Genomic DNA, 72,089 nt, shown 5'->3' with positions numbered 1-72,089 from the left:
AAACGTATCAGATATAATCGTCAATTTTTTTATAACCTCTTCCGCACTAGTAGTTTTTGTAGCAAATAGCCAAACATGCTTCGTAAACGCATCGACAACGGTAAGAATGTAATTGTAACATTTGCGAGTAGATGGCATAGGGCCAATATGATCAACATGAAAGGCATCCAACGGAACCTCTCCTTTCGGTATTGGATGAAGTTCTCCCTCTGCCCTGCCTCGTTTTCTATCACTCACTATACACCGGACACAGTTATCAATACAATATTTTATCTTCTTTTCTACTTCAGGAATAAAATAATCCTCTGTTAGTTGTTCTTTCACTTTCTTGATTCCAAAATGTCCTCGTTCGTTTACTTCTCTTATCATACCCGTCTCCATTGCTCGAGGTACACATATTTTGTTATGAGCATTCTCATTTTTATAAAGTACTCCATTTATCAAACAAAAACCATTTCTTTCTTCGCCCTGATCAAGCGCCGTCCTAATTGCCGTAAGATCTTCATCGCGCAATTGTCCTTGTATTATTTTCTCACATACACCTGCCGATATTTTCAATACGTTTGCTCTTGAAAGAGCGTCAACATGTTTCATCTTTTCACCTGAACGATGTTCTACTTCAAAATCAAACTCGGACAACGTTACAAACCAACGACTCACTCGCGCATTGGGAACTTTTTTGTTCAAGGATTGTTTAAACGCTATACAATCGGTCACGACCTTAAATTTCTTACCTAGCAAGTAACACCTGAACTTCTTTATGGATTCCACAACGGCTAATGATTCTAATTCGAATGAGTGATAATTTTTCTCGGCCTTATTTGTCAACCTACTATAATAATAGCAAGGATGTAATAAACCATCCTCCTCAGAACGCTGCAACAATATGCCGGCCAGAGCATCTTTACTCGCATCAGTATGCAATTCGGTAACCAAACTCGCCTTGAAAATATGTAATACAGGATATTCCACTAATTTTTCTTTAATCGATTCAAAAGCTGCCCTTGCCTCTTCATTAAATTCAAAAACACTCTCTTTTTTTAACATTGTGGTCAATGGCCTGGCAATACGCGCAAAACCTTCTATAAACTTTCTAAAATAACTAGCTAGCCCTATAAAACATTGCAGCTGTTTCACCGTTTTTGGCTGCGGGTAATATTTAACTTTTTCTATTTTTTGGGGTGCTGGTTCAATCTTACCTTCATAGACGGTATACCCCAAATACTCTACACGCCGTTTGAGGAACGAACACTTTTTCCAATTGAAGTGAAGTCCTGCCCGCTGTGCCACTTCCAAAACTCGCCGCAAAGACGTCAAACCATGCTCCTCGTCTCGAGACGGAATGATGATGTCATCTACGAAGGCCATCACGGTACCGTCTATGATCAACTCATGAAGTACTGCATCGATGAAGCGTCCAAACGCATTGCCGCTGAGACACAATCCAAACGGAGCACGTAAAAACTCATACTGCCCATCCGTTGTTACGAAAGATGTGTACTGGCGACTTTCCTTCTCCACCTTGACGTGAAAATACGAATTTTTCAGATCTAATACACTGTACACACGAGCATCTGCCAACTGATCAATCTGGTCTTCGATATTGGGCATCGGATAAGAGTCCCGCACGATCCTCTTATTCATCTCACGATAATCCACACACACACGGTGAGATCCATCCTTCTTCGGTACAACCACAACTGCGCTAGCGTAAGGGCTTCGCGATGGCTGAATTATTCCGTCGTTTAACCATTCGCGAACTTGTTTCCTTACCACCTCTTTCTCTAGCGGAGCTATTCTTCTTGGCAACGTACGCACTACCTCCTCGTTGTTCACTAATATTTTCATCTCACTTTCAACGTTAGAAATCTTTGCTGGTTCATAATTATTAACCATATCACAAATCACGCGACGATAATTTGACGGTGCGTCTATTTCTTGATGACTTTCACAAACTATACGATACACCCAACGATCATCAACACCCGTGGGTTTTTCCTCTTCCTCCTGTTGCTTTGTTATCTTTGCATTACCGTTTGTGATAACGTAGTTAACCCTTTTGAGCACATCGATTCCTATCAGCATTTTGGTGTCGATAGAATTCGAAGGCACCACCACGAAACGAATTATTTCCTCAACTTCATCGATGGTAGCACGGATCGTCAGCTCACCACACACGTTGCTTTGTTTTCCACCATAGCCTTTTATTACCCGTGCAGACGGTTTCAACTCACTACAATTGAGTTTTAATTCCTGGAACAAATCCCAGCGCATGAGTGTCACATCACTGCACGTATCGATCACCGCTTCGCACAACTGGTTTCCAACTGACACACACACAATTGGAAATGAGCTCGTCATTGTTTGAACTCTATTATTATTACTGTTATTCGGGCATCGTGTTGCAACATGCCCAACTTCGCCGCAAGCATAACAATGCGGTCTTCTTCCTTGCGCTGTCGTACAATCTTTTGCACAATGTCCTTTTGTTCCACATTTGAAACAAGTCGGACCTTCTTGTTTTGTTGGACATTCGATAAGTCGATGAGAAGCGCTGCCACAATTGAAACAATGGCGTTGTTTTAACTTATCCGGAATTCGTTGCCCGACAACTTTTGGGCGTTCCTGTTGAAACTTGTTCGCCGCTCTCTCGAACAAACGTATTTTCTCCTTAAGTTCGTTAATATTCTTTGCCTCGTAGAAAATTGACCTCTGCCTTTCGTCGTTAGTTATTCCATCTGCCACATATTCTACGAGGCTGGCTTCGTCTAAATCGATTTGCTGCGCAATTTGCTGCATGGCATAAACAAATTCTAACCCGGTCTCCTCTTTTTTCTTGCGCCGCGTCGATAACTGCCTGTGTATGTCGCTTGCACGCACATTTGGAGCAAACTCGTTAATCAACGCTCTACGTAGATTTGCATATGTCGTCACACCTTTCAGCGTATTTAGAAAACCACGTGCGACTCCGGTCAACTTTTTACGGCACATGATCAATTTCTGATCCTCGTTCCATCCAGCCATCGTACTAATCTCCTCAAAACTTCTGATCCATGCGCGCACGTCTTGCGTAGATCCGGCGCCAAATGCATCAACACCATCTTCGACATCGCGGAAGGAGTATGGTTGCACTCTGTCAACCGTGGGCAACTCAGCATCCGCAAAATCAGCTGCATCGGTTCGATCATACGCGACGACGCGTGCGGCCAGCTCCTCTTTTGTTCCGACCGTACTTAATTCACGCTCTTCACATTTTTTCACCAAACCCAACCGCGTATGGTCTTCGACCATCGCTGCAATCAACGCGTTCTCCATTTTCTCATTAACGTTTTGCACAACTTTAGCTTTTATTTAACGCACTTTACAACGTCACAATCGCAACTTTAACAACCTTTATGCGTCACAACGTAAACTTTTCGTCACAAATTCACACTTTCAGATCGGATGAAACACCGACTAAGTCAACTTTTCCAATTCGAACCACTACTGCAACTTAACAACTTTACTAACTTTACGACTTGAACGACTTTAACAACTTTACAACTTTATCAACTTTACGACATGAACAACTTTAACAACTTTACAACTTTATCAACTTTACGACATGAACAACTTTATCAACTTTAACACATTATGCAACTTTTCATAACTGTAAACTCATCACTTTGCATCGCCTAGCCTCTTCCCGGACGAGCCCCCATGTAGAACGAAGAAGAAAAGAGGATACGCGGAAAGCGATGGTTTTACAATCCACTTTATTCACTTTCGTCTGGTTCGCTTGGCTTCTCCCGCGTGAATGTTTCGCTCTAGCTAAACCTACTGCGTCGTCAGTTCGATTGACATCAGCACAGGGTGATCCTAAATTCATTCCTTGACATTCGCCTTACATCCCTTGTCTGACAACTGTCAACTGTCTCCTATTTCCTACATATATATATATATATATATATATATATATATATATATATATATATATATATATATATATATATATATATATATATATATATATATATATATATATATATATATATATATATATATATATATATTTAGCGCGTTCTTTCCATTTCGTTTTTGGCGTAATTATTGAAGCACGGTTTGTTCTGAATACCAGACTAGAATGAGAGCGATCTCTCCGTTTATTTTATCGTAAGTCCTAGATGATCATTATCATCGCTTCGCTTCGTTAGATGTTCGGTATCCTTCGGTTTTCTTCGTGTTAGCTTAGCGTTAGTGTTAGTGTGATAGCACGGACTACCACTGGATGCGTTAGCGCGGGACAGTGCTGTACAAGAAAAGGCTATGCTGCCACAGTACTCCCCTCCTAGACTAGATTTCCCTTTTCTAGTATCTCGAAGGGATTACAACTCGTCGACCGGAACGAGTGACTCTAGTCGAAGAAAGCTTATCAGAAGTTGTGGCTGCAGGTTCCCTGTTACTTGCGTTTTCCTGATCTCCTATCACATATGCTGGCTTTAAGCGATCGACCGAAACGTTTACTTGGCGGCCACGCATGTTCAACTTGAAGAACTTTTCGGCTCGCTTTACCACCTTAAATGGTCCTTCGTACGGTGGTGATAGCGAGGATCGAACCGAATCATTGCGTACAAAGACGTTCTCGCACGTTTGTAAGTCCTGATTAACGAAAACACTACGATTTCCATGCCTGGCAGTCTCTTGGGGACGGATTTTTCGCATAGCTCTTCGAAGCTTGTCGACAAATTCGGCTTCGTTCGGGTTTTCGGTGTCGTTTACGAAAAACTCAGACGGTATTCGGAGAGTTGTGCCATATACCATCTCAGCAGGTGATGACTTAAGGTCTTCCTTATAGGCTGAACGCAGCCCGAGTAAAATCATAGGCAAATGCTCGCTCCAGTGCTCGGGGTCATGGCACAGAATAGATGCCTTAAGGGTCCTATGCCACCGTTCGATAATCCCATTTGACTGTGGGTGGTATGCAGTCGTGCGCAGGTGGCTGGATCCGAGCAAACGAGTCAGTTCCCCAAAAAGCGTTGATTCAAATTGGCGTCCTTGGTCAGACGTAATGAAAGATGGGACACCAAACCGGGCTATCCATCCACAAACTAGAGCTTCGGCAACTGTTACCTCGGTCATATCAGGAATTGGAAACGCTTCAGGCCAACGCGTGAACCTGTCGATGACCGTTAAACAATAACGGTTGCCCTTACTTGGAGGGAAGGGCCCCACGATGTCGATGTTTACATGTGCAAATCGGCTGTCCGGAGCCGAATATCGGGATATAGGTGATTGTGTGTGTCGCGTCACCTTCGAACGTTGGCATGGCAAGCAGCTCCTAGCGAAAACAATACTATCCTTGCGGATGCCTGGCCAAACAAATCGCTCCGTCATTAATTTGGCCGTTGTACGGGTGCCAGGATGAGATAATTGGTGCGTTGCCTGCAACGCAGCGTTCCGAAAGCGTTCCGTTATGAAAGGGCGAATGCGATTCCCAGTGCAGTCACATAAAAGTTGTTTGGTGCTGCCTGGAATGGTAAAATACTTTAGATTTAGCGAACTTTCGATTTTACCTTGTGCAATGTTCTGGAGCTGCTGATCGTCTTTTTGGTCTTCCGCAAGTGCTTCATAATCCAGTAATGGCGCTGGATGTATAGCATTAATGCGAGAGAGCAAGTCAGCCACGATGTTATCCTTTCCCACAATGTGACGGATGTCCGTTGTGATCTGTCCAATCACATCCAATTGGCGAGCTTGACGGTCCGAGGCTTTGTCAAGTTTCTGCTGGAAAGCAAAGGTGATGGGTTTGTGGTCGGTATAGATGTGGCAGCTACGTCCTTCGAGCATATATTTAAAATGCCGCACCGCTAGGTAGATTGCAGTGAGTTCGCGATCGTAGGTGCTGTATCGCAGCTGGGCCTTGTCGAATTTTTTTGAGAAAAACCCGAGTGGTTGAGGGTGTCCATCAACGATTTGATGTAGGACCGCCCCTGCGGCAGTATCAGATGCGTCGACCCAAAGGGAAAGTTCTGCAATTTTAGCGGGATGTGATAACAGCGTTGCATCTGCGAGTTGATGTTTGCAGCGTTCGAAACTCGCGATGGTTGCGTCATTCCATGTCAGCGGGGAGCGATCGTTGCGTTTGTTGCCAGGAATCATGGCAAGGAGTGGAATCTGGTGCTCGATCGCGTTTGGCAAAAACCTACGGTAAAAATTGAGCATTGCCAAAAAACTTTTTAATTCCTTCACCGTAGCAGGAAGCTTGAAATCCACGATAGCTCGAACGCGGTCAGGTAAGGGACGGATACCGTCGGCAGAGACGGAATGACCCAGAAAATCCATCTTGTCTCGGCCGAATTCGCACTTAGCAATGTTTATCGCCAAGTTATATTGTTTGAGCCTTTCAAACAATTGTCGCAGATGATCACGATGTTCTTCGGGTGATGATGATGCGATGAATAGGTCGTCGATGTAAGGAAATACAAATTCCAGTCCTCTGACCACTTCGTGGATCATCCGTTGAAACGTTTGCGCTGCGTTTCGCAATCCGAAGGTCATAAACACGAACTCGAACAGTCCGAACGGTGTCGTGATGGCAGTTTTAGCGATGTCCTCGTGATAGATTGGTACCTGATGGAAGGCTTTTTGCAAGTCAATTTTAGAGAAAATAATTTTACCTTGCAATATAGTCGAAAAGTCCTGCAGGTACGGTATGGGATAGCGATCCGGGATGGTTTGTGCGTTGAGCGCCCGATAGTCCCCACATGGCCGCCAAGAACCGTCTGCTTTCTTCACCATATGGAGCGGGCTCGCCCAACTGCTGCTGGATGGTCGGCATATACCAAGCTTCAGTAGATGTTCAAATTCGGCCCTCGCTGCTTGAAGTTTGTCGGGCGAAAGACGTCGTGGGCGTGCGTAAACAGGTTGCCCTGTTGTTTCGATTCGATGGTAAATCGAAGCATCGCTAATCGTACCCGGTGGCGCTAGACGAGTGATGTTAGGAAACTCGGCTAATAGGTCAGCGTAAGGCGACACTGAACTGAAGGTCTTTACCGAACACTGCTCACTCTTCGCTAGCAAGCCAACCGACTCAAGATGAGTGGTATTATCGATGAGGCGCTTCCGTTTCATATCCACCAGCAGATCAAAATTGCCTAAAAAATCCGCGCCAATTATCCCCGAAGTGACGTCAGCTATCAGGAACGACCACAGGAACTCGCGACGAAGGCCGAGGTTGATCTTCAACAACACTTCACCGTATACATTAATCGGCGATCCGTTCGCGGCGAACAGTTTAATCGGTGATGGTTTTACTCTGTTTATCTGCAATTCGTAGACGAAAGATTGCGGCTGCAGTAGTGAGTTCGCCAATCTCCACCGCAGCATCAGCAGAGCGACATTATTGTGCCGATGGTGCACTTTGAACGGTGCAGGGTTTTCGGCATTTCCGTGCATCACTACCGAATTTGCGATGGTACCAGCACGGGCCGGTCGAAAAATCGCTTCCGCGACTTAAACTGCGATTACGTGCTGAGCCGGTGCGGGAATTCGATATATATATATATATATATATATATATATATATATATATATATATATATATATATATATATATATATATATATATATATATATATATATATATATATATATATATATATGTAGAATATGTAAATTTCTATTTTAACCTAACTTTATTATTGTAAACTATGTAAATGTTACCTTAGCAAGAAACAACTTCAGCCTGGATCACGAGACTGGGTTATTTGTAACTGACTGTCAATGTCTAGTTCATTTGTGAAGTGTTCATTTAATGAGAAGGCCGGTCTCGTAGTACAGTCGTCAACTCGTACGACTTAACAACATGCCCGTCATGGGTTCAATCCCCAAATAGACCGCGCCGCCATACGTAGGACTGACTATCCTGCTATGGGGGGGGGAATCAATTAGTCACTGAAAGCCAAGCCCACAAGTGGGCACAGGCAGGCCTTGACCGACATCGGTTGTTGAGCCAAAGAAGAAGTTGAAGCAGTGAAAACATGTGTGGTTGTAATACGGGAAGATTTATGTTTTTATTTATATTCATTAATTCATCTTTGTTGTATTTAAATTTGATTTGTGTCAGACGGATATTAAATTTCATAAGTAAGTCACGTCCGATAATTAATGGCCAAACCATGCTTCCTGCACTGAGCATGTGAAGTGTGTGTTCTTTAGTTTGATCATTGAATTTAATTCGACACTTCAAATGGCCACGTGTTTTAAGTTGATTATTTCCTAAACCACGAAAATTTGATGTTTTGATAGCATTTAGACAGGATTTTGGGACCAGTGATTCATCAATGAAGCATGTTGGACTTCCTGAATCAAAAAAACAACGCACACAGTCAGTCACATTGCTCCAACAATCTTTTATCTCAAAGGCAACACTCACCTCTTGTGTTTCTTGCAGTGTAACTACGGAGTCTCTATCGGTTGTAAAAACTGCTGCTGTTGAAGTGTTGTTCCTTTCTGGGCAGTCTTTGTAAGTGTGATTCCTCTGATGACAGTGAAAACAGGCTCCTGGTGTACGAGGCGGTTTCGGGCACTTATCACGATAATGCCCAAAAGCCGAACAATTAAAGCATCGAGTTTCTGAAGCTTCTAGACTGCCGACGGGTTGTCGTGGTGAAGCACGAGTTGACGGTGGTGCTTTTAGCATACGCAGTTGTTCGTATTTCCCCAACAACTTCTTCAGATCTTCCAGTGTGTTGGCTGCGTAACGCATACCACTCGTGTTGCTTGCATCTCCCATTTTGTCGATGATGATAGTAATAAGTTCTTCTTTGGGTACAGCTCCCTTTTTAGCTATCTTTTCCATTTCCAATACATATCGAAATGTTGTTTCAGTGGGTAGAAGGCGCCGGCGTCGCAATTCAGCGTAGACACATTCCAATGAAGGGCCTTTTCCGAAAGCTGCGGTTAGCTTTACTTTGAGTTCAACATAGCTACTCGCATGCACGGTTTTCGCGAATATAGCCGCAGTTCCAACTAAAAGCCGGCGTGTAACAATTAACATCGATATGTCGTGAAGTTGAAGTATGCCTGTTGCCTTTTCGAGTTCCTCAAACCAAGGAGTGATACTTTCTGATTTGTCGCCAGAAGACGGCGCAACCATGCCTGCAACGCACTCGAAAACGTCACGCGCTGGAGCGAGTGCATTTACGTCGGCACCAAGGTGTTATAAATGACAAGGTGAAGTTGCTCAGAGCAAAATGACATTTCTCGACTTGACACTTCTCTTCCGGGGGCTCCGGTATAAAAATCGGGGAGGGCTGGTGCGGGGTAATGAAATTTGTATGCAGAGAGTGACAGATGTCCCCCACAATGTCGCCCAGCAAAAGCGATAAAAATCAACCTTCTAAATACATTATCCTTGGTGCCGCGTTCCGCCAACGGTCGTTGCCTTCAGCTCAGCCATTTCTTTCTGGAATAAAAGTAGGCTTTTTTCTAGTTCCAACTGGCGTATGCGCTCCTCCAAAGCAGAGTTGGGGTTCACTTTGTGCGAACGTATCATTTCTCGGTCAATGGTTGCACGAGCAGCAGCATCGGTTGTGGCAAATTTCAGGAATGTTGTTTTCTTCTGTCGCACCAGCAAGGGCAGCGGTTGTATCATCTATCTTAACGGGAACAATAGGGGCTTCATTGGAAGCTAAGGCGGCCATCTTGGACGATCCGGCTATTGTTCTGTCCTCAAGATCTTTTGGCTCACATTGTTGCGAAATTTTGTCGTATAACATCCGGATGTGCTCTATTGTGGTTGCCGATGGTACACGCGTTCCGGTAGACTGAATTTCACACAGCATTTGCTCTTTGGTAGGCATTTTGAATATCCCACTTCTGAGTTGTAAAAGGCGATAAAATTATTGAAGATAATAACGGAAGGCTGAAGTTGTTTCTTGCTCGAATGTTCAACTCGATCTGTCCATCTTTATTGTTATTCTTCGTTGCGTTTCGACAATTGTCAGTGTGACAGCAGAATCAAGGTTCTTAATGGTTGACGTATGATTCTGAGACATATATAAAACTAAGGTAACATTTACATAGTTTACAATAATAAAGTTAGGTTAAAATAGAAATTTATATATATATATATATATATATATATATATATATATATATATATATATATATATATATATATATATATATATATATATATATATATATATATATATATATATATATATATGTATAAATGATATATATATATATATATATATATATATATATATATATATATATATATATATATATATATATACAGTATCGGACATTAAGATAGGACCCTTTTTTTTCAATGCACCGTGCACTTGTTTTGCCACGTTTCTTGTGTTTGTGTGTGTGTATGTGTGTGTGTGTGTGTGTGTGTGTGTGTGTGTGTGTGTGTGTATGTGTGTGTGTGTGAGTGTGTGTGTGTGTGTGTATGTGTGTGTGCATGTGTGTGTGTGTAGTAGTAGAAAGAGAGTGTGCTTTTTAATGTGTATTTGCAAGTACGCGGGTTTGTGTCTGAAAAACATAGCTTGCCATGAGGTCATATTGCGTTGAAATTATTCTTATTATGTGTGTTATCATGTGAAACATCGTGCGTTTACACTTGGATAAAAACTAAAGTTTGCATCGACAGCAGCGCTTGTTCCTCGGACGAAAACGCAGGTGTGCTGTTTCATGAATGTGAATGCGACACCGGTGCGAAATGGACACGCGCATAATAGCAATGAACTCGGCATTCCCTCACAGGTGTTTCTCCAGTGCACGCCATTGAAAGGCCTTCGTGCATCTCTGCGTTGCACGTTGTGTGCGAATGTTAAACTTTGTGCGTGCATTGAGCTGGCGCGCAGTTATTCTTTTCCATGGGCGTTTTGTTTCATGAGCGCGGCAGTATTCTTTTCTCGATTTTGAAGGGAAGACGCTTACTCGCGTACTCGTTGATAGTTTTTATCCATGCGATGTTTTCGCTGCTCGACAACGATGTAATTCATCGCGTATAGAAGTAGAACGCAGGCAGAGCACGGGATCAGCCGTGTCCAAGTTTTTAACCAGCGCGTTCTTGACGGTCCAAGCAAGCAATGTTAGTAACAATGGGTCGAGGTAAACGTTGTACCGATTATCAGCGCCATATGTAAAAGCGAATGGCTGCTGCTGGCATTAAGCGCAAAAGGATCGAGTTCGTAATGGAACGATCGCGCACTTTTGTGGCAAACGCGCTTCGGACAACCGAAACGTGCTTAGACAACTGAAACGCGCTTGGACAACCGAAACGCGCAAGTCAACCGGACGTCCTCAGAAGACCACGGCGAAAGAAGACCGTAACATTGTTAATATATCGAAAACACACTGATCGCGAGGGCGGTTGTCCTGCTTATCACACCAAAAACCTAACCCAAAACACAAAAAAACTACTTACAAATCTATCCGAAACGACCTACTTGTGAAACAAACACACACATCAATACACATTCAAACATACATCCACACACACACACACACACATGCACACACACACACACACATACACACATACACACACACAAACACAAACACATACAAACCACACATAAACTTGCACGGTGCACGGTGCGTTAAAAAACCAATGCCCTATCTTTCTGTCCGATACTGTATATATATATATATATATATATATATATATATATATATATATATATATATATATATATATATATATATATATATATATATATATATATATATATATATATATATATATATATATATGTATATATAGCTTCCAATGAAGCCCCTATTGTTCCCGTTAAGATAGATGATACAACCGCTGCCCTTGCTGGTGCGACAGAAGAAAACAACATTCCTGAAATTTGCCACAACCGATGCTGCTGCTCGTGCAACCATTGACCGAGAAATGATACGTTCGCACAAAGTGAACCCCAACTCTGCTTTGGAGGAGCGCATACGCCAGTTGGAACTAGAAAAAAGCCTACTTTTACTCCAGAAAGAAATGGCTGAGCTGAAGGCAACGACCGTTGGCGGAACGCGGCACCAAGGATAATGTATTTAGAAGGTTGATTTTTATCGCTTTTGCTGGGCGACATTGTGGGGGACATCTGTCACTCTCTGCATACAAATTTCATTACCCCGCACCAGCCCTCCCCGATTTTTATACCGGAGCCCCCGGAAGAGAAGTGTCAAGTCGAGAAATGTCATTTTGCTCTGAGCAACTTCACCTTGTCATTTATAACACCTTGGTGCCGACGTAAATGCACTCGCTCCAGCGCGTGACGTTTTCGAGTGCGTTGCAGGCATGGTTGCGCCGTCTTCTGGCGACAAATCAGAAAGTATCACTCCTTGGTTTGAGGAACTCGAAAAGGCAACAGGCATACTTCAACTTCACGACATATCGATGTTAATTGTTACACGCCGGCTTTTAGTTGGAACTGCGGCTATATTCGCGAAAACCGTGCATGCGAGTAGCTATGTTGAACTCAAAGTAAAGCTAACCGCAGCTTTCGGAAAAGGCCCTTCATTGGAATGTGTCTACGCTGAATTGCGACGCCGGCGCCTTCTACCCACTGAAACAACATTTCGATATGTATTGGAAATGGAAAAGATAGCTAAAAAGGGAGCTGTACCCAAAGAAGAACTTATTACTATCATCATCGACAAAATGGGAGATGCAAGCAACACGAGTGGTATGCGTTACGCAGCCAACACACTGGAAGATCTGAAGAAGTTGTTGGGGAAATACGAACAACTGCGTATGCTAAAAGCACCACCGTCAACTCGTGCTTCACCACGACAACCCGTCGGCAGTCTAGAAGCTTCAGAAACTCGATGCTTTAATTGTTCGGCTTTTGGGCATTATCGTGATAAGTGCCCGAAACCGCCTCGTACACCAGGAGCCTGTTTTCACTGTCATCAGAGGAATCACACTTACAAAGACTGCCCAGAAAGGAACAACACTTCAACAGCAGCAGTTTTTACAACCGATAGAGACTCCGTAGTTACACTGCAAGAAACACAAGAGGTGAGTGTTGCCTTTGAGATAAAAGATTGTTGGAGCAATGTGACTGACTGTGTGCGTTGTTTTTTTGATTCAGGAAGTCCAACATGCTTCATTGATGAATCACTGGTCACAAAATCCTGTCTAAATGCTATCAAAACATCAAATTTTCGTGGTTTAGGAAATAATCAACTTAAAACACGTGGCCATTTGAAGTGTCGAATTAAATTCAATGATCAAACTAAAGAACACACACTTCACATGCTCAGTGCAGGAAGCATGGTTTGGCCATTAATTATCGGACGTGACTTACTTATGAAATTTAATATCCGTCTGACACAAATCAAATTTAAATACAACAAAGATGAATTAATGAATATAAATAAAAACATAAATCTTCCCGTATTACAACCACACATGTTTTCACTGCTTCAACTTCTTCTTTGGCTCAACAACCGATGTCGGTCAAGGCCTGCCTGTGCCCACTTGTGGGCTTGGCTTTCAGTGACTAATTGATTCCCCCCCCCATAGCAGGATAGTCAGTCCTACGTATGGCGGCGCGGTCTATTTGGGGATTGAACCCATGACGGGCATGTTGTTAAGTCGTACGAGTTGACGACTGTACTACGAGACCGGCCTTCTCATTAAATGAACACTTCACAAATGAACTAGACATTGACAGTCAGTTACAAATAACCCAGTCTCGTGATCCAGTCATAGAAAATTTGAAAAATGAACTTGAGTCCAGGCCTGTGAACGGATACGTTTTTCAAGATGGATTAGTCTACCGACAATCACCTTCTAACAAATTGCAACTTTACGTTCCTAGGGAGATGATTGATAACGTGATTCGAAATATTCATGAGAAAATAGGCCACTTAGGAGCCGGGAAATGCTGCGATCAGATTAGCAAACATTATTGGTTCCCGTTAATGAAGACAAGAGTAGAAAACTTTATAAAAAATTGTCTGAAATGTATTATATATTCCTCGCCAGCACGCAATAATAACAAAAATCTCCATAGTATTCCCAAAACGGCAACTCCATTCGATACAATAAATATCGATCACTTGGGACCTTTACCTACGTCTCAATCAAGGAGAAAATACGTAATCGATGCATTTACAAAATTTGTCAAGTTGTACCCAACAACAACAACCAATGCACGAGAAGTTTGTAATGCTTTACTCCAATGTATGACTATAATATATTATAGTCGACCTAATCGAATCATTAGGCCGAAAATACACGGACCGGAATTTCGCGGCCGCGGAATTCCGCCTGCTGTCAAACCCATATACAAAGTGTCAACAGCAACTTTCCCGAACTGTCATATCCATACATTTTTCAGCAAGCGGAATTCCGCGGCCGCGAAATTCCGGTCCGTGTATTTTCGGCCTTAGTGATCGGGCCACATGTTTTACATCTGCCCAATTTATCAATTTTTTAACATCCCGCGGAATTTCTCATGTTCTAACAGCAACTAGCTCACCTCAAGCAAATGGGCAAGTTGAGAGAGTCAATAGAGTGCTGCGACCAATTCTTAGCAAACTTTCAAGTTCTATCGATCACGGAAATTGGAGCACCCAACTAACTAAAGTAGAATATGCCTTGAATAATACAATTCATGCGTCAACCAAATATTTCCCATCAATCATGCTTTTTGGAATCGAACAACGGGGTACAGTAATCGATGAGCTCACTGAATTTTTAGAAAACAAAAATACTACACCCTGTAGAAACTTCGAATCAATACGTCATCAAGCTTCTGAGAACATACATAAGTCCCAACAAACGAACGAAAGACTATTTCTTAAGAAAAATAACCCGGCTCCAGTTTATAGCGTAGGAGATTATGTTGTCATAAAAAAACAGACACGTCGACTAATACAAATAAGAAACTAATCGCCAAATTCAGAGGCCCATACATTATTCATAAAATACTTCCAAACGATCGTTACGTGGTGCGAGATATTGAAGGTTATCAAGTAAGCCAAATACCTTACGATGGGGTCTTAGAATCAGATAAGTTAAGACTATGGGTGCAACCAACTACGACTCAAAATTCCGATGAATCCAGACAACACTCAGCATTGCTCCCTCTGTAGTTGAATCAGATAGAATTGAGGTCAATTCGGTTTTTCAGGATGCCCGAGTTGTAAACTATGTAAATGTTACCTTAGTTTTATATATGTCTCAGAATCATACGTCAACTATTAAGAACCTTGATTCTGCTGTCACACTGACAATTGTCGAAACGCAACGAAGAATAACAATAAAGATGGACACAGATCGAGTTGAACATTCGAGCAAGAAACAACTTCAGACTTCCGTTATTATCTTCAGTAATTTTATCACCTTTTACATTATTAAATATAATGAAACAAACCAGAACCAAATACCCTTTGGTCATACCTCATTGGTATGTAAGGAAAATAGTTTTAAAATTATAGGCATAACCGGAAAACACTATGAATGCACCAGAATATATTGGCGTTTTGGGAGAAGAAACTTCCAAAAGTCGTGAAAAACTAAACTATCAAATCAAATAATTTATTTAGTGACTTCTTCTTCTTCTTTGGCTCAACAACCGATGTCGGTCAAGGCCTGCCTGTACCCACTTGTGGGCTTGGCTTTCAGTGACTAATTGATTCCCCCCCCATAGCAGGATAGTCAGTCCTACGTATGGCGGCGCGGTCTATTTGGGGATTGAACTAGGCATGGGCAAAACGATTCTTTTCACCGAACGCGAACGAACTAGTTCGCTCACCAAAAAGAACCGAACGCGAACGACGATTCTTTCGTTCTTTGTTTCATGAGGTTTTTATTCACAAAGAACGCTCGTTATCTTTTTCATTTACCCACCATAGACGCATACTGTAGCCAAAGAAGTACTCATTCTGCGGTTAAAACCAATCATTTAAAAACATTAAACACTCGGCTGTCTGGTCAACACAATCCATCGCAAAACCGACCAAAAACTAGCATGTAAAAAACTAATACGAGCAAAAATGTCTCCTGCATATATTGTACCCCATGCCTTATACACACTTAAGGATTCTATTTAAAAAAACTACTTAAATATGGATCAACATGATGAGCGCAATCAATTCAGTTCAGTTCATTCGCGAACAATGACTAATCCGTTTGAACGGGCTCGATCTTTTGAATTGTATAGGTATAATTTCCATGCCAACAGAACACAGATCGAACACCAGTTCGAACGCGTTCGATGAATTCAGTTGTGTAGGTACGATTTACACACCAACAGAACACAGATCGAACACCAGTTCGAACGCGTTCGATGAATTCAGTTGTGTAGGTACGATTTATACACCAACAGAACACAGATCGAACACCAGTTCGAACGCGTTCGATGAATTCAGTTGTGTAGGTACGATTTACACACCAACAGAACACAGATCGAACACCAATTCGAACGCGTTCGATGAATTCAGTTGTGTAGGTACGATTTATACACCAACAGAACACAGATCGAACACCAGTTCGAACGCGTTCGATGAATTCAGTCGTATAGATACGATTTCCACACCAACAGCACACGTATCGAACACTGCTGGACAAATTCGACGGCGTTCGAGGAATTGAGTTGTATGGGTACGATTTCAACACCAACAGGGTACATTTTGATCTCTGACGACCCGTTCGCACGGTGCGAGAATGAGGGAGAAAGCGATATGATTTTGCACGTTTTATTACCACATTTATGTGTGCCGTCGAACACTGAACGGAACGTTCGAACGCGTTCGGTGTAGTCAGTTTCTTCCAAAAGTCCTGGTCGTTCTTTTTGTTAAGAACCTCGTTCGTTCGTGCACTTTACCGAACTGTTCGAACGGTGCGATTCTCGTTCATTTTACACATGCCTAGATTGAACCCATGACGGGCATGTTGTTAAGTCGTACGAGTTGACGACTATACTACGAGACCGGCCTTCTCATTAAATGCTTAGTGACAATGATTTCTCATTAAATGCTACATTACACGAACATTTGCTATATTTTGACTGAGAACTGCGTGATTCGACTTCCGAAATTAGAGATACATGATTTGTCTTGACCTCCGTTAATAGCGTATCTCGGGAACAGCCTCTAATTTCAATCGCAATCCCAATACCGTAATCGCAATCAGAGTCCTAATCTAGATCGAATAGCAATCCCAATCGCAATCGAATCCCAAACGAATCCCAATCACAATCATATCGCATTCAAATCCCAATCGCAAAGGAATCTTTTCAAATCCTACAAACGAGATCCGATCGGATCCCTCTAGGGATCTAGACATTGAATCCTCGAATCTTACGAAACCTGAATCTCCCAACTAGTGATGGGTAAAGTTGGCAAAAATCCGGAGTTGACTTCGATCCAACTCCAATAAATTCGGAATCGAATCCGGAAGGTAGGTCCGCGCTTCAATATCCGGAGTCGATCGGAATCGTCCAAAATGGTCCGGAGTCGTCCGGAGTCGTCTGGAATCACCAAACGACTCTGGACGACTCCAACTCCGGGCCGATTTTGTGGTTCTATTTTGCCGGAGTCGGAATCCGACTAATAATAGTCGGAGTCGGATCGGAGTCGTGGGTGCGCTCCATACAGCACATCACTACTCCCAATACTAGTACGGGTGTGTTATTTCATCTGTGGCCATATAAGTATATGTTACTATATATTATTCTATTACTGGGGGCCTTCACGATTCTAGTTAGTTTTTTTGTATGGAGTTTGACAGTTGGAGGCTGAAATCATGTAAACAATCCATACAAAACCACACAAAAAACTAGCCTGTGATTTTCAGTCTAGAAAATTTTAGCCTAAAAGCTAGAATTAGATTCGAGTACCTGCTCGAAAACACGGGTTTGTTTACATTTATCCCAAGGTGCATTAAAGAAATCAGGTGATCGAATCTGGAATCAAAGTGTATGTAGTCCAGGGCATAGCATTTTTTATAACCAAATTTGAATATCACTTTTTGACAGAACGAGTGAAAACTTTTGCTCCAACGAGCTTTCTGGAAGCTTGACGAATACTCAAAACACGCTTACAATCTTCATTCAGAAGCAGAAGTGATAAAAATCAGCCTTCTAAATTCATACACCTTGGGATAAGCCCACCTGTATATTATACTCACTTAGATAGCTGCTCGAAAACTTCTATACAATGCAAACAGCTGACAGGCTGAAATTTCAGCCTACGAGCTGCAAACGTAAAGTGCCCCACTATTATATTAAATTACTATATAAAGAAAAGTCCCATACAGCATTCAAATTCAAAAATGACAGTTGCAATATTCTTGCATCACCCACATCAGAAACGCATTTTATTTAGCCATCTTCCTGGCCCTCCATAAATATGTCCATATTTCCAGAAATATTTCTTTGGCTTTAGAAATTGTAGGGATTTGTGTCCGGATGACCGAAAAAGCTTTGATAATAATGACGCGAACACAAACTACAATTTACAACTTACATTATAAGTAAAATGGTAAATCCGTGCCGCGCTGACACACAACCGTTCGCCACCAAAGCCAGATCGGAAGAGAGAGAGAGAGAGAGAGCAATTCCTTAATTCTAATTCTCCTAATCAGATTTCGCCTTGCCTATCTAATTTCGCCTCTCTCGTTGCGTCGGCCGCCTGACTGGTATCGGCGGCTGTCTCCAGCCGCGATCCAGGGGTGAGCAACAATACGGTCACAACATAGGGGAAGGTAGGTAAAGACGGACACGTTAAGGGAAATGGTAAAAATCTAGGGGTATATAAGTGCAACGACTATGAAAATGTGCATTTTCCATTTCCACGACCAAAGTTTCAACACATTTTCTGATAAAACATGAGTGTAATGTTTTAATGATAAAACATAATACTCATGTTTTATCAGAAAATGTGTTGAAACTTTTAGGTTTCCATTGATTTTTGCGTTTTTTTTCATGAATGAAAAACATGTTTTTTTTCTTGTGGTTTTGAAATGTTCGGGAAAGACGGACAACTGATATGGGAAAGATGGACACCATGAAGGGTAAGATGGACACCTCTAGAAAAATTTGGAAAGCGAAGAGTTTTTGCAGTATTTTAACATATCCTATTGCTTTCCACATCATGGTATGTACATAAACCAATTCTAGGCCAATTGCAACGACGGTTCATTCAGCCATGAATTTTGAATTTGTAAGCGGCGCTTGTAATATATCGTAGAATGCAGCATCTAAAGCATTTGTAGGTTTCTAGGGCCTACTCCGTTTAGTGGACTGTATTAAGAAAGGGGAGCAGAACTGGTGCCTGGTGCCATCTTCTCCAAAAGTGGGGTTTTAGCTGTTGTATTAGGCGCCAGTGAGTGAGTCTGTTTTCAGGAACGATCGTCGTCTCGGCGTCTGGAATCTGCTGCAGATGTGACCCAACCAAAAAATGGCCTGGGGTAAGGGCTGTTGCGTCCGATGGGTCCTCCATCATCTCAGCCAGGTGATGGTTGTTGGGAACCAAGATTGGATGCTTGGTGTCTTCTAGTAGAGGTGCATTGGACAGACGTCCTCCAATGCTAATGATGCCGTTTGCTCCTAGCTGCGGATGCAGCCATTTCAGCTTCGATGACGAAGGTTTCGGCTTGTTATGTTGAAGAGCCTTTATATCCTGCTCAAATTGATCCTGTTGTGCCAGCCGACACAATACTTCCTCAGCCTCCCGTAGATCTTGGGTTGTAAGTCCAATACCCGCGTACTGTCGACGCTTGAAGCGCCTGTTGAAGTATTGCACCCAATATGCCACAATCCTTCGAAGCTTGGAGAATGACGAGTATAGCGTAAAGATGCGATGTGGTGGTTTTTCTGTAGCTGGACAAGCTACTGTGGTGACTCGCTGCTCTGCTACTGCTGCTTCACATGATGATGATACTGGTGATTCAGGCCTCTGGTCCTCGGGTAGATAAATCCAGCAAGGACCCTTCCACCATAGCGGGTTGTCTAGAAGGTCCTTGCTCAAGCAAACACGCGATGCTAAGTCCGCTGGATTGTCGACTCCGGGGATGCGTCGCCAAACACTTCCTTGGGTCAGGTGTTGCACTTGGGAGACGCGATTGGCGACGAATGGTTTCCAGCAATTTGGCGATGCTCGTATCCAATGAACTACGGTCATTGAATCCGTCCAGAAAGTTGCAGGAGACGAGAACTTGACCACTAATCTGACCCGATCATATAGCAAGCTGGCCAATTGTGCAGCGCACAATTCCAGTCTAGCAATGGAGTGTTTGCTATGTATCGGTGTCACCTTAGTTTTCGACGCGTACAGTTGCATCGTGATGTTTCCGTTGTCATCTCGGTTTCTGATGTAGCAGCATGTGCCATACCTTTTTCCGATGCATCGCAGAAAAAATGGAACTGGCTTGATGTCGAATCTGGCCTGATGGCTATACGAGGAATGTGTAGATTTTGTAAATGTATCAACTGGTTGTGGAAGTTGATGCATTCTCCTTGTAGATGATGTGGCAACTCGTCATCCCATCCCCAGGGCTGTTGCTGTTCCGTTTGCAGGGTCCAGATGCGTTGGAGGAACTGCTTGGCCATGGCCTTTACGGGATCGACGATGCCCAAAGGATCATAGATCCTGGCGATGCACGATAGCACCTTTCTCTTGGTGATTGCCCCAATCACGTATGGGGTGTTGATTTTGAACTGCAACAAAATAGAAGTGGCATCTTGTTGAATGGTCGGCCCGACCATTAGTGTGTCGTTCAAAGACACACCCGTTGCAGATTTACTCGATGCGTCAAACACCACTCGACACTTCGTCGTGGTGCTGTCGGTCTTGAAGACCGGATGATGTGGTAGATAAAACGATTCAACGTTCTTTGAAGAAGCTGCCACCTTGCTCGTATGACTGAAGCAAAGGTACTCATCCATGAAGTCCACATAGGCACGTTGGGTGTCGGGTTCCCGTTGAAGTCGACGTTCTAGAGCTAGGATCCGTCGAAGTGCGATAGTCGTTGAATCGCCAAGCTTGCCAATCATCTCTGGCTTGCGTGGAAGTTGGACCATGTACCTGCCATCCTCTTCTCGTGTGGTGGTTGCCGAGTCATGGTCCTCACAGGCTCGTTCCTCGCTGCTCCAGCTCGGTGTGTTGCTCACGTGTTCGGTGGTGAAACACTGCTCCATTAGGTTACCCAACTCGTTCGTGTGTGTTGCCACCACATTACCGGTGACATGGGTTCGGTGATGGTACCACTGACTACCCAACCAAATTCAGTTTCCTGAAGGGTTGGCATGCTGTCACCCAGGGAGAGTTCCCAAATGACAATGGGACCCCCTAAAAATTGGCCAAAAATGTCAAATTTTTGACAGGATCGGATTTTGGATCGGATTGAATAGAAAATCCGATCTTCTGCCAGTGAGGCGAACCAATGAGTGAGAAGTGAAGAGTGAGTAGTGGGAGAATGTACATTCTCACGTGATAATGAAGGAAAGTGAGAAAAAACGAGGTGGATTGAAAGCAACGTAAAATTGCAGGATTGCCAACCGAAAAAAAGAAAAAATATTGTGCTTCTTGGGGGACTTGTACATGTGTATGTTAGTAGCCAAGTGCTGTGTGTCATCTAAGGAGATGTTTATCAGGAAGGTAATGTGTAAGGTGGTGGGGTGGTGGAGCAGGAGCTATTGGAAGAGAAGAAGCATACATATAGATTAACATCAGAGAGACTTACCTTTTTTCTATAGAAATCGCCGTAAACCGAACCTCGTGTGACTAAATGCTAGTCCAGCATCTTGCGTGTTATACCATTCCGGATCGTGCCAGACGAGCTGCACAGAGCGATAAAAAGGAGTTTCAGCATAACTGCCCGGTGCTTTTGCAGTAGCGTGAAATTGTTAAAGGTGAGTTGATTCAGAAACTTTATGTTCGAAAGCAGCAGTTAGTGTTTTGCGTGTGTGAAATATTTATTTATTTATTTATTTTCTACAAATGTCCGCCTCGAGGGCTTAACAATGTTTCTTAATTACTAAGGAAAGGATAAGGATGAGGAAGAGTGAAGACGAGAACGGAAGAGGGATAAAGGAGTGTTAAAATCGAACAAATGATAGTATGAATTAAATGCAATCTGAGCTTTAAGGAATGGGTCATTTTGCCCATATCGAGTTAGCCGGGTGGGAATATAGAGAGGTGGCCTATTGCGAAGATGGCGGGAAGGGGCATAAAAGGAAATGGCAGATAAGAGATAAGGAACATCAAGCTCATTAAGGATGACGCTGGCAATGAAACAAGCTTGCAAGTGCGAGTGGCGAGTTTTTATCGAGTCCAGACCCAAGAGTCGACAACGATGTGGATAAGACGGGATTACTGCATTATCATGACCCGAAAGAAAACGCCTCGTGGCAAGTCGTGTAAATTTGCGTTGAACACCTTCCAATCTAGCAATATCCTGCACATTATTGGGGGACCAAACCACACAAGCGTAATCGAGAATGGGGCGTACCCAGCAACAATAGAGAGACTTGAGACACAAGGGATCACGGATAAAATGAGACAGACGGGTAATAAGGCCCAAAGTACAGTAAGCTTTGCTTGTGACAAAGTCGATATGGTCTTTGAACGTAAGCTTTTCATCCAACCAGACACCAAGATCTTTGACGGAAGTTACACGATTGATAGGAATATCTCTCAACGTGTAGTTCCAAAGTACCTTACGGGTGGACCGACCAAACGAGATGGTGTTGCATTTTAGTGGACAAAGACGCAAGCCATTATGTTCGCACCAAACAGAGAACCCGTCCGGCAAAATGAGTGTATTTTTTGAGTGATTTGAGTACCGCGCTCCGTTAGCAGTTACTCTTGGAGGAATGAGTTACACCCTCGCGCGAGCCCTCTCCCTTCCCACCCGGAACGCACGGTGGGCTCTGTAGTTCTCAATGTGTTGTGTTCTTTCCAATCATGCTACCAACACATCCAAAGATATTTGTTTCTTTCGTTTCTCGTTTTCTTTCATGCATTGCCACGATCGCAAATACGCACTTATTCTAACAACAAACACAAACACGGTCATTTTTGGTTACATTATACACTTTATTGAAACATAAATTACACTTTCACAACACATTTAGAATCCTTCATACTCACGAATGGCGTCATACTACAAAGTACCGGGTCAAGCCAGGCTGCGGGAAACTTGTCGACAATCTGTGTTGCCTCTGTTCAGCAAATTCTTACCTGTCGATGCACGCACTGCATGTGCGTCTGTGCACACTGTTTATTCACTTCACACTTCACCAAAACACACCGGCGCACGAGACTTATAACGAAATGCGCATCAACGCACAAACACTACGCGCGGGACTTAGAACAAATCGCGCACAACCATCTCCGGCAAAGCGTCGCGCTGTACTGGTGGTTTTGTACGCGTTGGAGGGGGGACATACAGAGCGCGATGGTTCGATGCTGTAGTGTAAGCGAGACAACACGATGTGACGAGCAGCTCCAAATTGTTGAGCTCGCGGAAAGAAGACACACACATGCACAGACGGCTCGTCAAAGCACGGTATTTGTATTGGTGTTAGTGAAGCGCGCGTGTAAAACAGAATGCGAACTCTCATCGCCGCGCGTTTCTCCTTGCCTCCTCAAGCTTCCTCAAACCCGTCGGCCTGAATCACTCAAAATTTGGGGTCTCATTGTTTGCGTGGGGGGGGACATACAGAGCGCGATGGTTCGATGCTGTAGTGTAAGCGAGACAACACGATGTGACGAGCAGCTCCAAATTGTTGAGCTCGCGGAAAGAAGACACACACATGCACAGACGGCTCGTCAAAGCACGGTATTTGTATTGGTGTTAGTGAAGCGCGCGTGTAAAACAGAATGCGAACTCTCATCGCCGCGCGTTTCTCCTTGCCTCCTCAAGCTTCCTCAAACCCGTCGGCCTGAATCACTCAAAATTTGGGGTCTCATTGTTTGCGTGGAAAGAGGATAGTACATTTTGGAGTTCACAACAATCCTCAGAAGAAGAGACAGGAAAGAAAATTTTTAAGTCATCCGCATACATAAGAAGACCATGGGGGGAAGCACATTTACACAGTCATTTACAAACAAGACAAACAAAAGGGGGCTTAAAACGCTCCCTTGCGGTACACCAGACAGGCCCACAAAGCGGTTTGATAGACAATTTACGACACGGACTCGGTAAGATCTTCCAACTAGATAGGACTTCAACCAGGCGACCATAGATTCATTAAATCCCAGTTTAGCAAATTTGGCCAATAACAAATTGATAGGAACGCTATCAAATGCTGCCTTGAAATCAGTATAAATCGTGTCCACTTGACGACCAGAAGCCATGTTGTTGAAAATGAACGAAACTAGGGACATGAGATTAGAAGAGGTCGATCGTTTGGGCATGAAGCCATGCTGGTGAGGTGAAATATAATGCACTACACGCTTAAGGAATGAGAAGTGAATAACATATTCGAAAATCTTGGCCGAAGCACAAAGTAATGACACCCCGCGATAATTTTTGGCATTAGTTCTGCACATGCTGCACATTTCCATAACATTGGAAAGGAACCGGAATTTAACGACTTTCTAAATAAACGATACAGTAATGGGACAAAGATCAATACGCATTTTTTAATCACAGATGAAGGAATACCATCGGGACCTGGAGAGAAAGAGAGCTTTAGCTTAGATATAGCCATAGCAACAACATCCTCATCTATTGCGACATCAAAAGAAGGAATGATATTTGATGGTGTATGGGTGAGGCCATCCGACAAAGACAAGGGACAAGTAGTTGGGTCAACGAATACGCTTGCGAAGTGTTTGGCAAATAAATTACATTGCTCATCGGGAGTACTGGCAGACTCGCCGTCCAAGGAAAGTAGGGAAGGAATAGTATTAGGGTTTACCCTGGCATTACAGTACCAAAGGCATTACAGTGCCAAAAAGCTCTCGGATGCATCGAGAAGCGATCTTGGAGCCTAATTAAGAAAGCGTTGTGACGCCACCGGTTATAAGAGCGATACGCACTAGCTGCATATTTGTATATACGCAAACAATATGAAGTACGTTGTCGCCGATATAAACGTAGTTTACGATTTTTATCTGCTCTAAGTGCTTTTAAGGTTCGATTAGACCACGCAGGATAGGGAGGGGGAGAAAGGAGAGGACAACATAGGGGGAAGGACGAATTGACAATATCGGTAAACTTATTTACTACTACATCGATATCACTATTCTCTTCAATAAATGCCCAGTCCGTGCTTTCAATGATTTGGCTGAAGTTGAAGAAATCCATTCGTTTAAAGTTGAAACGGTGTAATGAAAAATTAGACGAAGCACGAGGCGTCATTACCGGGATCGAATCGGGAATCGATAGGGACAATTCCATTGCCGGGTGATAACGATCAATTGTGAGAAGCGCATAAGGAGACTCAAGAATACTGGTGCAACTACGAACCGTAGCATCGTTGGCGAAGGCGAGATCTAATTGACGCCCACGGAAATTTTTTACATCCAATATTTGGAATAACCCATTTAAATTCATTCCGTCCAAAAGCCAAGCCCCATTAGACAGCACGTTGTAAGGGATAAAGAATTTATCGGGCGGCGGTGCAGCTTTCCACGAGAGAGAAGGTATGTTAAAATCGCCGAGAAGGAGCATGAGATCATCAGCCTTCATACTCTCCAAAAGGATCGACACACTCTCATGAAGCGATTCAAATACACATGCAGAGCCACTCCGGTCAGGGGGTATGTAGATTACGCCGACGTACAGAGAAGAGTGACGCAATCGAATGCGAACCCATAACAGCTCGAGCGATGTAAAGGTGTGCGGGATGATCGATGAAGAGATTTTTGCAGAGCAGGCAATAAGCACTCCTCCACCACGAGAGCACGAACTATTAGCCGAATTACGATCACAGCGGTACAAGTTGTATGTCTCGTCGATGATTAACGATGAAGGTATCGTGTCGTCCAACCAGGTTTCCGTCAATACAAATACATCTAACTCGGACTCAATGATTGCCATACGAATGTCAGCGATTTTTGTGCGAAGTCCTCTCACATTCTGATAGTAAATAAACAAATTATTGGAGAGTGTAGTTGAGACTGTAGTAAAGTTGTTTACGCCATGTGGGATTCCTCTGGAACTATTGTATGTTGTAACGGGTTGTTGGTGTTGTGCTGTGGCTGTGTTAGTGGTACACAATCTGGTGCGTGAGGAGAGTGTAGGTGTATCGGATCGCTGGAGTTGTTCAATGGAAGATGTTGGGTTGGTGATCGGCATTGTAACGGGTCGCTGATGTAGTGCAGTGGATGAGCCTGTGTTTGTGGTAAACATTGCGGTGCGAGAGTAGCAGTAGGAAATTGAGGATCGTGATTGACAGGCCTCCAAAAATTTTGTGTATTGGTAGCTCGTTTATCAATGAATTCGCGGAACACAATACCTCGGTGCCAGGTTGATGCTGATAGTGCTTTCTCTTTGAAGTTAAGCGACATACCGACTTTAAACGATATAAAAGTCAGTGTACTTTCTTCACGACCAATTGGCAACAGCTTTATTATAATCACGTCATCGGTTCCCAGTTGTCCAATGACCATCTCTTTAACTTCCTGATCGGATACCGAAGGAGCAATTCGTGTTATATAGAGCCAAAATCTGGCGTCATTTGATGCATTCATAGGAATTGTCAACACAGTCCGAGACGAAGGTGAAATGGGTGCTGTACCAATGTGTAGAGGAGCCGCAGAATCAGGAGCAGGAGGAATAAAATCGACAAGCCTACGTTTAGGCGCATTCCGCTGCGGTGCATTCTGCGAAGCACGATCCATATCAGATGGCCGAGAGCTAATAGGTGTAACTGCCGCGATGTTCGAGGTAGGTGGACGATTCAGATTCGATGTGTGCGTGAGATCGCTGCCTCTGTCAAGCATCACGAACACATCGTTGCGAACAGCATCTAACGCTTGAGTTAAGCGGCTATCAAACTCACAAAGCAATTCCGATTTTAAGTTGGCCAATTCAGCAGAAATGTTATCCATGAGTGCAAGTCGCCCGTTACGTCGCAAATCGGTACAGCAGCGGCACATCCATAATGATTGGGAGTTCGGGCGCAGAAGTTCAGATAGCGCCCCGTCATTGATCCCAATACAGGAAACATGAAAAGTTGCCTTGCAGAGTCCATCACACATATACACATCCGCGTTGTTGATCAGTAGCGAACACGCTGGGCAGGACACTGACATCGTCGAAGTGGTACTAACACAGATGCACTATGCCGAGGCGATAACAATCAGCAAAGACGGAAAGCACTCGAGTAAGATAATCCGAATTAAGCCAAGAAGAGACCGTCAGTGTGCATATAACACAATTTAACAATGCACTTATGTTGTTTATCCGTCCACAGGTCCAATTCACATAACAATAGTCACAAAGGCGTATGAAAAATAACCAATAATCCAGAGCGCAAATAGGAGGCGTCTAAGCAGTGCGTTTGACGTTTGACGTGATCATATGTATGATGATATTTTATTGTTGTTAATATGTTGATATGTTAATATCCTGTATAACACCTGATTTTGTTATTCTTAATAATTTTAGGAAAAAATGAATTCAAGTGATTATGGAGCTGCTACGCGTCAACGAGAAGACGATGGGGAACATATTTCATCGATAGACGATTTTGAAGATGAATTGATTGAATGTGACAGAGAAAAGGACTTATCATATGCTTCAAGCGATGTGATGGGACTATTGAAACAAATTTTAAAAAATCAAGCAACTATACTTGATGAATTGCGCAGTCAGAGAGAAGAATTTTTGGAACTGCAAAATAGCCAAAACGGTATTTTAGAAAGTTTATCGAAGCAATCGAAAAAAATTACGCATGTTCAAGTTTTTGTTGAACAAATTAGCAACGTGGTATGTGTAGGGAAAGGTGTAGGAGCTCAATCAAAAGCCCCAGAATGGTTTCAAATACTAAAAACAAAAGACGATATGGATAATTTTAACCAGAGTTTAGGAACAGAAGATAATTTCAAGGATAATATACACAAATGGCTGGATGAAAGCATAAAGAAAGCGGAAGTAAAAGACAGGATGCACGAGGCACGCGATTTGATTTTTGATCCAGAACTGTTTACAGGTTGCAACTGGAAAGGTGGTCCGTCTTATAACCCCAAAATTCCCTTAATCACATATTCAAACATATTAGAACTGTTTAGAGCCATAGGTAGCAATTCCTTCCAACAGGCCACTGAAAAAGATGTGGAAGATTTTTTTAAACTAAAGCTTCGATATTGCAAAGATCGCCTGAATTTAAAAAATTCTAGCTTTAATCCTTCTAAAATGAATTGAATATGTGACTAAGGAAATGGTGGGAAGATGACGAATCTTCTTTCTGGCTAAAATCCGCAAAGAGATTTACGATAAGCAATCAAATCACTTGACTCGTGTATCCTGTTTTTGGCTATAATGATAAAATCATTGGCTTTTTAAACGGAATGAAAAAGAACAGGAATAGAGCTATACAAAATTTATGTCTAATAATAATAATGTATTATGTACAAAGTTAAAACTTTACTATATTAAAGAAGTTATTAAGCTACCTCAACTTATAATGTTTTTTGTATTAAAATGTAATCACAATTAATAAAAATGTTAGCTATGAACTCTGTATAAATAATCGTAATATATACAGGATTCTTCTCAGAATATTTCAAACTTTTTTTTCCAATTCACATAAACTTTTTTTTTTATTGAACATACATCTTACATTTTTCAACATTACTTGTAAATTTACAATATTCTTAAGGCAACTTTGAGACAGAGTATTTAGTTCTGTCTCTGGATTAAGTTCGACTTTATACCGGGTATACTCGGTTGCTTAATATCTATAACTTAACCTACTTAGCTTACTTAACCTACTTAACCTACTTAACCTACTTAACCTAGTTAACCTATTTAGCATATTTAACCTACTCATACCTCATTCTGTTAAAGTGTGTAATAATGGAGTAAAATGTAGTTTAGAACCAGTTCGTATTGTCTTAATAGCTACCATTTTACATTAAATGTCACTTATAGATATGGTTCGAAGCGTTGGTGAAGTATCGTTTTCATATCCGATATAATTATATATTTTATCGGACACGCAAGGAGTTGTGAATGCCTGAAAACGCCTTACTAAAGGATAACCATGTATAATAACAGATCCTGACTCCTCGATGGCTTTATCGTACTTGACTATAATATTCTTTTTTGTTAAAAACCAACAATCTCTAAACTGTTTCCTTAACAAAAACCCCTGTCTATCTTGTAAAATTGTTTCATCCTTTTTTACTTTAAGTTTCGGATACGTTATACTTTCCTGGTTACTAGCAGTTTCTATATCTCGCAATAATATAATTTTTCCTATAGCTTGATGTAAACTTCTATAACCAGATGTTACGTAGCTATGTTTAATTATCTGTAGCATATTTTCACAAGCATGCGTCGAAAAAGTTATCAAAGGGCCTAATCTGTCTACCTCTTCGTATACATGAAGCAAAAGATGAACGTTACTAACAAGATGTACACGGTCATAAACAACACTGTAATCCTCTACAAATTGCTTCAATAATGTTCCTGCATATTCCCACTGATCCTTGAATGCCCGAGACGATAACATCGTTATAGCGCAATACAATAATTTAAAATGTTCATATGCTAGTTTTCCTATTCTATCTTGCAAAACAACTATACCTGCGTAATGCAAAAAACTACCAAATTCTGTACCTTTCCAAAAGTGCAAATAATTAAGGGACCTAAACTTTCTATGGATTTCTGAGGGCAATAATATGCTGATAAGCTCTTCTGATATTTCAATAATATCTTCTTTGCACCATTTTTTAAAAGGAGCAAGAGCTCCTTCGACCCAGCCTAGCAGAAGTTTGAAAACTATACCTGTTTAGACGGGTTTGATTACGTTTGCTAGTTTTTATTTTAGTCCTACGTTGTGTTACAAAGTTACAAAGTTTTAGTGAAGTTAATTAAAAAAGGCTGAACAAATCCGTGGTGTTTAAGTGTTGCGCACAAGTACGACTTTCTCGTCTCGAGTTCACGAAGCGTCTGTCCTCTCCTTACAAAAATGGTAGTGATGAGCGTCACAGCGGAATCGATCATTCCGTGCGGATCGGAACTGTATCCCTCACTGAGCTGTCAAAATATGACCCAAGCAGCAAAATTCTCCTAAACAAAATGTATGACAAATTCAAATCCAAACATGGCGCCCCTCTAAATTTAGGATAAATTTACCCCTCAATTGGCAAAATACAAATCTTTGAAGTTGGTCTGGTATAACTGCCTTTCTGCGTACGCACTTTAACTACTCGTACAACCTGATCTGGCCCTACAAAAGTCTTCTCGATCCTTCCCATTGGCCATTCGCAAACTGGCACATTATCCTCCTTCAAAAGAACTACCTGTCCCTCTTCAACTCTTTTAACAGGCGATACACGTTGCCCATAATTATGTAATTCACTTAAATATTCTCGCTGCCATCGCTTCCAGTGCAGCTGGATCAATCGCTGAAGCTGTCCATAACGACGCAGACGATTTTCAGGTTGATTGGAGACATCCTTCTCGGGTAACGCCGTCAGGGGTGCCCCAATCAAGAAATGCCTTGGCGTAAGGACATTCATTTCCGATGGGTCTTCGGATAGTGGAGTCAAAGGACGGCTGTTCAGCTGCGCCTCGATCTGCGTTAATACCGTTGTCATCTCAGGAAAAGAAAGTCTCTGGTTGCCCAGCACCTTCCGCAGGATCCGCTTAGCAGACTTTACGGCCGCCTCCCACAAACCACCGAAGTTCGGAGCATGTGGCGGGATGAAGTGCCACTCGATGTCATCTTGGAGAGCTGCATTTTGGATACGCTGTTGATTCTCTGGTTCGTTCAGGAGTTCATACAACTCCTTCAGCTCACTGCTGGCGCCACGAAAGTTGAGTCCATTGTCCGAGTAGACCTTGGATGGAAGACCACGCCGGGAAACAAACCGACGAAACGCTGCCATAAACGCTGCCGTCGATAAGTCCTCCACCAACTCCACATGTATTGCTTTCACCGAAAAGCAAACGAAGACTGCCATGTAGCTCTTTTGCGCCGCCGCCCGCCGATGCACCGGTCGCAAATAGAATGGTCCACAGTAGTCCATGCCAACCACTGAGAACGGTCGAGAAGGAGTAGCACGCGGTTCCGGTAGTTGTCCTGAAGGTTGTGTCACTGTTGTGGGTGCCGCTTTGAAACAAATAACACAGCTTCTGCAAACGCCGTTCACCACGCTCCTCCCGTTGATTGGCCAAAATTCCCGTCTCATAGCTGCCAACGTTGCTCTTGGACCACCATGCATTGCTCGAAGGTGGTACACGCGTGCCAGTAACTTCGTCAGATGTGCGCTGCCAGGCAGAATCAGAGGATGCTTCTCCGCATAAGGAATTGCTAGTTGTGACAAACGTCCACCAACCCGCAACAATCCTTCTTTATCCAGAAATGCTCCCAATTTCTTTAATTTAGAGCTCGGTGGTATGACACGCCCACTCGCTAGCTCCTTTATCTCCGCTACGAAGTGTTTGTTGAAGCATCTTCACTAAAGCCATCTTAGCTGCAACGATTTCAAACATAGTTAGACATTTACTTGGATACACTTCGCCGGACTTTCTGCATCCTTTTACAAATCTGAGGCAGTAGGCTGTCACTTTGAGGCATCTCCAAAACTGCGAAAACCTCTCAGCCCATTCCTCAGTCTTTTCGCTGCTAACTGCTACCAAGACCTTTCGCTTCCTTTCAAGGTCGCCTTCGTCAGGGGGATCCAACGGCATCGACTTTCTCCACTTGTCCTCTGAAGACATCAACCAAGAAGGACCGTGGAACCACGAAACTGATACTATCATTTCACTCGGAAGCGCCCCACGAGAAACGATATCCGCCGGATTCTCACTGCCTCTGACGTGTAGCCATATATAGCCCTTTCCATTTTCCTGTACCGCCGAGACGCGGTTTGCCACAAATGTAGCCCACGTGTAAGAAGGTGATCGCAGCCACTGCAAAACAATTGTGGAATCCGTCCAAATGAAGGTTTCAGCCTCCTCCATCTTGAGCGCTCTGCCGACACACTTTCTCAAGTTCGTAGCTAATACTGCTCCACACAGCTCTAGTCTGGCAAGACTAATTTTCTTCAAAGGGGCTGGCCTGGATTTCGCTGCTACTAGCTCCACTTTGACGTTACCATCGCCGTCCATTGATCGAAGGTAAACACAGGCACCATACGCCGCCTCTGAAGCATCGGAAAAACAATGAAATTGGACACTCACCGGATTGCTGATAACCACATGCCGCGCAAATTTGATTTCCTTCAAACGGGGTAGCTGATCCTGGAACTGGTTCCACAGGAGTTCCATTTGCGTCGGTATTGGTTCGTCCCAATCGTCGGTAGCTAAGCAAAAAAGCCTGCATCTGGATCTTCGCCCATGCGGTAACTGGTGCTAGAAGGCCAAGAGGGTCGAACAATCTAGCCCCCATGGAGTATACGCGTCGCCGGGTCCATGGCTCATCAGATACAGGAATGCTGGCCTCAACAAACAATTCGTCATCTTGGGGTTGCCAGGCTATTCCCAAGGTTTTTACCGGCTCCTCAGAGCTCAGCTTCACTACATTTGCACGTGACAAATCATCAGATGCCACTCGTGCCAGAACAGCAGATGAATTAGAATTCCATTTTTGCATATGGAATCCTCCCTTCGCCATGAGTTTTAACAATTCATCAACCAGCTGCCGTGCTTCTTCTTCATTGTCTGCTCCTCCCAAGAAATCGTCCACATAAAAATCTTGTAGCAACGCTTGCTGAGCTCTAGGGTAGGCGTCCCCTTCGTCAATCGCCAGCTGCTTTAAAACCCTGGTTGACAAGAATGACGATGAAGTCAGACCAAAAGTAACACGCTGTAGCTCATATACTTCTATCGGCAATGCTGGATCCTCGCGCCATAATATACGCTGGTAACGCGTATGCTTCGGATCTACTTTTACCTGTAGATACATTTGTTTAATATCCGCCACCAATACAAATGCTTTCATACGAAATCGTAACAATATGTCCAATAATGAATCCTGAATGACAGGCCCTTTCAGTAAGGCTTCATTAAGCGAAACACCATTCGATGTTTTGGCGGAACCATCGAAAACTGGCCTTACCTTCGTGGTGGTGCTAGCTCTTTTGATAACCGGGTGATGAGGAAGATAGAAACTCTGCTGACGGTCATCACCGGTTTCGTCGATAGTTACTTTCTTCAAAAAACCTTGATTAATGTAGTCGGCAATCACTGCAGCATAATCTCGTCCCAACGACGGATCCCTTTTCAAACGCCGCTCCAACTGCAGAAACCTTTTGGTCGCACACTGCTTCGACTCGCCTAATGGCTCACGCTCGCCAATCTTAAAAGGCAGATTAACTACATACCTGCCTTCGTCGTCACGATGATGAAATTGTGCAAAACTCTCCTCACAATCCTTCTCCTGTTGCGAAAATTGAGGTTTGTCTGGTAGCTCCTCAATGGTCCAAAAACGCTCCAAACATTCCGTCAAATTTTCCAACGACGGCTCAGCGGTGACAAGGTGACATGCGGCTTGATGGTTCTTCGGAAAACTTGTTCTGCCGGACGCAACCCAACCAAACACAGTCTTCACGAAACCCGGGTGATCACTACTTGCTGGAACAATTTTACACTCGTGCTGAAGAATGTCCACAAAATACTCCGCACCCAATAACAGATCGATCGGTCCCTTCTTGTAAAAATTAGGATCTGCTAACACCATGTTACCCGGCAACCTTTTCACATCAAAACGCATATCACCACAAGGCTGATTTTCCGTAATATGTTCGAGCACTACAAAATCAACTTGTTCCATGAACGTTCTTCCTTCCGATGATACTAACGCCTTTGCCATTTGGGTATTTTGCACACCGATCTTTCCTATACCAGTAACTGTTACCGAACCGCGCACTTTGGGCAAACACAAACGTCGACAAAGATCTGCTGTCATGATGTTGATCTGCGAACCATTGTCCAAAAGGGCTCTAACGGAAAACCATTTTCCACCTTTTCCTTGAATACGAACAATCGCGGTTGATAACATCACTTGCCCATGCGTAGACGATTTCAGCGCAGGTAGCGCGGCTAACATACTGCTAGCCCCCGCGGACACTTCTTGCTCTTCTTCTTCACCTGACACTTGTTGCACTTGTTCGATTGCTGGCATGTCTTCTTTGTGAAGCAAAGAATGATGGCGTTTTTTACACGTGCCGCATCAACCTTTAGAAAAACACTTGCTCGCAAAATGGCCTGGCGACAAACAATTTAAACAAAGCCTTTTCTGCATAGCCACCTTCAACCTGTCATCGATTGTTAACTCTCCAAACGACCTGCACACCACAATGCTATGCTGTTTGCTACACTGCGCACATTTCGTTTCTCCTTTGAGAGCAAGATTAACAAAGCGACGATCAGATTTCTTCGTAACACCCAAACTGTGTTGATCAACCGCCATGGCATCCAGAACACGCGTTTCTGCTCGAAGAAAATCGAACAAACTTTGCACCGAACACTCGCTATCACTCTCTAACTGCCGTTCCCAATTCCGCTGAGTTTCATCATCCAATTTTGACAAAAGAAGCTGAGTCAAAAGCATACCCCAACCACTGGTTTTTTCGCCAAGCTGGTCCAAAAGCTTCGCATTTCGCTCGAAACTATCCACAACGCTGTGGATGTCTTTTGTTTTGCGCGTTTTCATTTTCGGCATATTCAACAGTTCGTTTACGTACCGCTTTTTCAAAAGATATTCGTTGGCATATCTTTTTTCCAGCGCCTTCCAAGCGGCTTCATACGCCGAACCACACGTAGGAAAAGCGTCCACTACCCGGAACGCCTCCTCCTTCAACGCACGCTTCAGATACATTATCTTTTCTGTATCCGTCAAACTATTGTTTTCATGGACTGCCGTTTTGTACAAACTGTAAAAAGGCAACCATTCATCATAATTTCCCGAAAATTCGGGCAGCGCAAGAGGCGGTAGCCGAACCTTTTGTTCGTCCAAAACACGTACTGCCACTGCACTGTCACTTTCTGGACGCTTCAACTTTTCCTCGAATTGCCCGATCAACAACATGCACTGTTCGTCGATTTCGTCCACCAGTTCTTCATTTGCTTGGACTATTCCCTCGATCGAACGAATTTCACGGGTTACTTCTTGGAATTGTTCCCAACACGAACGAACACGTTTCAACCTTGTTGGAACATACATTGCGTCACTTTGTGCGTAACTTTGCAAAAACACTTCCTGACGCTTCAAACACCGGATTATGCCATCACGTTCAGCTTTTTTCACTTCTAACACTGCGTTGGGCTCAACGAATGCTCCTGTCTTAGGGCCCTCCCCCGAGGCTCCCCTGACCATCTTCTTATCCAACTCCGTAGAGTGGTGTTGAAGTAAGGATGCTTCTTTCACCAACACTGTGTTAATTGCGGTTTCCAGATCTTCATCTGCGAAACCACGCAACTCCTCATCCGACTCGTCCGAGTGGCCTTTAGACGTTGCCATTTCACTTCACTAACGCAAAAAACTCCAAACAACAAATCGAAAACCACGCTAAACGATCACAATCACAATCCTGTGTCACGAAGCACCATATGTTTAGACGAGTTTGATTACGTTTGCTAGTTTTTATTTTAGTCCTACGTTGTGTTACAAAGTTACAAAGTTTTAGTGAAGTTAATGAAAAAAGGCTGAACAAATCCGTGGTGTTTAAGTGTTGCGCACAAGTACGACTTTCTCGTCTCGAGTTCACGAAGCGTCTGTCCTCTCCTTACAAAAATGGTAGTGATGAGCGTCACAGCGGAATCGATCATTCCGTGCGGATCGGAACTGTATCCCTCACTGAGCTGTCAAAATATGACCCAAGCAGCAAAATTCTCCTAAACAAAATGTATGACAAATTCAAATCCAAACAATACCTAATTGTATTAAATGTAGTAAATCACTAGTAGCTATACCTTTTATCATGTCGAATCGCGTTAAATCCGTAAGAGGTGTTTTACCTCTCCGGTGGCCTGTAGAACTGGGTTTTTCATCTCGAAATTCCTTATCTGTTCTTGGTGGTGCTTTTGTATCCTCGAAAATAACTTTTTTTGGAGATTTTAGGGAAGTTCCACAGCATTTACATTTTAAGCACCCGTGTACTCCGTTGTAGTAGCAAACCTCTGCAATAAAATAAAACAATGAAATTAGTACACATTATTAATAAAAGCAGAATTTCATTTGATCAGCCATGGAGAGCTGCTGCATCGAATTAACCGCGTCCCATCTCCGTCATGTTCGTTTTGTCCTGCAATAGACACCCTGGAACACAAATTCGCTGGCTGCAGAAGAGTTGCTGATGCTTGGCAGATTCTGCACCAGCAAATTAGCGTTGTAATTTCAGGGTGTCCGTCTTCGTCAACGTTATTGTTCGGTTTGATGCGTTTGCCTGTACTAAATGGCATTAGTGCAGATAAACGCAGCTATATCCTAAGTTTGTTTGCGAACTATGTCATCCACATCATTGGAAACAATGATGCTGTGATTGACATAGAAGTTCTGCGATGTTCATCGTAAATATTAATGTTAAATAGAACCTAAGCACGTTTTTAATAAAACATTTTATATAAAAAAATACTTACGTTTAATAAATGCACGTGCAGGCGAGTCAGCGATAATAACTCTAACCGAAACAGATATTTTTTTGCCATTCTGAGTCATTTTGTTCTCATGTAGCCTATTAAGTTCCTCCACTAAAGGTCTCAGGAAAGGCTCAACATCGGATGGTTTTGAAGTGCCGCAAAATATCCCTACCACCATAACAGGAACATTCGGCATATTGTGCAACTGCATCAGAATAGGCCACATCTGTATAGCGCTGCGGTTATAAATGGGTATTCCATCCACTGAAAGATTCAGCTCAAATTCATCTTCTGATACGTCCACGCCACTGAATAAAAATTAAAGAAAAATGATAGTAACGTTAGAAATGCATTACTCAAATACTTAAACAATAAATAGTTTACCGGAAATAATGCTGAAAACAACATTCAACGCCTTGGAACAGTATCGGACATAAAGATAGAACCCTGGTGTTTTCAACGCAGCATGCACCTGTTGGGACAGGTTTATGTGTTTGTGTGTGTGTGTGTGTGTATGTGTGTGTATGTGTGTGAACATGTGTGTGTGTGCATGTGTGGGTGTGTGTGTATGTATGTTTGAATGTGTATTGGTGTGTGTGTTTGTTTCACAAGTATGTCGTTTCGTATAGATTTGTTAGTAGTTTTTCTGTGTTTTGGGTAAGTTTTTTGATGTAATATGCAGAAGCACCGCCCTCGCGATCATTGTTTTTTCGATCTATTAACAACTTTACGGTCTTCTTTCGCCGTGGTCTTCTGAGGACGTCCGGTTGACTTGCGCGTTTCGGTTGTCCAAGCGCGTTTCAGTTGTCCAAGCGCGTTTTGGTTGTCCAAACACATTTCGGATGTCCGAAGCGCGTTTGCGACAAAAGTGCGCGATCGTTCCATTACGAACTCGATCGTTTTGCGCTTAATGCCAGCAGCCGCCATTCGCTTTATTATATGGCGCTGATCATCGGTACAATGTTTACCTCGACCCATTGTTACTAACATTGCTTGCTTGGACCGTAAAAAACGCGCTGGTTAAAAACTTGGACACGGCTGATCCCGTGCTCAGCCTGCGTTGTGCTTCTACACGTGATGAATTGCATCGTTGTAGAGCAGCAAAAAAAGCGTATGGATAAAAACTATCAATGCACGCAGGCATTTCTATGGCGTGCACTGGAGAAACACTTGTAAGGGAATGCCGAGTTCATTGCTGTTGTGCGCGTGTCCATTTCACATCGCTGCGCATGCACATTCATCATCCAGCACACCTGCGGTTTCTTCCGAGGAACAAGCGCTGCTGTCGATTCAAACTTTAGCTTTTATCCAAGTGCAAACGCACGCTGTTTCACATGATAACACACATTATCAGAATACTTTCCATGCAATATGAAACCATAGCAAGCTACGTTTTTCAGACACAAACCCGCGCACTTGCAAATACACATTAAAAAGCACACTCTCTTTCTACTACACACACACACACACACACACACACACACACACACACAAACACACACACACACACACACACACACACACACACACACACACACACACACACACACACACACACACACACACACACACACACACACACACACACACACACACACACACACACATACACACACACATACACATACACACACACAAACACAAGTAACGTGGTAAAACAAGTGCAAGGTGCGTTGAAAACACCAGGGTTCTATCTTTATGTCCGATACTGTACCACATTTCACCTCCACCTGGAACCTTAGTTATCTGCTGGCTGACGTTCACCGGAGCTTTCAGTAATGTCCTAACATCCTGCGTAAGAGATGAAAAAGCAGAAAGAGAAGACGCTTTTCGCAGTATTGCAAGCAAACTATTGCTACGAGCAACTTTAATGCGAATCAACCAAGTTCGCAAAGAGTCTCGTAGCTTCGCGCTTTCTGGATCAATTTCCAGGCTCGCCTCCTCCAAAAACTCTCCCTCCAAATACTCTTCCTCCAAATTCTCTTCGCCGTCGGTATCTTCGTTGTGGATGGATCCTTCATCGCTGATACGGTCGTCATCGTCACCGTTTTCGTTCAAATACTCCTCTTCCATAGACGCCATAGGCTCTTCATAGGGGTCACTCATAGCAACATCTACAACAAAGAATTAGGGAAGATATTAGTTGTTTTTTTTTTATTTAAGATATTATATATATTATATATAAACATATATATTTAGTAGTTACCTTCAGCAGATTGCACAACCGGTGACTGGTTGCTCGGTCCGGCGTGATCATTCTGCAGTGCCCACTCTTTCTCAAGCTGTTCTTCCAGCTTTGCGGCTTTCTTATAAAGCAATCCACTTTGCTTTAATTTTGGGACCAAAATCTAAATTTGGGAACATTTTAAATTATACCTAAAAAAGAAGAACAAAAAGAAAAAAAACAACACTCCTCGGAACTTTTAATGTTCTAAACAATAGGATTTAGTTGAACGATTTTTCGAAGAGCAAAACAAATTTAATTAGCTTTGGCGCAACGTTAAATCGTTCAGCAATTGTTTTTCACTATATTAGTCCTAAAACTGTTAAATGTTCTTGGATATTCTGAGTGAAACCTAAATCAATTCGCCGAGCGACAAAGGCAGTGTTGTGAACAACAAAATGGCGCTTTAAAATACCGCGGCTCATTGTCTCACCTCCATCGGGTATCCACATACACCACACAACCACAAACCTCACCATGCAGCACGTAGTTCAACTCACATGAGCAAGATCGGCAGCCGATCCAAAATCCGACCTCACTATCATGTAGTAAGACATCTCATCGAATCGAAGAAGCGCGCCAGATCGTCTCATGAGAAAATTTGGCGCTAGCCAGAATGCTCACCATACAAGCCTCTGCAGCTCACCATGGCGATGAGAAAGACAATGCTCGCTCAGTATGGGGGAGGCAGCCAAAGGCAGCGTCTCAGTATGGAAACGTCAAGCTGTCATCGGGCTCGCTATAGTGAGATGCTGTCCGATTGTCATTTGGGTCGTCCGATCCTCAGGATTTCGTAGAAGTGTGTTGCTCCTAAGATGATGTCAATGGTTCCTGGCCGATTGAAGGATGGATCAGCCAAGATGCAGGTTTCCTGTATCTTCCAGTGGCTGATGTCGATCCGTTGAGTTGGTATGTCTGCTGACAGCTTCGGTAACACAAGCAACTCCAATGACGCAGCATAGCTCGAGGTAGTTTCGATCGAATGGAAGGTAGTTTCGATGGAATGTCGCACATTCGATCTTGTACTGCCACTAATGCCTGATAGCGGAAGATTGATCAGCTTCCGCTGCAATTCCAGGAACTGTGTCATCCTGCCGGTGATGAAGTTGGATTGAGCTCCGCTACCCAAGAGAGCTCTTGCTGGATGGCTAACTCCGGCACGATCGGTGATGTTGAGCACTACTGTTGACAATAGCACTGTGGATGGCACTGCTGTCGTCAATGTAGTCATCGATGCCCCGATGAATGTTGGTTGAGCTGCATCGACTGGAAGCTGATGAGATGTTGCAGCGGTGACTGGAGGCTGAAGAGATGGTGCTGCTTGAAGCTGCTCCCTATGCAGCAGATGATGATGACGTTTCTTGAAGATACGGCACGTCCATTTTGATCGGCACTGCAAAACCGGGTGTCCAGCGCTGAGGCAATTGAAACAACGTTTCAATGACTGTACTTTGCTCTTCCTCTGCAATACGGACATCGCGATGAAGGTTGGACAGTTCTGAAGAGTATGATGCTGCTGGCACAGAACACTCGATGGATTGGCAGCTGTGGTGGAGGTGAAGGCTTTGGTGCTTGTTGGTTTCCGTGACATCTCTGGCGTGCAGCTTTCGAGCACTTCACATTGCCGATTGATGAAATCGAGAGTTTTGAAGAGATCCGGAAACTCTCCATGTTCCAACGAACTCTCCCATGCCTTCCTTGTGTCAGCGTCCATACATGAGCTGAGAAGATGTGTGATGATGAGGTTGCTGGTACTGTCGATAGTCTGCTTCATAAACACTAAGCCATCCATATGACTCTGGCACGTTTCCGCTAGCTTCCGCAGGTCCTTTGCAGATTCTCGGGGTGCATACTTCAGCTGAAGCAATCCTGCGATGTGCTTGTCGACAATCAGCCGAGGATTCTCAAAACGCCTCTCCAAGACGTCTCAAGCCGCCTGGAAGTTATTGCCATTCAGAATGGATGTGTTCAGGATGTCAGCTGCTTTCCCTTGCAGCGCTTTGTTGAGATGGTGAAGTTTTACTGCATCCGAGTCATTAGTCCGCTTCATGATGTCTAAGAACATGGCCTTGAACGTTGGCCAGTGCTCGTATAGACCATCAAAAGTCGGCATTGGGATGTTGAGATGATGCTGGATGGAGACCGCTGATGATGCAACTTCAGGAGGTGTTGTAGCTGACGATGGCTTTTTGTCGATTACGACAAGCTTCGCTGCCTTAGAAGCATATAGTGAGTGGAATGCTTCGTCTTTGGCCAAATCTTCGTCTACGTCATCTGGCAATTCTTCGAGGATTAAATCCATGACGTGGCTCTGCACCGCTTTCAGTTCTTCCTGCATACCTCGTTGGACTTGAGATATGCTGTCGTCCCCCAAGCGCCGCAGATTAAGCTTAAACGACTGGAAAATTGAATATCCATAGAAAAAAATGAAAGCTCCACATAGCTTCATTGGTTTGATCAATAGATACGTATTATTGATCGTATTACGATATAGCGTATTACAACTCATCATTATATTGCTATCCTTTTCTTGCAAAGTGGTTTCGACAAGTTTCATCTTATCATGACCTATATAGCCTTATAACTTTCTGAGCAAAAATCTATATTAATGGTCGTGTGATCAGATACGTGGGTATCAACACCAACGACCATTACTCAAATCTCACTTGCTTCAGTGCTGGTGGTTTCCGTTGGAGTTTAGTATTTAAACAATCGTATCGCCGTTCTAGTTCTAGCGATGCATAACTTCAATGCGAAACCATACAACAGTACAGAGGAAATGAGAAAGCTCTCCTCCAAGCGATGAAGCTCAACTGGTTGGGGTTTCCCACCAACAGAGAGCGCCACCAGCTTTTTCGCTATTTTTAGAATGCATGAGTCGTTTGCCGTCTGCTAAACGAAGTCTTTCTATATTCCGTTTAGGTAGAGAACTTGAGTCGTTTAGAAGCCGTTTAGTGGTCGTTTAGTGGATTTGTGGCACTTGGGCTTTCTGTTCGGTGTTCATGTTTGCTAGCTTGCGGTATAAGCCTTTGTGTTTGGTGCGTAGACTTTGGATATACTTTGAAAAGTTTGGCTGTGACGCTTCACGTCCTTCTTGAACATTGGCTTGTGCCATTTCGTCGCCTTGCTGTTCTTCGATGATAAGATGGTCTTCTTCTTCTACAAGAGGTGCACGTGAGATAGACATTGGGCAAGTCTAATCTCCACGTGTGCTGACGATGATCGCTGTTATCTATGTTGCACTTGAAGTGAGACCTACCCGCCTGGGTGTCCGTCAATAATGGGACCAACCCGCCCGGTTGTCCGTCGAGGATGGGACCAACCCGCCTGGGTGTCCATCGAGGATGGGACCAACCCGCCTGGGTGTCCGTCGAGGATGGGACCAACCCGCCTGGGTGTCCGTCGAGGATGGGACCAACCCGCCTGGGTGTCCGTCGAGGATGGGACCAACCCGCCCGGTTGTCCGCCGAAGATGGGACCAACCTGCCTGGTTGTCCGCCGAAGACAGGACCAACCCGCCCGGTTGTCCGCTGAAGTTGCAACCTTTGTTGCCGAAGATGCAATCCGTCCGATTGCCGAAGATGAGACCAACCCTGGTTGGTTGTCTCCTGGTGATGAACGCACCTAGTTGCGTTATCCGGTTCGTCTGGACCAAAATGTAGGTTTCTAGGGCCTACACCGTTTAGTGGACTGTATTAAGAAAGGGGAGCAGAACTCCCGAGCAAAAGCCTTGAAAAAGGCTGGCACCCCGATGCAAACTTCCGCCTATCTAACAACGGATATTGCCAAAGGGGTCTTGCCACTCTTAATGAGAATCGAATTTCCCAAAAAGAGCAATGCTCACAAAATCCTGGAGGAAGAACTAGTTAATTACACTGGAATTCTAACTCGACTAATGGGAAAATACATGTAATGCGTGTTGCCTATGCATAGGCGTTGTTAATTCATTGCCTAACTTGCGGGTGTCTTCTGCCTATCTCAAAATCCAGAGGCATTATTGAAATATCGCACACTTACAGCTGACGTTGCTCCAGCTTACAGAACAACAGTCTAGAACTTCCTTTAAGGAAATTACTCCGTGAAAAGACCACGACCCCAGTATTTTTTAAGGGACTTGTTAATAGTTTAAGCCGTTTTACATCATGTCAAAATTAAACATTTGATATTTGTAATCCCATAGAATTACTCATCTATTCCTGAAGGATTTCATATCAATGCCTCATCTTTTTATTGCTTAAAGTTGTCCAAGTCGTGATAAGATATTGGATTTCGTGAAGTGCCTCATCAGTGTCGAGCGAGTAACGCGAGCATAACGAATGGCTAATACTTTGACCGGTGTTTCATTTCTCGCTTATTTCAATACTATTTCTAGTTGCTGATTGGTTTATAGCTTCGGAATATCCTTAGTTAAGGTATTTGAAAAAATCTGTTCATCACCAATTGATTTAAGAAGTAAAATAAATCAATAAATTCGGTTTCCATCTTTCCCTACAACAAAGTGTTCGTCTTTCCCGCTTTATTGTCAGGATGTTTAAAACACCAGAAAACAATATTTTGTATTGCTTTCACTCTCGTTCTTTCCCCAGTTTTTTCATTAATGATCATGACAACTCATTCATGAAATAAAACTTCCGGAAATATAAACAATACAAGTTGTAGAGCTTAAGATCCGTAGTAGTCAAATTAGATCCACAAGGGTGCACATGATTGAAAATTTATTTTGTTCGTGGATTTAACCAATTTTGCATATATAATGCCAAAAATGTTCTCAAATGTGTTGTTTAACTTTGAGTTAGGATGCTGCATTGTTGATTTTTTTTTAAATTACCATTTTGATGCATTTATGAGAAGTGTCCATCTTACCCGCAGTGTCCGTCTTTACCTACATTCCAACAGCAACTAGAGAAAGTATTAAAATTAAAGTGAAATGAAACACCGGTCAAAATAGCAGTCATGCGTTATGGTATTATTTGCTCGCCGTTGATGAGGCACTTCACGAAATCCAATATTTTATCAGGACTTGGACAATTTTAATAAAAAAAAGAAGAAGCACTGATATGAAATCCTTCAGGAATAGATGAGAGATTCTATGCATTAACAGATATCAAAAAGTTAAATTTTGAATGTAAGAAATGGCTGAACATATTAACAAGTCCATGAAATATGTTGTGGTCGCAGACTTTCCGCGGAGTAATTTTCTAAAGCGAAGTTCAAGACAGTTGTTCTGAAAGCTTAGCGGTAAGTGCGCGGTAAGTGCGCGGTAAGTGCGCGATATTACATTAATGGTTTAGATTCTGCGTTCTTCGAGGTGTTGACCTAGAATTGGTTTATGTACGTACCATGATGAGGAATTCAATGGGATGCGTTAAAATATTATAAACCTCTTCAATTTTCAATGTTTTTTACAGGTGTCAATCTCACCCTTGAAGGTGTCTATCTTTCACTGGTGCTGATTACCAAGTCGGGGAAACCACCTGGGGAGCCCTCGTCATACCGGCCAATTTGTTTGCTGAGTGTGCTGGGGAAAATTTTGGAGCGGTTGATTCAGCGGAGGCTGACAACCCATCTGGAGTCGACCGGGGGACTTTCGGACGCCCAGTACGGTTTCCGTAAAGGGCGTTCAACCGTGAATGCCATCACTCGGGTGCTGGATAACGGTAAAGTCGCTCTGGATAAAAAGCGAAAGGGGGATCGTCTCTGTGCGGTGGTAACGGTGGACGTCCGGAATACCTTCAATTCGGCAAACTGGACAGCGATCGGCCAAGCTCTGCAGCGTAAAAATACTCCGCCTTATTTGCAGGCGTTGCTGCGGAACTATTTTATTGGCCGAACGCTCCACTATGATACGGATGAAGGAGTTGTGTCGAGAACTGTATCTACTGGCGTTCCTCAGGGTTCAGCTCTAGGACCAACACTATGGAACGTCATGTACGACGACCTACTCCGCTTGCCGCTCGAAGGACTACGAGCGGACATCATCGGGTTTGCTGACGACGTGGCCTTCACATTTTTGGGAAGGACCACGGAACAGGTCAGCGCATTAGCAACGGCTAACCTGGAAAGGATCGAGCGGTGGCTGCAAGGAGTCGGATTGGAACTTGCCCACCAAAAGACTGGATTCATGATCTTTTGTACCCATCATGTCCCGCAGCTCGCAGGGCTACAAGCGGACGGTCACTCGATCCAATCCACGGAAACGCTGAAGTACAGTATCGGACATAAAGATAGAACCCTGGTGTTTTCAACGCACCTTGCACTTGTTTTACCACGTTACTTGTGTTTGTGTGTGTGTATGTGTGTGTGTGTGTGAGTGTGCGTGTGTGTGAGTGTGTGTATGTGTGTGTGTGTGTGTAGTAGAAAGAGAGTGTGCTTTTTAATGTGTATTTGCAAGTGCGCGGGTTTGTGTCTGAAAAACGTAGCTTGCTATGGTTTCATATTGCATGGAAAGTATTCTGATAATGTGTGTTATCATGTGAGACAGCGTGCGTTTGCACTTGGATAAAAGCTAAAGTTTGCATCGACAGCAGCGCTTGTTCCTCGGAAGAAATGAAGGTGTGCTGGTTGATGAATGTGCATGCTCAGCGATGTGAAATGGACACGCGCACAACAGCAATGAACTCGGCATTCCCTTACAGGTGTTTCTCCAGTGCACGCCATAGAAATGCCTGCGTGCATCTCTGCGTTGAACGTTGTGTGCGCATGTTAAACTTTGTGCGTGCATTGAGCTGGCGCGCAGTTGTTCTTTTCAATGGGCGTTTTGTTTCATGAGCGCGGCAGTATTCGGTTCTCGATTTAAATGGGTAGACACTCACTCGCTTACTCATTGATAGTTTTTATCCATACGCTTTTTTTGCTGCTCTACAACGATGTAATTCATCACGTGTAGAAGCAGAACGCAGGCTGAGCACGGGATCAGCCGTGTCCAACTTTTTAACCAGCGCGTTCTTGACGGTCCAAGCAAGCAATGTTAGTAACAATGGGTAGAGGTAAACATTCTACCGATGATCAGCGCCATATAATAAAGCGAATGACGGCTGTTGGCATTAAGCGCAAAACGATCGAGTTTGTAATGGAACGATCGCGCACTTTTGTCGCAAACGCGGTTCGGACATCCGAAATGTGTTTGGACAACCAAAACGCGCTTGGACAACTGAAACGCGCTTGGACAACCGAAACGCGCAAGTCAACCGGACGTCCTCAGAAGACCACGGCGAAAGAAGACCGTAAAGTTGTTAATAGATCGAAAAAACACTGATCGCGAGGGCGGTGGTTCTGCTTATTACATCAAAAACCTTACCCAAAACACAGAAAAACTACTAACAAATCTATACGAAACAACATACTTGTGAAACAAACACACACACCAATACACATTCAAACATACATACACACACACACACACATGCACACACACACATGTTCACACACATACACACACATACACACACACAAACACAAACACAGAAACCACACATAAACCTGTCCCAACAGGTGCATGCTGCGTTGAAAACACCAGGGTTCTATCTTTATGTCCGATACTGTACCTGGGAGTGGACCTCTGCCGCAAACAGCACCACACTCTTTTTCTCTTCTCTCCTCTATTTTCAGCTTTCTTCTATCTCTTTTCTCTTTAGCTCCTTTTCTTGTTTCCTCTATCAAAATTTCGTTTCAGGAGAACTGCCTTCCGTGCTTGGAGTGGTGACCAACGATGCAGACCCCCCGTTGCCCACCCGAAGTGTGGGCGATAGGACCAAAGGAACCGCGTCGCACCACGGAAAGCAGCGTAATAAGCAGAATCAGCAGACCAGATCGCTGCAGAAGATGCGGCGTGAACCAGGGTGCAACCGCACACACGACTCCTCATGAAGTAATACGCACCACAGCGTACCGGCCGGGTTGGGTGAGTCGGAGAGGGGGATGGAATATGCTCACTCTTCGTTAACAAAAAAAAAAAAAAGGTGTCTATCTTTCCCATCTCAGGTGTCCGCCTTACCCGAAGGATTCAAACTGGCTGAAAAAAGTATGTTTTTATTTCATGGAAAAACATAAAAGTCAATAAAAACCTCAAAATTTAAAAACATTTTCTCACAAACCATGAGTTAAAGAAAACGTGTGCATTTTTATGGTCACATTCATAGATTTTCAGCATTTTCCTTAAGGTGTCCGTCGTTACCTACCTTCCCCTATCCATTAAATTACAACCAATCATCAACTCTGGCGATAAAACGGCTAACATGCACTCCATCTCTAGTTTGTTTGAAACGACTTGGGTGTGAAAGGAATTGAATTAATATTACACCTATTTCTAGCGTTACAGTTGAATATCTTGCAATTTGTTTCGAATTGCGTGTCGTTACCGAATCGCATGATACTATCATCAAACACGTGCCTTTAAAATCGAATGCGTGCCACTGCAGTCGTCACAGGAACGGAACAGTATGTTTCGAAGCGAACTCCTTTTTAGGCCGGCATAACCGCAAAGGTCACCAAGAAGAATCCTCGTTTATTTCTCATTTGTGATTCGAAAATAAAAAAAAAAAACAACATTTGTTGAAAAAGGTGTGGATTTTTTTAGATAACACTTATTGTGCTTTTATTGTGCTGATTTTATTGTGGTGTAATCAAAAGATTAGTCCACTGTTCCTGGTTTCCGTTTCTACTAAAAAGGGCGAGGGTAGGCGCATCCTGCCCTTTTATCGCCAAACTTAACGTTTTCCCTATCTTTCCTCTAGCTCGCTTGACTTCCCTTTCACTCTTTCTTCATCTATCCATTTCTTCTCTCGCGCTGTGACCTGGCAGATTGTTGGGCACTCACGAGTTTCCAACAACATTCAAACGTTTTATTTTGCGTTACGTAAATAAAGTCAAACTCCTCCTCTCCCCAATGCAACAAATTGTAACGTTTGATGACACCCCTTACACTTCAACTCAAATGAAGTAGATTAATTGAGTAATCCCATATTTTTTCATCAAATTATGAAACTTCTGATAGCAGAAAAGACAACCCGAATTGAATTCAATTCAATACGGTTGAAATGTGCCATTAAGTGTACCAAACGTGCAACGAGGGTAAAACACAACAATCCGCAAATCTGGCCTATTATTTTGACGTAGATGATGAATTCATATTTGAACAGATGTTTCTGTTTTCTAACACTCAAAAACTCCCTCGACGAAACAGCTTTTTCAATAACAGTAGCTCATTTCTTAAAGCACACGTTGAGTTGTGTGTGATAGTCTTTTCTTGCATCAAAATGTCGGAAGATTTTGCTTTAAAAACAGAGACCTGTATGCAGCATTTGCATAGTTGTATTAACCAAGTAATGAAGCAAATCATTTGTGCAGTACTTTTCGGGTTGCTCTGCAGTAATTCGGCTGCAATACAAGCAGATCAATCTGATGTGCTGAGAAACGATAATGGCGAGATCGAAACTAAAGGAGTGGTACAATCTGGACGCCTAGTTAATGGCATCGGAGTAAGGATCGAAAGGTATAAATTCGCTGTTAGCCTGCGCTATTTTAATCAGTACGTCTGCGGCGCTAGCATTATTACTCCATCGCATGCACTGACATCGGCATTTTGTGCTACTAAATATCTACATGTTCTTCCATGGGTGAGTTGTTTAACGCTATTGCTTATGTAAATCTTGTTTTAACCTGCTAGTAATTCAGGTGAATATCTACGGAAGCAGCGCATCTACAATATCCGGTGGAATCGAGATCCCCGTGGTTCAAATAGTCGTGCATCCTAGCTACGTAGGGTTAACATTCGGTATACCCAATTTCGATGTGGCTGTTGTTATTGTGCCTACGAATGCTTTCCAAGGGACTAATATGGCTCCAATAGCACTTCAATCAACCGAATTACCAGTCGGATCTCGTTGTTATGTAGTTGGATGGGGTGAGACGAATGTTATATCTTTCGCATCTTTAACCCAGTTGCGTTATGCCAGCATGAACATAGTCTCGCAGAGTACCTGCACTAGATCGTGGTATGGTGTGCCTATTACATCAGAGTAAGTATGCCCATCGATAGTAATTTCGCTATATTCCAACAAGTTCGTTCGTACTTTTATCAATCATAAACGTTACCTGTTCTCTCTGTCTCTCTCACTCTCTCTTTCTCATTAGAAGGATCTGTGCAAGGTACTGTTTTGGAGTGGATGCATGCAGGAGTGATATCGGTAGCCCGTTAGTATGTAACGGAAAACTTACTGGATTTGTTTCAATCACCAGTAATAACTGTGATGGTGTGAGACCAGCTATATTTACTAAAGTTGCAGCGCCTAGTATTCGCAGCTTTATACGTAATCAAACTGGAATATGATAAAATGTATCTTTATTAATATAAATAAAGATGAAAGATTCCGCTCTAATTATATAGTCGTATCGTTACCGCTCCGGTCTCGTGGTACAGTCGTTAACTTGTACAACTTTACAACATGCACATCATGAATTCAAGCCCCAAATAGACCGTGCCGCCATACGTAGGACTGACTATCCTGCAATGGAGGGTAATCCATGAGTAACTGGTAATCCATGAGTAACTCCCCGAGAACAAAGGCCTTGACGGTTGTTAAGCCAAAAAGAAGAACATCGTTTCTGTTTAGAGCAGTTCGATAAAACCATGCTTTCAGGCCCTGTTTAATACGGAACCCTACATTTTGATGATTTTTTATCTTCTTATTCGATAGAACCGGTGACTCTGAAAAGAGCTGGAGTGCTTTTTTAATACCAAGCTGGGTATTGGTGCTTATGACAAACCATTTAGTGATGTGCTCTTTGGTGCGCACCCACTGTCGCTACTGAAAGCAGTGATAAGTTCTAGCCTGTACCTTGTCAAAAAATGTTTATATGGTACGAGAATTCCTTAAAATCTAAGTGTTCGACTTTGAATACCCAGCGTGATATGACGACTTTTTTGGTTTACTCCACATTTTTATCGAAGACAAAATAATTTTTGATCCACTTTTCACATGGACGAACAGAAGGGAAGTAGAAGAAACTTACTGCACAGTTTTCATGACGTATAATAATTCTAGGAATTAAGCAATTCGGCCGAAGCCGTTCTTTCTGAATAATAAATAATAAATAATTCTAGGAATCTGCTAATTGTATCGCAAAGTAGGTAGAGCAGCCAAAACCGAAGTGTCCGATTTTGAATACCCAGTACTGTACATCATTGGTGGGTTGCTTTCCTATGTAGCAGAAGCCTACGAAAGGATTAGTTTAGTTTAGTTTAGTTTAGTTTATTAATCGATGGACTATGAAGCCCTCTCGAGTCAGAATTTGTTTACAATACATTACATTAGATAACGAACAGAACATTTATATATTGTTATTGTTGAACGCATTCCGAACACTTAAAAGTGAAGTCAGTTCCGTTATCGTCATTCCAGGCTCATAAATATCGTTAGCTGAATTTAATAGACGGCACATACAAAGAAGGGGGTTGCGAGAGCCAAATGTTGTTCGGGTTTCAGCGACTGCCAGCATTGGTCGGCGACGGAGTATTCTGGCAGGAACATAGAGGTGAATCCTTGAAAGCAGCTCGGGACAGTCGATGGTTCCGTTTAAGATTCCCGTGATAAATGCTAGTCTGGTGTGCTCAACACGTTCGGCGAGAGGCGGGATTCCAAGCAGCAGACACCTAGTTCTGTAGTCGAGACGACGCGGCCAATCACGGAGGGCGAAGCGCGTTGCCTTCCGTTGAATGGACTCTAGCCGCGCAAGTGCCCGAGTAGATGCTGGCCACCAAACAATGCTAGCATATTCCAGCAGTGGTCTGATAAGTGCGCAGTACAGTGTCTTGAAACACATAGGATCACGAAGCTCGCGCGTCATGTTTATGACCAAGCCAAGTAGACGATTGCCACTAGCGACTACTTGGTCTATCTGTTCTTCGAAGGAGAGTTTAGCATCTAGGAGGACTCCTAGATCCTTTACACAGTTCACTCTTTCGAGGTTCTGACCATCAAGCGTATAATTAAACAGCGCTGGAGCTCTTGAACGGCTGAATGAGATTATGGCGCATTTATCGATACAGACGCTTAGTGCATTACGCTTGCACCAGGAGACAAATTCAGTCAAAGTGGCTTGAAGTTGAAGATGGTCCTCGGGCTCACGGATTTCACGATAGATTTTAGCATCATCTGCGTAGAGTAGGCAACTGTTATCCGGGAGTGCCGTGCACAAGTCGCTTATGTAGAGCAGAAACAACAGAGGCCCCAGGTTGCTGCCCTGGGGTACGCCGGAAGAGGCACCGATAGATCTAGATTGGTGGGAGCCCATTCTAACTGCATATGAACGACCACATAAATACGATTTCATCCACTTTACCAGGGGTGGTGATAATCCAAGTCTATCAAGTTTTGCCAGAAGAATGTTGTGGGACACACTGTCAAAAGCCGCCTTAATGTCCGTGTAAATGGCATCAACCTGCATACCATCATCAATGGACTTATAACAGCCGCTAACGAATTGCATCAGATTTGTCGTAGTTGATCTCTTAGGCATGAATCCATGTTGGTTAGTGCTGATGTATTTGCCGGCAGATGCCATTAATGGTTCATAGATGATTAGCTCGAACACTTTGGCGCAGGCAGCTAAAGAGGTAATACCTCGATAGTTCACTGCTTCGTTTTTGCTGCCCTTTTTGTGGATGGGTGTTAGCCAAGAGACCTTCCACAGTGATGGAAAGGTTCCTGTGCGCAGAGATTCGTTAAAAATCTTAGTTAAAACAGGAGCTACCGATACGGCACAACGCTTGAGAATTGTCGCTGGGATACCATCTGGCCCCTCGGAGTATGACGACTTTAGACGCTCGATTTTTTGGGTAACCAGGGTCTCGGTGACGATAGGTAGCGTGACATGAATTGCATCTGCCGGAGTGTTCACGAGCGCGGAAGCAACAGCCTCCGGAGGTGTGATGTTAGAGATGAAGCTATCCTCGAAACGCGTGGCGAACAGTTCACAAATATCTAATGGCGAGTGTGCACAATTATCCTTATACCGAATAGTCCCGGGGAGGCCAGTTGACTTGCGCATGTTGTCGGCAAAGCTCCAAAAGCGGCGAGGGTACTTTCGCAAGCTTCGTTCAGTCTGGCGTATATATCGACGATAGCAGACTCTATTATAACGTCGATAAAGTGCATGAGCACCATTGTAGTAAAGCCGACACGGTGTGGATCGATTAGCGCGTAAATTGTCATAAGCGGCTCGCTTTGCTTTTTTTAGGGCATGTAATGTGCGGTCACCCCACGGCGGTCCGCGATGGGGCTTTTTAATAGGAGCACATTCACGCAATGCGGCCCGCATAAACTCTGAGAAATCGTTCGTGGCATGGTCAATGGATGTATAGTTTGAGCATTCAAAGGATTGGTTGAAGGAGCAGATCAGTCTCTTGAGTTTAGTAAGGTCAGCACGTGCGTAATTGAGCTTTATTTCCGTAACAGTGGTAGCGTGATTCATAGACGATGCTGTGATTTCCAAATCAAATTCGAGCGGTGGGTGATAGCAGTCTATTGGCAGCAGCGGGTGCTCGCTGACGCGTATGAGCGAAGAAGTTGCTGCACTTGACCAATTCCCGTATGCAAGGTCTAAGATGCGCCCCATAGAGTTAGTGTTGTTATTAAGTTGGTAAAGCGCATTCTGGTGCAGTCCATCGACGAATTGGGCGCTACGAACTGAACTAGTATGAGGTTCAAAAAACACAAAAGGGGTTTCATGATTCGATTGCGCAGGCGACCAGGAAAGAGCGGGTTGGTTAAAGTCTCCCACGAGCACGAATCTGTCGTTTGGACCTAGTGTGTCGCAAATGCTGTTGACGGTGTCCAGTAATGCATTTATTTTTCCTTCGTCCGTGCTATGGTTGGGAGGAAGGTAGGCAGCAGCAATGAATAATCGGTACGTCGGGAGCTGAATGCAGATGCAAGCGATTTCAAGTGTTTGCGCAAGCACTGGGAGCGCATGAGAGCGGAGAGCGGAACTCACCGCAATTAGTACTCCACCGCCTCGAGATAGAGAGCTGTTTGCGGCATTTCTATCGCAACGATAGACACAGTGCGCATCGCCAAATAGGAGAGCTGTGGGAAGGCTGGGATCGAGCCAAGTCTCAGTGAGTACCACAACATCATAGTCCGCTTCTAACACAGTTAAACGGAACTCATCAGCTTTGGATCGTAAACCTCGCACATTCTGATAGTATACAGTTATAGACGTGGAACGGACATTGAGTGGTATGCGTGTGTAAGTTGGTGCAAGGTCATCGGTGAGAGATCGTGTCGTTGACGTGTTGTTACTTCGTGTAAACAAATGACTAGTCAGATTCAGTGGCACAGTGCCTTTTGAGGAAACAGTTGTGTGATTATTACTTAAGAAAAAAGTGTTGAATAGTAGTTTGGTGCATTTTAACGGTGTTTGGTGTGGCTGTAGTTGTTTTTGGTGGAGCAGGCGATATTAAGGTACAATTCATATCGGGTGATAATTGTACAGGGTGCATCGGGCTATGTCGAACAGGTATAGGTGTGTTTGTGTTGGTAAGATCAGGACGATGGTGAGACGGCCTTTGCGGGAGTGAGATAAACTCACGCACACCGAGCCCGACCGGCCAAGATCCTGCGGTAAGTGCTTTATCTCGAAGAGCAGCGATAATTCTAACCTTAAAAGTTAGTGAACTAACTGAGCTAATGGTTGTTCCCGCTTTCAGCAAACTAAAAGCGATGACGTCCGTGGTGTCCAACTGTGATTTTACCATCGACACTACCTGGTCAACAGTGACGGTTTTGGCTAACCTAGATAGATGTAGCCACATATAGTTTGTTCTTGGTAGTTGTGACACGGTTGGGATCGACGTGGTGGTGGTATCGGTTCCTGTTATTATTGGTGGTAGTGAAGGGCGATTTCTTTGGTGAGTATTGTCGGTGTCTGTATTTACAGGGTATAGTGGAGCATTGTCAACAACAATGGCTTCCGTGGATGCAACAACGTCACGGAACAACCTTCTACGCTTTCCACTCGGGAGGGCATCTGGGGGCGGTACGTTGAAGTGTTCGCTAGGAGCTTGGTGAGCCGCGGCAAAACTGGCAAAGCCCTCACGGATTTCGTGCATCACAGGCGGGACTAAAGCAGCTTTCATCACCTCGACAGCGGCAGTAAGAGCCGCCTGGAAGCCGACCTGCATACCCGTTGTTTTGACAGCTTTACTATGTGGGTTGCCAAGAGCATTCGAACACCCTACACAGCTCCAATGAAGAGATGCCGTCCGTTTTACCTCTTCGATCACAGTGAAAGGTAATTTAGTGCACGCTGAGTGATATACAGCATCACAGAACGAGCACATAATACCACACTCAAGCGATTCAAGTGGCACAGAGCAGTCACAACAAACTCCCTCCATTTTAGTTGCCGTTGCAGATAGATGCCACAGGACTCAGGAACAAACGCAGGAAATACAGCAAAGTCAGGAATGGTTGTGACGAACGATTGAAGGCAGGACTACCAGGGACAGCTTAAGTCACAGCTAAGCGGCAGTTTGACGAAAATAAGGCCGAAACGACAAAATAATTCACGGATTTACGCGGAGCACAGTGAGAAAACACACTCTGTCGTCAGCTGTCAACTGTCAACTGGATGGTGGCAAACTGATGGCGGCAACATCACCGACCCACCAACAACAAATTCAAACATACGTAGGAATGCTACGTCCACATAGGTGAACGCACTTTTGAAGTCGTCCTAGAATTCACCTATCACAGGTAAAATGTCAGCAACGTCAATGTCATGCAAGCTTCGACCTGCCGCGTCGGACAAAGTTGGGAATATAACAGGTTGGCTGATAAGTCCCCGGTCTGACACATAGATGGCGCCGCTAGTATTAAATGTATATTATTTTTATATAGTACCAACCTTCAAATGATTCGTGTCAAAATTTGACGTCTGTATGTCAATTAGTTTGTGAGACAGAGCGTCTTTTGTCAAGCAACTTTTGTTATTGTGTAAAAAAGTGTTGTTCCACCAAGACTACGCACCGTGCCACAAGTCATTGAGAACGATGGCAAAAATTCATGAATTGGGCTTCGAATTGCTTCCCCACCCACCGTATTCTCCAGATCTGGCCCCCAGCGACTTTTTCTTGTTCTCAGACCTCAAAAGGATGCTCGCAGGGAAAAAAATTGGCTGCAATGAAGAGGTGGTCGCCGAAACTGAGGCCTATTTTGAGGCAAAACCGAAGGAGTACTACCAAAATGGTATCAAAAAATTGGAAGGTCGTTATAATCGTTGTATCGCTCTTGAAGGGAACTATGTTGAATAATAAAAACGAATTTTGACAAAAAAAATGTGTCTTTCTTTGTTGGACCGGGTACTTATCAGCCAACCTGTTATAGCATCTACATATTACCGGTACTCATATACGCCTCTGAGACATGGAATCTGTACAAACCTCGGAACAAACAACCACACATGTACACTTTACCGCGCTTGTAATCCCAGTATCAGAGATTCAGGTTCGTGTATTTTCGTCTGAAGGTTATGATCTATTCAATTCATTTCATTTTAAACACAGACACAGACTTGAAGTCCAGTGTATTGCTAGGCTGTTGAATTTCCTAAAAAAGGGGTAATTTCTTTTTTAAAAAGTCAGGAGTGATTCCATATTCAAATACCTAAAGGCTTCATTCACGCTATGAGTGAAAATCACGTTGTTTTATCTCTGCGTAGACATTTGTCGGCTGCGCAAATCAAGGCCTATACTTATACGCTCAAGGTAGAGGAGTGATCGGTATCTTTCATCTTAGTAGTACTTGATTCCATGATCAGTAAAGTTTCTAGTATTATTCAGGCGATGGTTCTAATATTTTTTTATGTTTTTATGCAATAAGTTAAAGTCACACTTTTTAATTGTTTCGATGTGGAGCATGTATGTCATTTATTTTCCTACCAGCTTTTTACGGTACCCATTAATAGGACAAACACGTGTAGCTTGAATGTCATGACAACAGGTATCAAAGTAGTCCTGACGAAACTGGCCACGGTCATTTAACACCAGAATTACCCTACATAGAATGAAAGTATTAAAATTATACAAACACCGAGAATTGTGATATATAATAGCAACTGTGCTAGCAGAGTTTTCATTGCAGGTACAACAAAAGGTAAAGAATAAACTGGGTAAGGTACAATGTAGCTATTGTGAAATAGTTAGGTTACAAAATGTGGTTTATTATTCGGTTAGTATACGTATTGGGCTTTTGTGTTTTGCATATAGAGATTAATCACTCTCTCTAGCTTGAGTATGGTAAAAACGAGAAACTGTTTGTTTATATACACTGATATTCATTACATGTTTACCAACTTTTATGTATGTAAAAATATAAATCAAATGCTCATTTGCCACCTAAAGCTATCCACCTATCAATTAAATCTATCTGGATGTAATATCGCAGCAAAAAGTTGGAGAATGAAAACGATGTATTGCACAATTGCTTTTACAGTGGAGTTCGTTACTAGTATTAATCAGAGACAGGTTGCCCTCGTGACGATTGCCGGACTGCAGCATCTCCTTGTGGTTTCGAGCAGGAAGAAAGTGCGTGGTAGCTTCCTCAGCTGGTAGTCGCTCGTTGTTTATAGATCCACTAGATCGTATCATGCCACAATTATGAACGCGGATGCCTCTACAAGTTTTATCAGTATGCGATTAAACACTTTTGATCCATCCGGCAGCTTTGCCAGCCTGTCATCGATTATCTTCGGCAGGCTTTCCGAGCAAGTAGCCAATATATTCGTTTGCAGGTCGTTGATCTGCGTATTGCTATATTCAAGGTCTGTTTCGTTTTGCAGAATCTGCCTACGGAGCTTCTTGTGTTTGGCGCTCCCCTCCTGAAGCCTCGCACACTGCGCCTTAATCTGTTCGATGTGTTTAACCTTCTCGGCACGCTCGTTTTGCAGCTTGAACAGAGGCACCATTGCCTTGACTGTACTGAACATAACTTTATCTATCTGCCATACCCAGCAAGCTGCCTCAGCCCTACGCATCACCGCCTGGTCGTGAGTGTTACCTTCGGTTAGGTTGCGCCATTCAGCCAGTGTCGCAGCCAGCCGCCTACCCAGCTCAAAAGGTTCATTTATGTCGATGCGCTCTAGGTTGCCGGCGATCCGCTTCGCGTCCTCTTCTTTGAGCTTCGCTTGCTCACTCGCTATTCTCACACTCGGCCGGAATAGATCGGCCACCTCCGTCTCGAGCTGTTGCAACTTGTGCCAACACTCCTCAATCTTCTTCGAGCGCTTCTCACGTGCTAGCAGAGCAGCCAGCTTGCTATGCATTTCGTCTTTCGGCACACCTGCCTTGCCCTGCGGCTTCAACAACTGCTCGATGTCCTCTAGAAACCTGTCTGCCGATGTTACGCGTATCTCGTTTGCTTCCAGCTCTTGCATCTTTGCCTGCAACTGGAGCTGTAGCAAACGGTTCTCTTCCTGCAGTTGCTTATAGCTGGGGGACGTGCTACTTGTAAGTCCAGCATTCCCATGTTGCGGAGCCCCTAATTTCTTATCCTCGTCCTTCTTCAGCGACAGAATCTCCTCACGCATGTCATGTATGATGGCTTTCAGTTGCTTGATGCGGGCTTGTGGCGGATCCTGGTTGATAATCGGCTTATTCTTTATCGTGCGCACCTGGCTCGCATAACGCAGCGTGCTGTACGTATCGGACAGGTTGTAGTCGGTCGGTGAGACGCATGCAATCATAAGCGTGTACGAGTTTCCGCCCAGCGAGTCTTGCAGCAACCGGGTCAGCTTCGAGCTGCGGTACGGTATGTGCCCCTTGCTCGACCTGACGCTGCTGCCCAGCGCCGTGATCACATTCCCGAGCGCCAGCAGACACTTGTTAATTTCGACTCCTTCCTTGAACCTGCTGCCTGACGATTTCGTCTTTTTAGAGCGCTCCGAACCGGCTAGATCCACCATTCGGAACTTGGAGTGTGTCACCATGGTCGGATCGTCCTTGGCAGTGTGGTGCATCGTGAGCGTAAAGATCGCGTGGCTGCGAGTGGACACGTTGTTCATTGCGGGATTACGCGACGCTCGGCCGAACGAACCACGCGTCAAACAGTCTAATGCACACTGCTTGTCGTTCACCGGCACTTCGGTCAGCCCCTCGAGTATGATGTTCCCGCCGGCCGCTTCCCGTATATTGACCGGATGCCGCTCGATATCGATCGCATTTTCCGTGAGCAGATCGTACACTTGGTCTTGGTACACCTCGATGAATGAGCAGGTGATTCGCGTGTCGACGAGTGCAACCGCCGCCTCCGTGCCGTCCGCAATAAGGCAAAAGATCTCGTTGATTGCTCGCGGTATCACACCCACGTTGCTATCCATCTCGCCAATAAAGTCTGTTCCCATTGTGAACGTTTTGCCCGAGCTCCTCTGTCCGTACGAAAGGATTGTCGCGTTGTAGCCTGCGAACAGCTTGTGCAGCATTGGTGAAATAGCCTCTTCGTACACTTGGGACTGCAAAGCGCTGGGCGGGAAGACGTAGTTGTAGGCGAAAGGGTGCCACGGTGTGCGCCCGTTGCCCACAAGCAGATGCGGGAAGTTTGGGGTTGCTTGCTTTACCACGGTCTGGCAGCCGCGAGCTAGCTCAGACTGGGACATGGGTCGGATGCGCACCGCCACCTTCACACTTTCTTGACCAGGCATTGTTGCACTCGTCTTCGTTACCACGTGTAAGGGTAGCTTGCTTTTAATTAGTCGACGGACTATTGATAGATAGGCGTATAATTGTGGATCAGTTTAAACCAATGCGTTGGATGGCATTTAACAGAATACCGTAGAAGCTACACAACACGTGAATAAGCGTAGCACACGATTATTACAGGTGATCACAAATAACGAAGTCTCACCAAAGGCTCAAGAGACCTGTTGCACGTAAAATGTTGAACACGAGTGATGGTTGGTGTCGTGACATTGCCCCCTTTTATACGAAATTGCAGGCAATACACGAGCAATACAAGGCTACACGGGTAGCCATATTGTTTTTCTTTGCCCATTTCTCATACGGCAGGTATCTGATTGGCGTAAAAAATATAGTTTATCTGCCTAAACACACGGGCTTGTTTTTCTAAAAAATGTCACAACATTTGTTAACTTTTTTTTACCTGGATTTTTATATTTCTTTTTCCCAATAACCCTTTTGCAGGCAACCAGTCTAACGGGTAAAAAGCATTCTATGATACTTAGAACTTTCTGATGCATTAGCAAATTTCCAAACTTTTTAAAAGCTTCAAAAGCCAAAAAGACTTAACAAGCATCGCATTTAACAATAATCTAACATACAACCTAGTGTCTAATATTACGAGCAAGAAGGATTACAAGGAGTTATTAATGATTCGGGCCGATGGAATGTGAATATTTATTTAGTAACGCGAGATGGTATGTGCAGAGGTGCACGGAAACGGGGGCGACGACTAGGTACAGTATCGGACATAAAGATAGAACCCTGGTGTTTTCAACGCACCGTGCACTTGTTTTACCACGTTACTTGTGTTTGTGTTTGTGTATATATGTGTGTGTGTATGTGTGTATGTGTGAGTGAGTGTGTGTGTGTGTGTGTGTGTGTGTGTGTGTGTGTGTGTGTGTGTGTGTGTGTGTGTGTGTGTGTGTGTGTGTGTGTGTGTGTGTGTGTGTGTGTGTGTGTGTGTGTGTGTGTGTGTGTGTGTGTGTGTGTGTGTGTGTGTGTGTGTGTGTGTGTGTGTGTTTATGTGTGTGTGTGTGTGTGTGTGTGTGTGTGTGTGTGTGTGTGTGTGTGTAGTAGTAGTAGTAGAAAGAGAGTGTGCTTTTTAATGTGTATTTGCAAGTGCGCGGGTTTGTGTCTGAAAAACGTAGCTTGCTATGGTTTCATATTGCATGGAAAGTATTCTGATAATGTGTGTTATCATGTGAGACAGCGTGCGTTTGCACTTGGATAAAAGCTAAAGTTTGCATCGACAGCAGCGCTTATTCCTCGGAAGAAATGAAGGTGTGCTGGTTGATGAATGTGCATGCTCAGCGATGTGAAATGGACACGCGCACAACAGCAATGAACTCGGCATTCCCTTACAGGTGTTTCTCCAGTGCACGCCATAGAAATGCCTGCGTGCATCTCTGCGTTGAACGTTGTGTGCGCATGTTAAACTTTGTGCGTGCATTGAGCTGGCGCGCAGTTGTTCTTTTCAATGGGCGTTTTGTTTCATGAGCGCGGCAGTATTCGGTTCTCGATTTAAATGGGTAGACACTCACTCGCTTACTCATTGATAGTTTTTATCCATACGCTTTTTTTGCTGCTCTACAACGATGTAATTCATCACGTGTAGAAGCAGAACGCAGGCTGAGCACGGGATCAGCCGTGTCCAACTTTTTAACCAGCGCGTTCTTGACGGTCCAAGCAAGCAATGTTAGTAACAATGGGTAGAGGTAAACATTCTACCGATGATCAGCGCCATATAATAAAGCGAATGGCGGCTGCTGGCGCAAAACATTAAGCGCAAAACGATCGAGTTTGTAATGGAACGATCGCGCACTTTTGTCGCAAACGCGCTTCGGACATCCGAAATGTGTTTGGACAACCAAAACGCGCTTGGACAACTGAAACGCGCTTGGACAACCGAAACGCGCAAGTCAACCGGACGTCCTCAGAAGACCACGGCGAAAGAAGACCGTAAAGTTGTTAATAGATCGAAAAAACACTGATCGCGAGGGCGGTGGTTCTGCTTATTACATCAAAAACCTTACCCAAAACACAGAAAAACTACTAACAAATCTATACGAAACGACATACTTGTGAAACAAACACACACACCAATACACATTCAAACATACACACACACACACACATGAACACACACACACATGTTCACACACATACACACACATACACACACACACAAACACACAAACCACACATAAACCTGTCCCAACAGGTGCATGCTGCGTTGAAAACACCAGGGTTCTATCTTTATGTCCGATACTGTACATACAAATTTATGGAGGAAAGAAGAAGAAGAAAGAAGAAATATAGATATAAGTAAAAACCATAAAAACTTCGTAACAAAAATCGCTTGAGCATGTGAGAAGCGCAGTTCTTGTCTAACCATACCTGGCATCCAGCAACGAATTGCATTAGTTCGTAGTCATTTAAATGTATTCGCGATTCAATGCTGTCGTGCAACTGACAGCAACCGATGCCAAAAATGTCGTTAATGGCTTCGGGAGTGGTCGAACCACCGAACGTAGGTTACTTAACCTTAGGCGGCGACCCTACACACACCCGTTCACGTTTTATATTATTGTTTAGAATATAACTTTGATAAGTAAGGGCGGTCCTGTGGTACAGTCGTCAACTCGAACGACTCAATAACACGCCCGTAATGGGTTCAAGTCCGGAATTGACCCGTCACCCCGTAGAAAGGACTGGCTATCCGGCTAAGTGGTATTGAATAAAGTCTTCAAATTTGCAAAAAATCTATCTTGAGGCAAATTTGTTTTTAAAGTTAACCCTAAGACAACCACTAAAGTAATATTTCAGAAAGTTGCAATTTTATCCGGTAAAAACCACAAACCAACTATAATTATTCTAAACACAGAAAACACCAATATTCCACCAACAGAAATACCTGAGGCTTTAGCTAGATACTTTTATGATACATCTGCAACACATAATTTTCCATCTCATTTTGTAACCATAAATTCATCTCCGTCCAGACCCCTTCCACCCCCTTCCGACCAATATTACAATAGTCTTTTTTCTCTTAATGAGCTTGATTGGCCGCTTAATAAATGTCGTGGCATGTCTTCAGGCCCGGACAACATTGGTTATCCAATGCTTCAAAACCTTCCTTACCGGTCCAAAACAGTCCTTCTTCAGATTTACAATAATATTTGGCCTTCCGGGAACATACCGGATGACTAGAAATCCTGTTTCACAATTCCCATTCAAAAACCCAATAAATCACCACATGCAATAGATAGCTACCGCCCCTTTTCTCTCCTGAATTGCATTGGCAAAATTATGGAGCGAATGGTAAATACAAGACTGACTCAAGAATTAGAAGACCGGAACCTCCTTAGTACCAATAAACACGCCTTTAGAGGTGGGAAAGGTACTGAGACATATTTTGCCGAAATTAATGAACTTTTAGAAAACCACTACCCAAAGGCCACCACATTGTCTGTGTAATAATAGATTTATCAAAAGCTTTTGACAGAACCTGGCGACATACAATTCTTGAACAGCTACATTTGTGGAGTTTTGGAGGTCGCATTACAGCGTACCTTTAAAGCTTCCTTTCAAATCGCACATTCAAAGTATTAATTTGAACTCAATCTTCTGACCTGCATGTCCAAGAGATTGGTGTTCCCCAGGGTGCCATTCTCTCTCCCACTCGTTTCCTGATTCGTATAGAATCCCTCTTCCGCCCCATGCCCAGTAACATTACATGTTTCATGCATTCTGATGATATAGTTCTTGTCTCAGCATCCAACAATAGAACCGAATTACCTACAACTTCACAAGAAGGAGTCAATATAGTTCAAAAATGGTCACGTTGGACAGGTTACACAATTTCACACTCCAAATCCAAAATACTTCACATCTACATTAGCAAATATCATACACTAAAACCCATAACATACAATAACTCTTCTTCCTCTTCTTCTTCTTTTTGGCACAACAACCGTTGTCGGTCAAGACCTGCCTGTACCCACTAGTGAATTGAGTTTGGCTTTCAGTGACTAATTGTTACCATAGCAGAATAGTCAGTCCTACGTATGATGGCACGGTCTATTCGGAGATTGAATCCATGACGGGCATGTTGTTAAGTCGTCCGAGTTGACGACTGTACCATCAGACCAGCCCCATACAATAACTTAGCAATACCAAATACACGCACAGCCGATATCCTAGGAGTGACTTTTGATCGTCACTTAACATTTAAAGCACACAATACTCGGGAGAAGCAAAAAAGAGAAGCGAAGAACCGTATGAATCTTTTCAGAATGATTGGAACCGGTCAACATCGCGCCTTCCGCCAAACATAACTTCAAATCATCAAAAGCTGGCTGCTACCAAAACAACTCTACGGCATTGAAATAGTCTCCCGGCAACGGGAAAATTTCCAAAAACAAATTGCACCACTGTACCATCCGCTGTGCTACTGGGGCTTTCATCACGAGCCCCATAACATCACTTCTGTGTGAAAGCGGACTTCAACCCTTGGACCACATCATCACCGACAAGATAGTAGCAGCTGAAGGACGAATGATGGAGAAAAACATCAAGGCCGATGCCCTTATCCAAAGGGCAAACGCCGAATTCACCACACTAACAGGACAAATACTCCCCCCAGTCACCAAACTTATCCAAATCGGTAGTTGCCCCTGGTACTGCCGTCCGCCACAAATAGACTGGACCATAAAAAATCAGCTTCGGGCTGGTTTCAATAGTGTCATTGCTAACCGTCATTTTGCCGAACTCGTTCAGCAAAAATACCATAAACACCATCTCATATTCACAGACGGATCAATACAAAACGGTTCCTCTGGCTGTGGAATCTACTCCAGCATCGACAATATCGCCATGCGACTACCAGACGATACCATAATCTCCACCGCAGAAGCAATAGCCCTGGTTATTGCTGCTGATGTAGGTCTACACAGAGACAAACTTAACGTGATCTTCACCGACAGTGCAAGTGTTCTTCAAGCACTTGAATCTGGAACCGCCCGCGACCCGAACATCCAACAACTGCTCTGCAATATACCGAATTCACCCCAAGTAACATTCTGCTGGATTCCTAGTCACACAGGTATCCAGGGAAACGAAATAGCAAACCGACTAATCAATGCAGGACGTAATAACCCGGCCTGATGCCATAACACTCATCCACGCCGTGACTTCATCCGCCATAGCTAAACCATCGTCGCCAATAGCTGGAATGGTGAAATTGTTTGACTTTAAATATAGAATCAATCAACCAATTGGAAAAGGCGAATGAGCGCGGCATAATCATGGCGTTTTAGTGACATTCAATTTTCATTTCCTCGAAAACGCTCACCCAACATTCTGAAACTCAACAAGTGTTCCTCCATAGTCGATTTTCCTTAAACTCAATCTATGTATGATACTAATCGCAAATGCTGTTATGTATGTCAAGCACTTCTTTTTGTCAAGTCAATGAAGCCAGTGTCACTAAAATACACTCATTTAAACTTATGTGTCTCCGCGAAAGTAATGTTTTGTTTTCACAAAACATTAGATAAATATGGCCCAGTTATAGGCCTTCACAACAGAATCCCGAGCTTGCACTCAACTACTTTCCTCACTTTCCAAATACTTACATGAGGTCTCCCCCCCCCCCTCTCTCTGTCTCTCTCTCTCTCTCTCTGTCTCTCTCTCTTTCTCTCTCGCTCTCCCTCCCTCTCTCTCTCTCTCTCCCTCTCTCTCATAGCATTTTGTCGTGACATAGCCTAGTCAACAAAGATTCTTCAGGATCGCTTCCTGGTTGAAGCTTCCTATCCATGTCGACATCCGATGTCTAACGGATCTTGCCTTACCTAATTCACCCATCGAGCTCGCTGTGCTCGCCTGCGCCTCATGCCGGTCTGGGGATCGCCATCGAACACCTTCTTCGGGAAACTTGTGTCCTGAATCTTAATAAAATACCCCAGCTAACGTATCCTGCTGACTTTTACCGCTTACTTTTTTGGTTCGCTGCACAGCACAGCAAGGTCGTGGTAAATTCCCCTCATCCACACTCCAAACAAAAACACATCGGTAAAGATGGTCCGGAGGATGCATCGTACAATTACGCCCAGAGCGTTTGCACCATCCGCTCTTATAGCACAAGATAGTAGAACTCCTCCGCCACCTCGAGAATTTCCTATTAAACCAAATACACGGGTCCTATCACGGGTTAAGCATCCGGCAAACAGGTATTTCGTCTTCGTTGCATTGATTCTCAATCCAATACTTGTTGCTACACGTTTGAGTCGGGTGTACGCCTCAAACACCTTCGTGTTGTCCTGCCGATGATGTCGATGTCATCCAAAAAGCCAAGCAATTAGACAGACAGATGGCGTTGTCTGTCCGTCGCCATGCGTGTTGACACTAAACGTTCCACGTATGTAATGCGTCCCACCATTTGTAATTGTGTAATCTTGTAATCTTGTAATGTTCACGCATCGCTACAGCAGTACGACGACAATTAGTACACAACCATTTGTAAAATAAATTGAATTCAGAGATTAACACCCAGCAACGATTAGAAGCTTGATTTCTTTTGAATTTCTCTTTTCTCGCATCATCCAGTGTGCAAATCGCTTAAGGTCCTTAGCGGGTAGCCAAAGGTTGACACTTGCACACGTTCTTCGGTGTTCTGCGGTTCTGCGCTGTTATTTTTGGTTCCCTTCCTACCCTTTCCCCTGGGTTGATCAAGTGGCTTGCCCGCTGGTGGCCTTCGGTTTCCTCCTACCCTTTCAACAAGGTTACTCAGTGGTTTCCACCGATAGCCTTCTGGTACCCTTCCTTCCCCTCCCCAAACCAAAAATCGCGGAGTAGGCCGCTCGTTACTCGTAACACCCCCCTACAGTGATGTTGAATATCAAAAGTGAGAGTCCGTCACCTTACCTCAGACCTCTGTAAGATTCGAACGATTCCGACATCGACAAGTTCGAAATAGATACCATCTACGTCGATTGCACTCAAGCTCAAAGTGTTCTAAAGGTGTATACAACAATAACCTGTATTTTATTTTTTATTTTTTGTTTCTGGTGGAAAGCAAATATGAGCGCCAAAAACCATACGTGGTGTGTACGTGTACCTACAGTGGAGCGCCGTTTATCCGGGCTTCTCGGGACTTGACCTCGTCCGGATATGCGAATAACACGGATAATGAGTCAAATGATACATTTTATCACCTATTCCTGATTGATTTTTGGAAAATTATCTAATTTTTGATAAAAAGAACCCAGTTTTCATTAACTTGCTGTTTTTCCCATTAGAATATTTGAAATTTGCCTCGAATTATCGTGTCTTTTGTTATGACAATGTGCTCTTTTAACCGCTTTTTCAAATATCCTGATAACGCAATGTCACCTTTGTATGGAACTGTCATTCTTCAACAGCACGGATAAACGGACAGCCGGATAAAAGGTACCGGGATAAACGGCGCTCCATTGTATTTACTTTTTTTATTACTATGATGTAGTGCAATGTATTGTAACTGTCGGACCTACGTCAAGTGAATAACTTTACAACGTGACTGTCTTGTGCTTAGATCTGCTATAGATCGAGCTCTACCATACGCCGTTAGATCTCCCATACGCCCAAGAATTTGCACGATTGTTGTGATAACTAATAGTAAACGGATACCCGAATCATAAATTCATGAGTTGAAATTATAACCAAAAACTGACCAGAGTCGAGTTAGATCGGCAAGTATGTTTTGTACGCCTGCACTCTTAACATACCGACAGCCGCACCGCTCTCTCAGCAAACTCATTCAGTTCTGTAATTTTTACTGCGGTACAGGTTTTTACCCGGTCTAGTGAAGCCGGGTGGTTTGAAGGAAATCGTTATAACCGACCTATCAAAATACACGAGTATCGTAGCTTAATCAAGAATGCGTTACAAACAAGTTTCGATTCAAATAGCTCAATTTACTCTCGAACAGATAAGTGAATTTGATTAACTGAGAGGGCTTGGTTTGTTTTTCGTCATATACATCGTTTAACATCGCAATACGTATTTATTGACAATATGTGGCCAATGGACTGGTCTAAGTGTATTGACGAAAAAAATAGACTGAACAGTCTGTATTGTTTGAACAGAGTAAGTAAATTCATGTAGGCATACCCCTGCAAGGAATCCTAAAAGTGGCTGGCTACAAACGCCGCTTCCAAAAAGAACATTCTATCAATATCTACATGTTACTCGATACGCCACAGCCATATGTTTGCCAAACTTTTATTACGTCAACAACCGTCAGACATGTGCGTAAAATCTGAATGCTTTAATGTGTTCGGTATAAGTATGAGGCCAGATTCTAGCAACGCAACAGTTGTACAAAAGGAACGATGAAACAAGTGTTCTTTCTCGTGTTGTTGGGATTGCTCTATGATAATGCAGTGCAGGCCAACGATAACGAACTGATTGATGATATTAACATCCATGGCAAGACAAAAGGTGTAGCACCGTCTGGACGAATTGTCAACGGCGTCCCAGTTAGCATAGAAAATTACAAATTCGCCGTGAGTTTACGGATTGATGACCAATATTTCTGTGGAGAAAGCATCATCTCGGTTTCACACGTTTTGTCCGCGGCTCATTGTGTGTATCCATTCCTTAAGAATATTTCAAGGGTGAGTACAGGGCGCGTTTCTTTGATCATGACACAAATCAGATTTGATATGATATACAGGGTTTCCCGCGATTTATTGGTCAGTTCCCATGATTTTTTGGTGGGTTCCCATCAATTTTTGGTGGGTTCCCATAGATTTTTAGTTTTTTCCCATAATTTATTGGTATCTTCCGATTGGATATCAATACAATTGGACCAACAAATTCTGGGAGACGGCCAAAAAATCGTGGGAACGCACCAAAAAAATATGGGAACCCACCAAAAATTGCTGGGAACCAACCAATAAATCGTGGGAAACCCTGTATTGTACTACCAATGTTCCAGATGTCCGTCTATGGAGGTAGTACTTCACCGTTCTCTGGAGGTGTCTCAATTCCAGTGATCAGAGCAGTGAATCATCCTGACTTCAAGCCAAATCCTCCATCTGGATTACATGACTTTGACGTGGCCGCCTTGACTGTACCAACGAATGCTTTACGGGGTAGGCCAAATATGGCTCCAATAAGCATTCAAAACGTACAGGTCCCAGCCGGTACAAGGTGTTATGTTGTTGGATGGGGATGGACAGATTTCAGTTCACCGGTAATTCCTAGCGGATTACGCTTCGCCAACATGGTCACCGTGTCGCAGAATAGTTGTGCTTCAGTCTATTCTCAGCTCTCAAAACCGATTAGTTCAAAGTAAGCCTGCTCGTGGAACGGTTAAGAAACGGTTCTTACACTACGCATTTATTTTTTCAGCATGATTTGTGCTAAGGGAAGCCAAGGAGAAGATACATGTAGAGCTGACAGTGGTAGCTCGCTAGTGTGTGGTGGGCGACTGACTGGAATCAATTCGTTTACTAATTACGCTTGTAATAGCGTTATGCCAGCAGGTTATGCCAGACTTACTGATCCTTCCATAAGGAACTTCATTCGTGAACAAACTGGAGTTTTTATATTTGTGTATGTGTAATATTGATAAGACCACCGGAGTTTTCTTAGCAAGATGCTAATTATATGCAAAGGGTATACAGTGGAACCACGTGAAACCAAGTGGAACTACATCCACACAACTTGCTATTTGAATGGCCTTCGAAGTGCCATTAGCAACATAAATAAACTCTTAAAACTATGCAGTAGCTATCACTCTTACTTTGGATAACTGTTATGGAGGCGTTTTAGGGCGAAATACGTAAAGTTAGCCAACCTGCGCAAATAGTTCAACTCTCACTGGTTGGTTACTCAGCGAGCTAAGAGGCCACTCAGCACGATCGAAAGGACAATCGTCCCCTCTTGAAAAATAGGCGGCCGAGCGGGACGGTCACGCTAAAGCACTTAGATTTAATAAATTACTTATATGTTATCTTAATAAGTATAATGTCATTTGGCCAATCCCCCGCAATATCACAAAAATAACGAAATCAGAAGCGAAATCCGGACACCCATTGTTCAGCGAAATCGTGCATACTATGGGCTCGGAGGTTTTTTCCGGACATGAGCTTTCGACCGTCCGAGTGGAGGATGCAAACGTTCTAGGTGTGTTTGGAGCGACGCATCCTCCGGGCCATCATTGGTGGTGGTTTTGTGGGTTAAAGTAAGGCTCAGCCCTCTACGTTACATTGGAGAAGCGTTACGTCCCTTAAAATATTCCCAAGCAACATTTTTATTACAGTTTTGTCATCCAAGCGACCGACCAATGTACATTATTAGAATAAAAAACATTTTAAATTGCGATGAAAAAAAAGTTAATTGCTTTAAGATGAATCGATATCTAGGAGATTTAATTTTAAATAACAATTAAATAACAGTTTTCATATTTTTCATTGCTGCACTATGAATAATGAAAAAAAGTCTGAAAGAAGGAAGCTCATGAACACCCCAAAAGCTTTCAATTGGAGTAACATTGCCTATGATTAGAAAATAAAAAATATAAAAAATAATTATAATTAAATTATATATTTGAAATTTCCGGCCATTTCGAATAAAAATTACTTTAGATACAAGGGCTCTTTTTAAAAATTAGGTCAATGAAGTTAATGAATACTTGAAAGTATTTCATTATCCTACTTTATCAATAACTGGGTAAATAAATAAATAATCATATTTTATTATTTATTATTTATGTAAAAGATTGTTATAATTATAATTCTTGAAGTTGTTACAACTCTGATTGCTGTTAAAAATGATAGCCTAATAATAATATTAGTATATATTTATACTAATGAATTATCAATGAATTTATCTTTATTAGCGATTGCTGTACTTATTTATGTTTGTTCATATAAAAGAAAACAATATTAAGACATGATAATCTATTAATTTGCTCATCCACGGCGGTTAAAACAAACGTTCAAAAATGCTGCTTGGGTTTGTGATAAACAGGCGTTACGTGTAACGCTAGCGTAAGGCCGCAAATACACGACGCGCGTTTCCGCGCCCGCGGAAACGCGTATAACAATCCAGCCATAGAAATGAAATGTCATTCGAACGCGCTACCGCGGAAACGCAGACATGCTCAGCTGGATATCTCTGCGGAACTGTTATACGCGTTTGAACGCGCCCGCGGAAACGCGCGTCGTGTATTTGCGGCCTAACGTAGAGGGCTGAGCCTTACTTTTACCCTTACTTTTACCAAAAAAACATCAGGCTGGAAATAGACGATCCGAGATCATCGCGGTACCGCGAAAATCGCGTATGACTTGAGCTGTCAATTATGTTATAAAATCTGACAGATAGGCGAGATAATCCCGGTTCGTGTATAGAACCATCCGAGGTCTGGTGACGATTGAATGTGCCAAGAAGAAATATTTTTCTATCAATTTGCGAATCAAATTATTTATTTCACATAGTGTATGCAAAATAAAATACAAAACTCATTTCTCGACACGAGTTTTCACACAAATCCTCCAGAAAAAGTAAAAATAATCTGTTCGCGCTACCGCGAAAATCTCAGCAATACCGAAGTAGGGTATCTCTGCGAAACAGCAGGCGCGATTGGAGGCGCGGAAGATTTGACAGTTCAACTGTTCTACAACTGTTATAAACAAGGCGCGAATTTCGCGGTACCGCGACGATCTCGGTTCGTCTATTTCCAGCCTCATATTCCATTCAACCGAGCTACACGGGTAATCAGCGACTATGAAGGCTTATAATTGTTTAATGCGTTATGGAATATCGACGCAATATACTGAAGATAATTTAATATACTTATACAGTTTCTATACCTGTGTATAGATTGCTCGCTTATAACTCGCTATCGTTTTTACTACGCATGCGGCGAGGTTCTGACCGTTCCCTGAAATGAAATATTTGCTTAACCTTTTTCTTTACCGATGCTAATAAATGAGCAACAATCTATGCGATGTTCTAGGTGTAGTAGTACTATAGTACTGTAATTTCTCGTTATGTAAAATGATAATAATGCGTAATGCTGGTAGGTGTTCAATCAATATAACACCCCACGTGGAGGTACCGTTCGCGATCTGCGCCGGCTGTCCTGGAAACCTGCTTCTAGTTCGGTTCCTGTTGGAACATGACTCCACGGCTCGCATACAGTATCGGACAGAAAGATAGGGCATTGGTTTTTTAACGCACCGTGCACCCGTTGGGCCAAGTTTATGTGTGGTTTGTATGTGCTTGTGTTTGTGTGTGTGTATGTGTGTGTATGTGTGTTTGTGTGTGTGTGTGTATGTGTGTGTGGATGTATGTTTGAATGTGTATTGATGTGTGTGTTTGTTTCACAAGTAGGTCGTTTCGGATAGATTTGTAAGTAGTTTTTTTGTGTTTTGGGTTAGGTTTTTGGTGTGATAAGCAGGACCACCGCCCTCGCGATCAGTGTGTTTTCGATATATTAACAATGTTACGGTCTTCTTTCGCCGTGGTCTTCTGAGGACGTCCGGTTGACTTGCGCGTTTCGGTTGTCCAAGCGCGTTTCAGTTGTCTAAGCACGTTTCGGTTGTCCGAAGCGCGTTTGCCACAAAAGTGCGCGATCGTTCCATTACGAACTCGATCCTTTTGCGCTTAATGCCAGCAGCAGCCATTCGCTTTTACATATGGCGCTGATGATCGGTACAACGTTTACCTCGACCCATTGTTAGGGCTTGGTACTTGTTTCGACGCAGCGTATCGCAACGCATTGCGTGACGCACGCTGGTATCTGTTCGCTGCGTTCTGCATGGATATGTCAACACATTTTACTAAGAAAAACATCAACAAACAGCAATAATGCCTCTTATTTATAGGTTCTGATGTGATTATAATGTTAAATTACAACTGTAAAATCATTTCCAGTTCTGCTCAAAACAGTGCAAAGCATGTTTTCGCTTTTATATTGCATATTGCATACTGACCCACACACACCTGTTTTGAAGCAATTACGAAATTCCTTTCTCTATATTTATTTTGTTTTGTTAATCAAATTATTTACTAGTCCAATTACACACAAAACTGCGCTCGAAACAATTTAACGTGGAAAAATATCGATTTTCACTCGATATGGTTAAACCATTTTGACAGACGCATCACAACGTGCGTCGAAATAGAAATTTTTCTACTTTGGTCTTTTTGAAAACTGGTATACCATGACACTCACGAGCAAAATGAACTATGCTACAAAAATTCGATCGTTCCGCTTTGTATAGCGAAAAATCCGCCGAAGCGGATTTCGTCGAACGTACCATGCTCTGGCCGATAGTTTTACCATCGGCCTCAGCACAATTTTTCGATCGAAAAAATTCGATCGATCCGGCTGTCATTTTGGTGTCATTTGACACTCA

The 72,089-nt window shown here is 43.4% G+C and overlaps 1 protein-coding gene across 1 annotated transcript; it reads right to left on the bottom strand.

The window, feature by feature from the left end:
* Window positions 1–56,588: 56,588 nt before the first annotated feature.
* Window positions 56,589–58,898, bottom strand: LOC120956205 (chromosome-associated kinesin KIF4A-like). Its single transcript, XM_049608953.1, has one exon. The coding sequence runs from the start codon at window positions 58,638–58,640 to the stop codon at window positions 56,589–56,591; it is 2,052 nt and encodes a 683-aa protein (XP_049464910.1). The 5' UTR covers window positions 58,641–58,898.
* Window positions 58,899–72,089: the final 13,191 nt, after the last annotated feature.

This window comes from Anopheles coluzzii, chromosome 3, assembly GCF_943734685.1.
Source record: "Anopheles coluzzii chromosome 3, AcolN3, whole genome shotgun sequence".
In the NCBI taxonomy this organism is placed as follows: domain Eukaryota; kingdom Metazoa; phylum Arthropoda; class Insecta; order Diptera; family Culicidae; genus Anopheles; species Anopheles coluzzii.
The sequence above is the reverse complement of the archived record's forward strand: the minus strand, read 5'-3'. Positions and strand labels throughout refer to the sequence as shown.

Bases quoted from the DNA above. Each gene is read 5' to 3' on its own strand.
- LOC120956205 (XM_049608953.1), bottom strand. From the start codon at position 58,640: ATGCCTGGTCAAGAAAGTGTGAAGGTGGCGGTGCGCATCCGACCCATG.